Source organism: Nicotiana sylvestris, chromosome 9 (genome assembly GCF_000393655.2).
Source record: "Nicotiana sylvestris chromosome 9, ASM39365v2, whole genome shotgun sequence".
In the NCBI taxonomy this organism is placed as follows: domain Eukaryota; kingdom Viridiplantae; phylum Streptophyta; class Magnoliopsida; order Solanales; family Solanaceae; genus Nicotiana; species Nicotiana sylvestris.
In genome coordinates, this window is record NC_091065.1 from 128949025 (window position 1) to 129021113 (window position 72089).

General features: G+C 39.3%; 2 protein-coding genes across 3 annotated transcripts; both read right to left on the minus strand.

The window, feature by feature from the left end:
* Positions 1 to 19980: 19980 nt before the first annotated feature.
* On the minus strand, positions 19981 to 39272 carry LOC138878215 (gibberellin 2-beta-dioxygenase 2-like). Its single transcript, XM_070157881.1, has 3 exons — positions 38878 to 39272; positions 31162 to 31528; positions 19981 to 20238 (listed from the first exon to the last, which is right to left on the minus strand). Exons 1-3 carry the CDS (start codon positions 39270 to 39272, stop codon positions 19981 to 19983), a joined length of 1020 nt encoding a protein of 339 aa, XP_070013982.1.
* On the minus strand, positions 25841 to 27869 carry LOC138877046 (uncharacterized). 2 transcript variants are annotated; one of them, XM_070156481.1, is made up of 5 exons: positions 27429 to 27869; positions 26930 to 27349; positions 26286 to 26849; positions 26148 to 26201; positions 25841 to 26079 (listed from the first exon to the last, which is right to left on the minus strand). In XM_070156481.1, the coding sequence occupies exons 3-5, from the start codon at positions 26517 to 26519 to the stop codon at positions 25915 to 25917; spliced, it is 453 nt and encodes a 150-aa protein (XP_070012582.1). In that variant the 5' UTR covers positions 26520 to 26849; positions 26930 to 27349; positions 27429 to 27869; the 3' UTR covers positions 25841 to 25914. The 2 variants fall into 2 exon arrangements, with proteins under 2 accessions (XP_070012582.1, XP_070012583.1); XM_070156482.1 differs by having other exon boundaries at positions 26930 to 27869.
* Positions 39273 to 72089: the final 32817 nt, after the last annotated feature.

Consider the following 72089-nt stretch of genomic DNA (forward strand, 5'->3'; position numbering starts at 1 on the left):
TTAAAAGTATTCCCGCATTATACTGGTGGGCGCCTAATTGGTAAAGAATAATTTGAATTTGTTTCCTTGATTCTCCGAGAAAATTTCCACTTGTGGCAGAAAATTTTCTGCCCCAATTCTGGCGATCTTTCTTATGGCGTATCTTTAGGCCATCATCAACACTTTATTTTCCTGTTCAAATCAAAGAAAATTTAGTTAGTTTTTTTTTTTCGAATATGGCGAGTGGTCATGTCACTCCTGATGGGGATGATTGTTCCCTTTCCCTTATTCTTGTTCGGCGTTCTCAAAACTTGTTGGGGATGATGTTATTTGCTGGGGATAACATTCTGCTGGGGATGGTTTTTCCATTTATCCCTTCACCATTTTGTATCTCAAAAATTTCTGGAGGTTATTTTGCCGAAGATGGATTTTCCTTTCTTCCCTTCCACTTCTGTGTTGTCCGACCACCTCGGAGCTTGGTCGATATTCGGTCGGAGTACTCTGGGGATCGTCTTGGAACTTGGCTTACAATTTCCTCAACATGTAAGCCATGTTGGGGATCGTCTTGGGGATCGTTTTTCTGCTTGTTCGTTTTTTTTTTTTTTTCCGGCTCTTCCCCGTACTTTCCTTGCCATTTTAGGACAGTATTATTCGGCCTGGCAATCAACGTCTTTTGCCTTATTGCCTTGTCTCTGGATTGCCCTTTTCACCTTTTATGTTGTACCATTTTGGCAACTGGTAGTAAGCTCTGAAAGACCTTTCTTAAAACATAAATTTCTAGAAAAATTCTTTTAAACAAAGAAATGAAAAGATAGAAAAATGAGAAAATCTTTCTGAACAAAAAAAAATGAACTTATCTGGGTGATACAACCGATTCCAATGATCATGTTGTGCATTCCGGATTAATCAACCCAGTCTATTTGTGTCGATCAAACTTTCTGATGTCTTCACTTGCTGGGGATAAATAGGTGCCCAATTCTTCGCAAAATACGGATCTTTTCCGTCAATCTATCTTGTCGCCTTATAGTGCCCTTCGCGGGGTTTTCACTAACAAGGCTCTCTCATTTCTCACAACTCCCGTCGCCTTATGGTGCCTGTGAAGGTTTTCACCGATAAGACTCTCTCATTTTGTATTTCTCAGCTTACGTCGCCTTATGGCGCCTGTGAAGGTTTTCGCCGATAAGACTCTCTCATCTTATTTTCTCAGCTTGGGATTGGAGTGTTGCCGATAAGATTTATCTCTGCCGGGAATTCTTTTGGCTATAAATTCTTTCAATTCATGATCCTCATTCAGTCAGGGACCGACGTTTTATTCTTGGTTTTCATTTGCCTATCTTAACACCTCTCGGATACTGATCGGGAGGTCTTTTTTGGATACAATATAGGTTTTAGAAGAAAAGGATATAAAATTCAAAAATAACTTTGATGGGTAAAGTATTACAACTCTTGGAATCAAACTCTTTTTTTCTTTTTTTTTCAAAATTTAGAAACATAATTTCTGCCCCAGTTTTCTTACTTGGGGATTTTTCTTTTGATTTTTTTTTCTTTTTTTTTATTACCTTATGACCGAGCCGTGAGGTGCCTACGTATACTCTTTGAGGAATCAGGTCGAACGTAGTTCACTGACTCCTTTGTTTTCTTGCGACCTTCAAAAAGTTTTTTTTTTTTTTTATACATTTTTTCATTAATGATTCCAAGAGAGGGGTATAAAAAGATAAGTATGGCTCAAAGGGGTAAAGCAAAGGTTAAAAGTGTTTGGATAGAAGAAAGAATTGCCTCCGTCATTTCATTATCCGATAAGCACTAAGTACAAACAAACAAATAAACAACAAAAGAAATTACACATAATATCTTTTGACTGCATCAGAATTGATAGCCATGTCGACGCATCTTCCTTCAACATCCGTCAGACGTAAAGCGCCATTGGATAATACTCTGGTCACAATATACGGCCCTTGCCAATTCGGGGCGAACTTGCCTTTTGCCTCAATCTGATGTGGGAGGATCCGTTTCAATACTTGTTGCCCTACTTCAAATTTTCTGGGGCGCACCTTCTTATTGTATGCTCTTGCCATTCTCTTTTGATACAACTGGCCATGACATACTGCTGCCAATCTTTTTTCATCCATTAAACTCAGCTGCTCTAGTCGGGTTTTGACCCATTCATCATCGTCAATCCCGGCCTCAGCGATAATTCGAAGGGAAGGAATTTCAACTTCCGCTGGTATTACTGCTTCGGTTCCGTATACCAACAAATAAGGAGTCGCACCTATTGAAGTACGAACAGTAGTGCGGTATCCTAACAACGCAAATGGTAGCTTTTCATGCCATTGTCTGGATCCTTCAATCATTTTCCTCAATATCTTCTTTATATTTTTGTTGGCTGCCTCAACTGCTCCATTCGCCTTGGGCCGATACGGGGTGGAATTACGGTGTGTAATCTTAAACTGTTCACATACTTCTCTCATCAAGTTGCTGTTAAGATTAGCACCATTGTCCGTGATTATTATTTTTGGGATCCCAAATCTACAAATGATATGGGAATGGACGAAATCCACCACTGCCTTCTTGGTTACAGACTTGAAAGTTTTGGCTTCAACCCACTTAGTGAAATAATCGATGGCTACCAGAATGAACCTGTGACCGTTCGAAGCTGCCGGCTCGATAGGCCCAATGACATCCATGCCCCATGCTACAAATGGCCATGGTGCGGACATTGTGTGCAATTCCGTTGGTGGAGAATGAATCAGATCTCCGTGTATCTGACACTGATGGCATTTTCGTACGAAACTGATACAATCATGCTCCATAGTGAGCCAATAATATCCCGCTCACAGAATCTTCTTTGCCAACACATATCCGCTCATATGGGGCCCACAGACTCCAGCATGTACCTCTGTCATCACTATCGTGGCTTGACCTGCATCAATACATCTCAGCAATCCCAGATCTGGGGTTCTTTTGTACAACATTCCTCCACTGAGGAAAAATCCATTTGCCAGTCGTCGAATGGCTCTCTTTTGATCTCCGGTTGCCTGCTCCGGGTATATTCCCATCCTGAGGTATTCCTTGATATCATAAAACCATGGCTCGCCATCCATTTCTTCTTCTATTATGTTGCAGTAGGCATGCTGATTACGAACCTGAATATACAATGGGTCAACATGGATTTTGTCTGGATGGTGCAACATCGATGCTAAAGTGGCCAAAGCATCGGCAACCTCATTGTGAACTCTCGGGATGTGTCTGAACTCCACTGATCGAAATCGCTTGCTCAAATCGTGCAAACATTGTCGATATGGTATAAGCTTCAAATCCCGTGTTTCCCATTCACCCTGGATCTGATGTACTAGGAGGTCCGAGTCTCCCAAGACCAAGACGTCCTGAACATCCATGTCTGCAGCCAATCGTAGGCCCAAAATACATGCCTCATATTCAGCCATGTTGTTGGTACAATAGAAACGTAGCTGAGCTGTAACAGGATAGTGATGTCCTGTTTCTGAAATAAGTACTGCTCCTACTCCAACTCCTTTTGCATTAGCAGCCCCGTCAAAGAAAAGCTTCCACCCTGGTTCCTCATTCAGTTCTAACTCCTCTATATGTATCACTTCTTCATCTGGAAAATACGTCCTCAAAGGCTCGTATTCTTCATCAATAGGATTCTCAGCCAAGTGATCGGCCAATGCTTGGGCTTTCATGGTCGTCCTCGTCACATAGACAATGTCGAACTCTGTGAGTAATATCTGCCATTTTGCCAATCTTCCTGTGGGCATAGGCTTCTGGAAAATATACTTTAATGGATCCAGACGTGAAATAAGGTATGTAGTATGTGACGACAGATAATGCTTAAACTTCTGTGCTACCCAAGTTAGAGCACAACATGTCTTCTCAAGTTGAGTGTACTTATTCTCATAGACTGTAAACTTCTTGCTGAGATAATAGATGGCTTGCTCTTTTCTTCCTGTGATGTCGTGTTGACCCAACACGCAACCAAACGAATGATCCAGGACCGTTAGATAAAGGATTAATGGCCTCCCCGACTCAGGTGGAACCAATACAGGTGGATTGGATAAATAACCTTTGATCTGGTCAAATGCCTCCTGACATTCTGCCGTCCATTCTATCGCGGCATCTTTCCTCAGCAATCGAAAGATGGGTTCACAAGTTGTTGTGAGCTGAGCGATGAATCTGCTGATATAGTTCAATCTTCCCAACAGACTCATTACTTCTGTTTTGTTCCTTGGTGGCGGCAATTCCTGGATGGATTTGATCTTTGACGGATCCAACTCAATGCCTCGCCGACTGACGATAAATCCTAACAGCTTTCCAGATGGAACACCAAATGCACATTTGGCTGGGTTGAGCTTAATGTCGTACCTTCGAAGTCTTTGGAAAAACTTCCTAAGGTCTGCTACGTGGTCTTCCTGACGCTTGGATTTGATGATCACATCATCTACGTACACTTCGATCTCTTTGTGTATCATATCATGGAACACAGTAGTCATTGCTCTCATGTACGTTGCCCCAGCGTTCTTCAAACCGAATGGCATTACCCGATAACAATAAGTCCCCCATGGCGTAATGAAAGCTGTTTTCTCTGCATCTTCTTCATCCATCAAAATCTGATGATACCCAGCGTAGCAATCCACAAAGGAGCCGATTTCTCGCCCGGCGCAATTGTCGATCAAGATATGGATATTGGGCAATGGAAAGTTATCCTTTGGGCTTGCCCTGTTCAGATTACGGTAGTCGACGCATACCCTGATCTTCCCATCTTTCTTTGGTACTGGCACTACATTAGCCAACCAATCAGGATATCGAGAGACCCGAATAACCTTTGCTTGCAGCTGCTTGGTTACTTCTTCTTTAATCTTCACACTCATATCTGTCTTGAACTTCCTCAGTTTCTGCTTGACGGGAAGGCATGCCGGGTCAATGGGCAATTTGTGAACCACTAGCTTGGTGCTTAAACCCGGCATGTCGTCATACGACCATGCAAAAATATCTTTAAACTCAATGAGTGCTTTGATTAATTCTTCCCTGATGCCAGGCTCAATGTGGATGCTGATTTTGGTTTCTCGGACATTATCCGCATCCCCTAGATTTACAGCCTCGGTGTCATTCAGATTAGGCTTGGGTTTCTCTTCAAATTGGCATAGTTCTCGGTTTATTTCTTCGAAGGCTTTATCCTCATCATATTCAGACTCATCGTCATAATCGATCTCTTGTATCATTAAATCAGAGTCAGATTGATTTATTAGACTAGGTCGAAGATCCGTCGTGCATGCCATGTCATTAGAACCAGTAAAAAGAGAACTGTTCAGAAAGAGAAAAGAATAAAACAAAATTAAAATGAGACAAGAAAAGAATTTTATTAAAATGCGGGATAACAGGGTTCACACTTTTACAAGATAAAATAAGATTTGGATTACACCCTGAATAATCCGAAAAATAAGAAAGCAAAAATCAAAGCCTACTACCAGGACTCTCCCCGAGTAGGAAGAGGAGTAACCGTCCAATTGTTGGTTTTGGCCTCAGGCCCCATAAACTGTATGTCTGTTCCGCTGGAACCCTCTCCGACTTCTACCATATTGACATCAGTGAACAATCTTTCGAAGCTCTGATTCAGATCCCCGTCAATCCCAATCAATGGCCCGAGAACTTTCGGGACCGGTGACCCCTTGGCGCTTGCTCTAACAAAAGATCTTGAGAGACGTGGCACAGGTTTGGGAAGAAACCAAACTTTCTTCTTCATTTTCCGCGCTCGTTTTACATCTGCCGCAGTCGGTTTGAACCCCAACCCAAAGGTCTCCAAATTCTTGGGCAAGGAAACAGGTTGAACAATTCCCTGAAGTTCAGCTCCCAAGCCTTTTCCTGGCATAAACCCATTACCCAGCATTTCTGAAACCATCATAACCGTTGCGGAAGCTATCCTAGGATGCTGAATGATTTCACCCTCGGGGATCTTGTTTGCCGACACTGCATCAAAAATCTGGTAGACCCAGGGACCTTTGTCATCATTGGTCTCTATGAAGGGTACAATGGCGCCTCCTACGGTGCATGCAGTGTCCTCGCCGTGCAACACGACCTCTTGTCTATCCCACTCAAACTTGACCATCTGATGCAAGGTGGATGGCACTGCTTTGGCTGCATGGATCCACGGTCGTCCCAACAGAAGGTTATAAGATACCGTAGCATCTAATACCTGGAATTCCATGGTAAACTGGACTGGACCGATGGTCAACTCAAGTACAATATCCCCCACGGTGGCTGTTCCATTTCCGTCAAATCCTCGGACGCAAATGCTATTCTTGTGGATTCTTCCGTGGTCGATCTTCAATTGGTTCAGGGTGGATAATGGACAAATATTGGCACTTGAGCCGTTATCCACCAATGCCCGAGTAACTGTCGAATCTTCACATTTGACAGTTAGGTAGAGAGCTTTATTATGCTTTGTGCCCTCCACTGGCAGATCATCATCCGAAAATGTTACCCTGTTCACCTCGAAAATTTTGTTGGCAATTGTTTCCAGGTGATTTACAGAAATCTCATTGGGCACATGAGCTTCATTCAGTATCTTCATCAGGGCCCGACGATGTTCATCCGAATGGATTAATAATGATAGCAGTGAGATCTGGGCCGGTGTTTTCTTCAACTGTTCGACCACGGAGTAATCCTGCACTTTCATCTTCTTTAAGAAATCCTCAGCTTCTTCTTCTGACACAGGTTTCTTTGTTGCAGCTGGATTGGGTCTTCTCAACTCCGCCGGAGCAAAACACCGTCCTGATCGAGTCAGTCCCTGCGCCTCACAACTATTCTCCTCCACTTGTTGTCCCTTGTACATCACCACTGCCTTCTCATACTTCCAAGGCACAGCCTTGCTATCAATCACTGGTGTTTGGACTACTGGTTTTATGATGACCGGTTCCCTGCAGACCCCCTTCACAACAACCACGGGTGCAGATGATGCTCCCGTTATTACCAACTTGGCTGGTTCTGGTTTCCTTGTAGCGGCAGATGGATTCTTCCCCAATATCACCACTGGCTTGACATCTTCCCCCTTCAACTGTACCCCTGCTTCCTCATTGATCGATTTTTCTTTCGGAGTGGCACGGATCATCATCACTGTCTGTGAGGGTTTCTTCGGCTCCCCTCCTTCGTGCACAAGTTCGATCATGTGGGCTTCAGGGTGCTTTGGCAATGGGTTCTGGTTAATGTTGGGTGCCTCCGGTGCCTGTACCTCGATCTTGTTGGTATCAATAAGATCTTGTATTGCATGTTTCAGCCTCCAACATTTCTCGGTATCATGTCCGGGAGCTCCCGAACAATATTCACATCTTACCGAGTGATCCATATTTTGGGGTAAGGGATTTGGTAATCTAGGCTCAACAGGATTTAATAAACCCAACTGCCTCAATTTGTGGAACAAGGCAATATAAGTTTCCCCCAACTCAGTAAAAGTTCTTTGCCTCTGCAATCTTTCATTTCTGGCGGCCGGATTTCCCCTGAAACCCATCCCTGGAGGGTTCCTGTAGGCTCTTGGTGGTGGATAGGTGTTTTGTGGTGGTGGGTATGTGTTATGTGGAGGTGGGTATGTATTGTGGGGAACCGGCGCGCGCCATTGTGGGCGAACCGGAGGTTGGGTGTATGTCTGGGCTTGATGGACGGTGAAATGTTGTTCTTGTGGTTGGTAGTAGGGTTGTGGAGGGTAATTTGGAATGTGTGGGTAGTTTAGACGATGGGGTCTGGGTTGGTAATGAGGGGAAGGACCTCTAGATCTGGACCAATTGTCGGCCTCTAATGTCGTGACCTCCTCTCTCCTTTTCTTCCCTAGCGCACCTCCCGTGCCGCTCTGAATGGCCTGAGTTGTTGCCTTAATTGCCGAATAACTCAGGATCTTATTGGACTTAAGTCCCTCTTCTATCATACCTCCCATTTTCACAACTTCATTAAATGATTTGCCAACTGACGTCACCAAGTGACCAAAGTAAGTTGGCTCGAGAGTTTGTAAGAAGTAATCCACCATTTCTCCTTCTCTCATTGGGGGATCAACTCTGGCTGCCTGTTCTCTCCATCGGAACCCAAATTCCCGGAAGCTCTCTCCGGGTTTCTTCTCGAGCTTTAGCAATGTGAGACGGTCTGGGACTATCTCAAGGTTGTATTGGAAATGTCCTGCGAAAGCCTGTGCCAAGTCATCCCAGGTGTACCACCTGCTCGGATCTTGTCTTGTATACCACTCTAACGCCGACCCGCTCAAACTCTGGCCAAAGTAAGCTATTAATAGCTCATCTTTGCCCCCTGCTCCCCTCATTTTGCTACAAAAACCTCGTAGATGTGCCATAGGATCACCATGCCCTTCGTATAAATCGAACTTGGGCATTTTGAACCCTGCTGGTAATTGAACGTCAGGGAAAGGGCATAGATCCTTGTATGCCACGCTGACCTGGTTACCTAACCCGTGTATGTTCCTGAAGGATTGCTCCAGGCTTTTAAATTTCCGCATCACCTCGTCCTGCTCTGGGCTCTTAGCCGGCTTTTCAATCTCCGCCGGGACCTCAAAGTGGGGATTATAGGTATGTGGCTCGGGTGCTTTGAATGTGAGTTCAGGGGGGTAGTATTGTGTATCGTGAGCCTGAAACAGTGGCTCACTAGATGATCTGTGCAATGGGGCTGGGGGAGGTGCCACAAAGACGGGAACATTTGGTGGAGGAGGGTTTTGAGTGGGTGGTGGAGCTTGGGAATCATAAGCCTCTCTTCCCTGATAATAGTGATGGCTTGGGAAACTTGTTGAAGGACCGGGAGAGGGGTATTCCGGCGTGTGTGTTGGTTGGAGGGTAGGAGTAACGGGTAGTTCTTGCCCCTTCTGGGCTCTAGCTAAGGCTATCTGCATTTCATTCATTTCTAGCCTCATTTTTTCCATTTTCTCCAGGGCTTCCTTCAGCATCTGATTGGCCGTTTTTTCTGACTCAACGCTGTTGTCTGACCCAGTCATGCTTTCTGGTATAGGACCTTTTGATCTTGTCTGATAATGGTACGGTGCCAGTACGCTCTAACAACTAACTGATATTGATTGGAAAAACAACAAACTTGTCAGTGTTAGAGTCTTAACAGATATTGTAATTGCACGTTAGGGGGATGCAATGCTCCTAGGCAGTTAATCATTTCTAACATGCTTTTGCTCTGACCGCATGCATCATCCCGGCTTATTTTTGCTCTGACAAATATATATTCTTCCTCTCTTTTTTTTTCTTATTTTTCTTTTTTTTTTTTAATTACGGTCGAATCCTATAGAGATTGCCTACGTATCGTGACCCCGCACGAATCAGACCAAGCGTAGTTCGTGCCATAAGACCAAATATATTTTTTTTATTACTCAAAATAATGCTATTACAAGCCATCACAAAAAAAAACAAAAAATACAGACTTTATATATATATATATATATATATATATATTTTTTTTTTTTTTGAGAATGTTTGAAGAAAAAAAAACATATGGGTAGACAACAGACTCGAAAAACAAACAAGTGCAAGATTGAACTAGGGATACATTAAAGCTTTGAATTTTGGTGCCCGCGAGGCATCATTCGGCCTTTCCGCGGGCTTGGGGGCCAGGCTTCTTTGCAAGCTTTTTAGTTCCTCCATGATCTGATGGACATAACCCATGATTGAGGCAAATAGGACATCACGAGGCATCTCTTCACATGTTAGGCACTTTGTGGTGATATAGCGCCCTATATCATTGATCCTACCCCTGATTCTATCCCTCTCTATGCACAGCTGTTCTATCCGTTGATTCTTTAGTCCCAATATTCGAGTATTGTCAATGAGCTGCTCTTGGAACCTCTCCATTTGTTCTTCCATCCGGGCTATCGACTCATAGCAGTGTTCTCTATATGTTCTAGCATCCTGGGCTTGTTTGAGGACCCGATTATTGAGAATGGAGTTTATCTCTCTCAATGTCGCAACACTCATTTCGTAGTCCCTTTTTACTTGCCATAGGTGCTCTCTCCGTGATGTTGTAACTGTAGCCCACCTGACCCGCATTCTTGTTATACAAGCCTGGGATCTCTCCAAGTCTTCTCGGCTTTGGCTGACTTGATTTCTCAATTCCGCTATCAACCTTTCATCAGAGCGACGTTTCTGTCGGTCGCTATCACTCTTACTGACTTGGCGAATTCGGGCTTTCAGTGCCTGGTTTTCTTTGGCTAATTTGTTCTTCTCACCCTGCTCTGAGGCTACTTGAACGTTGTTTTCAAACATAAGCCTTTCAATTTGTCGCTTCAGCTTCCCGATTTCAACCCGGTAGCCTTCCTCTCTCACTAACCAGCCCCACTGTTCCTGCGAATCATCCGTAAATTGTTGGACGTGAGCTCTTTTGGCAGGCCTCTGACGAATCTGGAACCTTTTCCCGAACCAAACATCGTATTTTGGGTCTACCTCACCCTTAGCCAGCTCTCGAACCATAGTCTTGGGTTCAAGGAATCTACATTCGTGCCACAGCTTTCTAATTTTTCCTTCGGGGAACACGACTCCTGGACTCAACTCAATGGCGTGCTTGCTTAGATCCTCATCAGTGGGAATTACCTGAAATCTTCCTAGTTGGCGCAGTACCCGATGAGGAGCATATGGTTGGATGCTACGAAGTCCCATCAAAAGAACATGACATTCCTCGGCCGCCATGTATATTACCTCAGTATCATTCAACCACCCAAATGCCCATTCAACTTGGTCGGCTGTTGTTGACCTCAATTGTGCAAGCCATGCTTCGACGCCTTCGGGAAATATGACGCCTGTCATTCGTTTCTCAAAGCCGCTAATGCAGTTTCTCTCAGTCAACCCGTGGTTCATGTATCCCACTCGGTGATGGAGGTGTTCTTGCATCCACAGCTGGAGTAACAGATTGCATCCCTGAAAGAACTTGCCTCCTTCTCGGCATATAGTTAAAGCTCGGTAGATTTCGGACAAAATCAAAGGAACCACAGTACTGTCGGTTCTTTTGATTGCAACATCGGCCATCCCTACAAGGCCTATCTCTATTTTTTTATCTTTGCGGGGACAGACCACAACTCCCAGAAATGCTGTGATAAATGCCAAAGTACGTCTTGCTTCCCACTTGATTCTGTTCCCAGTGTGAATTAATCCGAGGTTTGGTTCTTCCAAACCCTGAGGAATTCCGTACCGTTGATACAAGAATTGGAGAGTACAACATCCCTTCGACAAATCATCATTCTGTACCTTCCGACTAATGCTTAGCAAATCCAAGAACGCGTGCGGAGATACTGGTCTTGGTGAAAGTAAATACTGCCCTCTTAGTTTCCCATTCAACCCCGCATATCCGGCGACTTCCTCTAGTGTAGGTGAAAGTTCAAAGTCAGCAAAACGAAACACGTTGCGTGTTGGGTCCCAGAACGGTATTAGAGCCTCGATGATATCTGTCCTTGGCTTGATATTCAACAGATCGACAAAACCTCCCAAAACTCTTTCCACTATCTTTATACTATCCTTTCCCATATCATTCCACCACATGTGGAGTTGCGAAGGGACCTCGCTACACACTGAGAATGGTTCATTTTGACTTGTGCTCATCCTGCACATTTATTATAGTGATTAAAGAAGGAAAAACTTTTATTTGACTTAAAAACTATCTATATTCTAAAGAAATATTTTTTGGATTTTAATTTTTTTTTTCTTGAAAAAAAACTTTTAAGGAGAAAGGAAATATTTTTGAACCAATATTCTGAATTTATGAAAGAAATACTACAGAAAAAATATTTTTGAATTTTATTTTGAATATCTTTTAAACAAATAATTGGGATTTTGAGATTAAAAGGAAATATATTTTTTTTTTTAAAAAAAAAATTGAGGTCTAAAAGAAAAACTTTCTAAAGAAGTGAGTAATGTTAAATATTTTTGGATTTTTTTTGAATATGGTGAGCCGAAACCAAAGAGGTTTGCCTCTGATCTCACATCCGGTGAGAATCATACCCGCGTAGCTCAGGCTATAAACTAACTAATTTTTTTTTGAAAACAAACAAATTTTTCCTTTTTCTTTTATATCAAAAAAAAACTATTTTCCTTTTTCATTTTTTTTTAAAATAAAGCAAATTAAAATAAAAGACTTATTCCTACACACTTTCAGCTTTCTAGGCAAACCAACAATTCTAAAAGTAAAAATATATATGTTTTTTTTTTAAAAAAAAAAAATTCGACAGCATTTCGACAGTACTTGGACACTGATTTTTCTAAATTAATCAAATAACTTTCCACTTGCTATTTTTATTTTATTTTATTTTTTACACTCCCGAGACTCAAAAGCCGGTCAACATGCAAGACCGAGCAAATAAATGCACATAAAACAAATAAGATGCATCAGGATGGTCATTTTCATTTTTGGTGCACCTGTCCTAGACAGACCCAACCCCTGTGTTGAGCCTCCAAAGTCAGATGCACGTGATGCAAACAAACGTTCCTACTAGGGATCCGACATGTGGTTTTGTTATACTAGGTTCAGAACCTGGGTGTTTGTTCTAGACCTGGCTTACCCGAGCGGACAGCTCGAGCCGAGGGGGGGTAGCGTACCGGGAATACAGAAGCTTCACCGGCTTAGCAACTTGTCCGAACCTCGTTCTAAATTGGGATTTTACACTATACAGAAAAGAAGTCGTACGAAGTACACCCTTCTTCATGATTTAGAAGACTCAGAGAGGAGATGGGTTTCGGCACAGTTTATACACAGTTCATGTAATATCAAAGCGGTAAAAGCAGCATTTAGCACATTAGGCTCAAACATGTAAAAATCAGATAAAACCAAATATAACAATTTATATGAGCTTGAATTTCTAACCCTGAACCAGAGCTTCTGGGTTACTTCCCCAGCAGAGTCGCCAGAGCTGTCACACCTCCTTTTTCCGTACCCGAGAGGGTACAGGGAGTTTTTCCAATTAAAGGACAATCAAAACGGGATTTATTTATTCATTTCAGAGTCGCCACTTGGGAGATTTAGGGTGTCCCAAGTCACCAATTTTAATCCCGGATCGAGGAAAAGAATGACTCCATATTACAATCTGCGTACCAGAAATCCGGATAAGGAATTCTGTTAACCCGGGAGAAGGTGTTAGGCATTCCCGAATTCCGTGGTTCTAGCACGGTCGCTCAACTGTCATATTCGGCTTATTTATCTGATTTTAAATACAATTATGAACCAATGTGCAAATTTAACCTTTTACCGCTTTATTATTATAATTATTATTTTTTAGGAATGTGAACATCGCTTAAAACATATCTTTGGACTGTGTCACATGAAATGCACCCACAATACGAAACATATTTTATTTGATGTTTTAGGATTTAGATTTGGGTCGCATGAAATGCGCATCCGAGTTTAAGAAGGTAAAATTAATTAAATCGCGCCTAAAGAGTCTAGCGCGTCATTATCTTTGGGGAAGGAAGTGAAATTCACTAAACAATCCATCCCAAATTCTAAGTAATTTTTTTTAAATAATTAAATAAATAAATGAGATTGGAGAATCCTGTAAATTTGTATTATTTACATCTATTTATTTTTAGCGAAATCCTTCCTTATTTTAAGAATATCCCTTAATGACTACCTTTTTATTATTACCAAGTTTATCTATAAATATAAAATCAATATCTACATTCTTGAAAATAACATATTAAATAGAAGAGAAAAACAAATATTAACAGAAAGTAATAAAATTATAATCATAAATACAACATGGAATTGTCGAAAAATAAAATAAAAAATAAAATAAAAAATTATCCCATAGTTGGATTAAAATTCAAATTGTTAGTAAGACTTAAGCTTATTGAAACTAATTATTTACAAATACTGAAAATTGAAAGAAAGAAAAAAAAAACTTGATTACTAAACCATATTTCTAAAAAATTTAAACAATTTAACCTTAACTAACTTTGTTTTAATTCACATCATGTCCTAATACTTGTTCGCAAACTAATTCATGTTTTAACTGAAATTGACTACATGATTCCGATTAACTTATCGTTGACGAAAAACCTTATGAATAAGGAATTTAGTTAATTTTTGCAAAAAACTGATTCAATAACGCCATTTTTACGTTATTTCTTCTATTTTTTTTTTATTAAACAATTTTAATTAATAATCAGGCTTAAATATATTTCCTAATAATCTGGTAAAGGCGTTATTTAATATGTCGCTATAATATGCCTAGTTATGCCGATGACAGTGATTTACAGAATAATAATACATGAATAACCTAAATACAATACAAAAAATTAAATTAAACTAAATTAAAAATTTAACACTCCATTCTTCATTTCAGCTTACAAAATGCCAAAATTACAGTTGTGTACCTGATATTGTCAATATAAGAAGAAGAAAGTCAGCAACGTAATACGTAACACAGCAACAGCAACAATAACCAGCAATAACCAGTCAACGAAAATCCCAGTGACAGCTTTGAAAAATTCAAAATAAAATCCAGGAATGCCGAAAATAATGGACAGAAACCAAGGGAAATTTTCAGATTTTTGAAAGGCTAGTTAATCTTCAACCCTTAATTTCTACACCTGTATACCAGAATATTTATCAGGTGTGTACTACTTTCTTTTCTAATTTTCAACTTTTTTTTTTCTTTGTATGTTTTTCTTTTCTTGAGAGTTTCAATGTTTTTTTCGGAATAAATGTCCAGCTTTTTTTTTTCAATCTCTCTTTTTTTTCTGTCTGTATTTCTTCTCCTCCTTCTTGTGTTCAAGACTTCACATATATATATCTCATCCCATAAATCCTTTAATCAATTAAATCAATACTTTTTCTCTACCCAACCCATTATCTTCCCACTCATCCCCATTACATTAAATAAACATATCACACCACCCCATTATATTTTGTCCCCCATGCTTTATTTAAAATAATGCAAGATTCCCCTTTAATTTAAATCTTGTCCCCCCTTTATATTAAATAATCATATCACAACCCACCCCATTTCATTTTGTCCCCCATGCTTCAAATAAACAATTTCAAAATGTACAATTCCTAAACTACCCCTTCCGACCTTACTGAAATTACCAAACTACCCCTGAACGTATTACAAATTTACCAAACTACCCATCAGCTATAACACATCAATTAATCAAACTTAACCAAAATATAGACAATATGATCAATTTCTAACAATGTTCAAACAACAATATGAACACGGATGAACATCATAACAACAATATCACATGAACATGATTTTAACAACATTTCAACAACAAATCACATGAACACAAATTGAACAACCAAGAACAACTAAAATTTGATTGAACAATATTTTTAGCAACAACAAACCTATTTTTCGGATTTAAACAACAACAACAATCAAACAAGTATATTTAGATTCTTAAATTCAATAATATTGAACTTAAAATCAACTCTAACAACATTACAACAAACAATTCTTATATTAAACTTTAAACAAGATTATGAGACCAATTCAAGAAATAATCACAAATGATAAACAAGAAATCAAACTATACAAAATTCGGATTCAAGATCATCCAAACAAAGTATGAACATGAATGAATCTATTTAACACAACAAACATGACGGATTAAACGATTAAATCAATATATTCCTTTAACACAACTAAATTCTTTAAACAAATAACAAGATCGACGAAGAAACAATTATGAACTTAAACTTGAACTTAACAATACTAACAATTTCTAACAATACATAAACACATGAAACAAATTGAAGAAATAGTTAATTAAATTTCAATTTGAATCTAACAAACAACAAACTAACAAATATTCACTTAAACAATAATACAAACATGAAATGAATATGAAAACAACTAATTAAACTTCTATTTTGAAATCTGAAAATTAATTTTAACAAAGCACATGAACATGAACAAACTAGAAAAAATGATTTCAACGATAAACAACGAACAAAACAAGAATCAAATATTTAACGATTTTAACTTTTAGAAATATAAAAACGAAATATGGACAAAATAAAACTCAAAAACAACTAACCGGAGATGAATCAACGAAGAACTTTGATTGTAAACAAATCTGTCCGAGCCTCGACCAAAGCTCGAACAAATGACGACGAAGACGAAGAGAAGATGAAGCAGCCCGTAGCTACTGCCGCGACGAGCAGCAGCAGCAGTCCGTCCAACACCTGCTGCGACGAGCAGCAGCAGCACGACGTCAACACAGCGGTCACGGCGACAGGCAGCAGCAGTCCGGCGGCGACAAGCAGCAGCACATCGCGGACAACCATGGACGACGACATGGTCGACGTCGAAGCTCGTCCATGGCTGTGTTCATTTGGTTGTTTGATTGAGACAGAAGCAGCAGCAGCTGGTCGATCATGGCAGCGGCAGTCCATCGAGGAGGATGACGGGAAGACGACGCACCGGCAGAAGCAACGGGGAGCAGAAACGGGCAGCAGTGCGCACAACGGAGGTTTGACGAAGAAGATGAAGCAACGGAGAAACCATGGACGACGTCGACGGAAAAAATGAAGACGTGAAGATGGAGGGGAAGCCATGGTTGGGGTGTAAGGGGGGCAGCCATGGTTGTGTTTTTTTTTTAGCTTGGGGAAGATGATGAAAAGAGAGAAAGAGAAGAAAGGGGGGGGCGGATTGGTTAGGTCTTTTTAGGGTTTTTTCTCTTCTTTTTTTTTTGTTTTGTGTTGTTTGTAAGATAATAGGATGTTGGGTTATGGACTGGGTCGACCCAGTTCGAAATGGACTGGGTCGTAGGGAAGATTGGGCCATTTTTTGGGCCTATGGCTTGAAATCGAAGAAGAGGCCCAATTCCGACTTTCTTTATATTTTCGCTCTCTTTTCTTCTTTTATTTCTCTAAAACTAAATTATAAAAATACTTAAACTATTATTAAGAACTAAATTAAGTTATAAAAGCGCAAATTAACTCTCAATAACAATTAACGCACAATTAAGTATTAATTAAGCATAAAATTGTATATTTGGACATTAAATGCTAAAAATGCAAACGATGCCTATTTTTGTAATTTTTAATTTTTGTAAAACAAATTTAATCACTAACAATTGTAGAATTAAATCCTATATGCAAAATGCGACATATTTTTGTATTTTTTATTAATTTAGCAAATAAACATGCACAGACAAATACAAATAATTATTCAAAATATCACAAAATTGCACATCAAAGAAAAATCATTTTATTTTTGAATTTTTTGGGAGTAATTCTCATATTAGGCAAAAATCACGTGCTTACAAATACATGGAAGGAAGTGTTTGTTTAAAAGCATGACCGCCATGATTCATGTGATGATATGTTCTAGCGAAAGTGATTGTTGCATAACTCTTAGTTGAGTGATAAAGTCTATGGCCATATTATATATTTATCTCTCATAAAAGATTATCTTATTTTAATATGTGGGCCAAGTGGAAGAATGTTAGAAATTTACCGTCTCTTCTAGAGATTTCTAGTGTGGCCCACATATAAGGTAATAAATTATTTATGTTGTCTCCCAAAGGAAATAATATATCAGATAATATTTGTAGTTGTGCATATATGGTAGTTTCTATGATGGAAAGAAATTACCATATATTAGGAGTACCTAGGGTAATTATAATTAATGGAGAAGTCTCTAGGGTTAAAGTATTTGCTTAAGAGTCCATAGTCTACCTATAAATACGCATGTGACTCCATCAGTCTGGCATCCTACGATAGGCATATGCTAAAAGGATCTCTAGGTTTTCTACGATAGGCCATTGACATCCTCGTTCTTCAAGAATTCACCATGGCTCTATGCTGCACACTCCAAAGGAGAAAATGAAAGACATTCCCTATGCTTCGCTTGTTGGGAGCCTTTTGTATGCACATGTCTGTACTAGACCTGATATTGCTTTTGTGGTAGGAATGCTTGGCAGATATCAAAGTAACCATGGTCTTGACCATTGGAAAGTTGGTAAAAGTGTCTTGAGATACTTGCAAGGAACCAAGATTTTAAGCTCACATACAAATACTCTGACTCATTGGAGGTGATTGAATATTCAGACTCTGATTTGGGTGGATGCAAAGACACTGGTAAATCTACTTCAGGATACATTTTCCTCCTTGCTGGAGGTGTTGTGTCTTGGAGAAGTGTCAACAGACCATTGTTGCAACATCCACAATGGAAGCTAAATTTATAGCATGCTATGAAGCTACATCATAGGTGTTATGGTTGAAAAACTTTATTTCTGGTCTTAGGATTGTCGATTCCATTTCAAGGACATTGAGAACCTTATGTGACAATTCAGCTGCAATGTTCTTCTCTAAGAACAATAAAAGTGGAAGCCGAAGCAAGCACATCGACATAAAGTACTTGATGGTTAGAGACTATGTGAAAAAGCAAGATGTGAATTTTGAGCATGTTAGTACTACTTTGATGATTGCTGATCCTATGACTAAAGGTCTTCCGGCTAATATTTTCAAGGATCATGTAACCCATCTGAGGCTTAGTAGCTCAATTTAGTTTTTCTTTGCTCTCTAACAGTTTGTCTGGACATTATGTTTATTTTGATATACATGACAATACACACTTGGTTTTTCATGTATTATTTGTGATTATTGTATCAATAAAGTTGGACTCTGAATGACTTATATTAAGTTCATTCGTAAAGTTATTAGACGCTTTGTTAGAATATATTGTGCATTGTAATACATGGAAGGAAGTGTTTGTTTAAAAGCATGATCGGTATGATTCGTGTGATGATATGTTCTAGCGAAAGTGATTGTTGCATAACTCTTAGCTGAGTGATAAAGTCTATGGACATATTATATGTTTATCTCTCATAAAAAATTATCTGATTTTAATATGTGGGCCAAGTGGAAGAATGTTAGAAATTTACCGTCTCTTCTAGAGACTTCTAGTGTGGCCCACATATAAGGTAATAAATTATTTACCTTGTCTCCTAAAGGAAATAATATATCGGATAATATTTGTAGTTGTGCATATATGGTAGTTTCTTTGATGGAAAAAAATTACCATATATTAGAAGTACCTAGGGTAATTATAATTTATGGAGAAGTCTCTAAGGTTAAAGTATTTGCTTAAGAGTCCCTAGCCTACATATAAATACGCCTGTGACTACATCAGTCTCGCATCCTATGATAGGCATATGCTAGAAGAATCTCTAGGTTTTATGCTAAAGGTTTCAAAGGCTATTTCCTGCAACGCTTGAACAACAATGGCTGAAGGTACGTTTCTGTTAATATTGCGCTGCGTAGGCTTTGTGTATGTGCTTAAGCTCAACAATGGTACCTTTGATTAAATCAGAATAAGACACTGGCAGGCGCCATCTATCAATAAATTTTTTGATTTGAATTTAATATTCTTTGTCAATGTTGGATTAAAAGTTTATTTTTATTCCCATGCTTGCTATTGCCTAGTGCCTTAACCTCTGCAACCCTATCACCAGCATTCCTTTCATTATCTTTAACAAATCGGACCTAACTGTGTTTATTATTGACTATTGATCTTTTTGCACTTACTCTTTGACTCGAACGCGTATGTCATGGAACCAGAGAATCATAACTTCGCAATTCCTTGCAGCATTATTCACAAATGGGCAAAAGGGTAGAACAACCCATTGCACGTAGTATCTCGTGTTCACGCAAGGTCTCGTTCAGTGACTAATTCCATAGTTCGAATTCATGACCTGTAGAGTACACGGAGACAACTTTACCATTACTCCAAAGCTTCCTTCGCAAATATTCAAAATGGTTTTATTGAAATGAGTTTATTGACGAGTTTGTTTGAAAGTGAAAACCATAGTGCTAATCGAGCTTCCGAAATAAATTTCCATTTACCTTCATCAAAGTACAAGAGAAAACCAAATCTGTTTTTTCATTAAAGCTTGTACTCCTAGGAAATAGTTAAAAATATGTTAAGCCAAAACAGAGGGGGAATGGGCGGAAACAAAACTCCCCTTTGGGGATGTACACAACCATTGAAGCCTCATTTTTTCCCCTTCATTCACAAAGATCTGATTGTACCCTAAAGAAGTGTAGGCGTGCGTCTCCAAGCTTCCTGGAATAAGTAGCTTTCTTATGCTCATCCCAAGTGAAAGGTCTGTAGAGATAAGGTCTTTGTGGTGAGAGCAACTCAAGGGGACAAGCTATCCTGGCATTGGGGGCTGGAGCTCCAAAGTATGCCATTGACAACCTCGTTCTGCAAGAATTCACCATGGCCCTATGCCTCATACTCAAAAACCTTCCATTCGTCAGTGCCTGCAAGTGAAATACCAAGTGTACAATTCCTAAAGGGTTAGTCTTTTTGCTCCTTGGTATAGCTAGATAGTCATCAATCTTTGTATTATATTTCCATAAAATGCAGGGACTAAAGTGTCAAAGAACAGATCTTTCTTCCCACTTTACATTAGAATTAATTACTCCCTTCCCTCCATTTCATATTAGATGAGGTACTTTGATTCGGCAGGGAGTTTAAGAAAAAAAAGACTTTTGAAACTTGTGATTTTAAAAGTTTAAGGGGTAAAAGGTTTGTGGGGCCATGACATTTGTGTGGCTATAAAAGCTTCTCATTAAGGGTAAATGGGTAAAATGAAAGAATTTAAAGTTGAATTATTTTCAAATTTAGAAATGTATCATTTGTTTTGAAACAGACTAAAAAGGAAAGTATCTTATCTAATACGAAACGGAGGGAGTACTTGATAGTTCGTATCACTCTTCTGTCTTTTTTTCCTCTTCAAATGTAATAATGTTGGGTGGAGTTAGAACTAACTTTTACTTTGGACTATGAATTTTCAAACATCTCTCTAAGATTATAAAGTATAGATGTTTGTAATGTCGTATGTTTAGCCTAGTTTTCAAATATATAAACTTTTAAGAAAATAATCGTAATCAATATTCAAATGAATAGCTAAAGTTTACTCTATCCGTTCCAATTTAAGAAAAAATAAATCAAAAAGTGGTTGAGAGTATTTGTGTAGTTATAAAAACTTCTCATTAAGGGTAGAATTGAAAATTTAAGCTAAATATTTTCGAATTTAGAAAATTATTATTCTTTTTGAATAATACCAAAAAAAAATAATTCACATCAACTAGAACGGAGGACGTAATCATCGATATTCTTTTTGGCACGTGAGCAATACTAATGTGGCTAACAGGCAACCGCTGAACTACCAAGAGTTGTCCACACCTATCAAAGAGCTAGTTGGCACTTTAGAGCATTTACGAATATCCAAGGAAAAAGTTTAGAACTTTTACCAGTAATGAAAGTAGGGCCCTCCAAAAATATTCTTGCAGAGAGGGTTCAGCTGAGTGCGGAACCAAAATATGGTTTATTTTTACTAAAAATACTCAAATAAGTGTAAAAAAAAAAGTTACCAAAGTATATATAACGCCACTAATAGTGGCGCTATACAGTAACGTTAACTGTACCGTTACTGTATAGAGCCACTATTAGTGGCGTTATACTGACAAACTTACATAGCTCCATTAATAGTGGCGCTATATGCCTTATACCCTGACCCCACCAATAATGTCTGGTTTCAATAATTTAAATGTGTATAAAGCCACTTTTTGTGGCGCTATATACAAAAAAAAAAAAAAAAAAAAAAACCGGCTAACCATTTTCTATATAAACATCGTAGAATCGCCCCAACTTCATTCAAAAAAATTTTTTAACTCTTGTTGGTTTCTATTGTTGTTAAATTCTCCAGCATTTTTTCATTATGTCTGAAGAACGTAGAATAAGAGTATCATTATATTGGGGGGTGAGGTTGTGATGGAGAATAACTCTGTGGGCTACAGTTTACCTGCTAAGTGTAATGTTAAATTGCCACTTTCAATGGAGTACGAAACATTGATATCGTTGTTATGCAAAAAAATGAGTGTGAGAAAACGTTCAGTGATACTCAAAGTAACCGGAAGATATCCGTATTCCGTTACGCCGCAAGGGGTTGCTTTTTACTCAGAGTTTAACATCGACGATGATGACACTTTGAGTGATTTCTTGAGGACTCCGGACGAATGCCGGGAATTTCTTGTAATCACAATGTTGGAGATGTACGTGAAGGTCGAAGACGTTCCAAAAAATGAGGTTGTGCGTAGTAGAGATAACCCCCAGTCATCGGGTGGTTATTCTGGATCAGTTTTTGCCGGACATGTTCCAGATGAAAGAATTTTTCTTGATTTAAATTTATCACCGTCGGCGAATGAGCAGCGAGAAAATAATTTATACCCTGCTTTCCATAATTCACAAGAAGAGTGGTAAACTTCAATTTTCATTTGTGTTAATTATGTATATTTTTGCGTATTGAATAAATTTTAACGCTCATTTATTTAATAGGGGGTACCGGCCGGATATGAATTTTACAAGTGACCCATCCGGTAGTCATCACCTAACTGAAAACGTCCATCATGGAATGTCATCACATTACAACTTGTAAGTGAAAAGCTACAGCCATATATAAAGCATTTATTAATTTAGCAGCTTATATTTTTGTTGAAATGTGCAGTGAAAACGAGCAAGTTGAACTACCCGTACTCACTCAATTGCCCGAAAATGACGTATTACATCAGGATCTGGCAGATGAACAGAGTGAGGAAGAGAACAGCGATTACGATAACAATGCCGATGAATCGGGAGACGAGACACCATTTGCTCGTGAGGATGGTGATGAAGAGGACGAGGAGGAAGGACCGGATTTGAAGAGAGCCCCCCATAGACGAAAAGTGAACGAGTCTGAAGTGTCGTTTCATTCAAGGGAGATTCCTTATATTGATAACTTGTCAGCCGTGCCGGATGTGGAAGCTCTCACACGGGATTTTGATGAAATCCGGACAGCAATGTGGGATGAGTCTAGACCAACGGTGCTTGCAAAGGGGATGCTTTTTCCTGATAAAGCACGCGTAAGCAGGGCTTGTAAAATGCACAATGTTAAAGAGTGTCGTGAGATGCAGGTATCGGAGTCAAGTCCGACGGTATACAAGGCTATTTGCCGCAGGTGGTTTTGGCCATGTAATTGGATGTTGCGTGCGTCGAAGAAGAAAACAGGTATGTGGAAAGTGGGTAAATACATTCCCACCCACACATGCGAAATGGACACTTTCAACGGGAATCACTTCAACTTGGATATTGACTTGATATCTCTTGTACTTATTCCGCATATTGAAGCGTCCATAAGGTATAAAATCAAAGAGTGCATTACAACAGTCTACCAGGAATATGGTCACACAATTACTAAAAGAAAGGCATATCTTGGGCGCAAAAGAGCATTTGAAATAGTCTATGGTAACTGGGATAAGTCATTTGCAGATCTGCCTAACTACATAGCTGCACTGCAGCACTTTAACCCCGGAACAGTTATTGAATGGAAGCTTGAGCGGAGTCCGGGTAAACCAGAATATATATTCAATTACGTGTTTTGGGCATTTAAGCCAGCAATTGATGGTTTTCCGTATTGTCGGCCCGTAATATCCATAGACGGAACTCATGTCTATGGAAAGTACGATATCAAGCTATTGATAGCCGTGGCTGTGGATGCAAATGGACAGATATTTCCTCTAGCCTTTACTATTTGTGCAAATGAAAGCACAGAGACGTGGACAATGTTTTTGAACCACTTGAAAGATCACGTTGTCACACATCGTTCAGGTATTTGTCTAATATCTGATCGGCACGGGGGTATATTAAGTTCTGTGGAGAACCTTCCTGCCTGGCAAGAACCTTATGCATACCACCATTACTGTGTGAGGCACTTTAAGGCCAATTTCAAGAAGGCACATCCCAAAAAAGATCTACATGATTTGATGTGGATAGCAGCAACAGACCACCAACAACATAAATTCTGGAGACATATGGATTCTATCAGGAAAGAAGATGATGCAGCATATCGTTGGTTAATGCGACATGATCCTGAAAAGTGGACGTTGCATGCAGATGGTGGCAGACGCTGGGGAATTCTTACTACAAACGTGTCAAAATCCTTCAACGGGTTATTAAAGTCGGCAAGAGGATTGCCCGTCATAGCCATGGTGCGTATGTCGTTCAAGCAGATGGCGGAGAGGTTTGTACAACGGTCTGCAGCTGCAACGGAATTGATGGAAAGGGGTGTTGAATTTATGCCAGTGCCTATGAAGAGATTAGAGAAATACAGACGGCGAGCACATTGGCATTCCTTTTTGCAATATGATAACGAACGAGGTATTTTTGAAGTTCGCACCGCTATCCATAATAATCGGGGTAATAATGTACATACTGTAAATGAATCCACAAGGTTATGCTCATGTGGGAAATGGTCAATCTACCACATGCCTTGTTCACATGCCATCAAGTGTTTTCAACGTGTTGGTTATGCGGAGACCAACTATATTGATCAACAATATAGTGTTTCCAAATACCTAAACACATATAGTGGTCAGCTGCAACCAGTGGGTTCTGAGCATTACTGGCCCCAGAACCATTTAAAATGGTGTGTAACAAGTCCTATTTGTGTAAAAGACAGGTGCAGAAGAGAACGCGTATACGTAACCAAATAGATGTTAGTGATATCGTATATGCACGCAAATGTGGTATATGCTCGCAAACAGGCCACGACCGTAGAAAATGTCCTTTGGGTGGCAATAATAATCAAGCTCAGGGCGGGTGTTCTTCTATTGTACCTAACTACCCATGAGTTCATGTTGTAATAATTAGTTGTTATGTATACGATTTAAGTATTTATGAAATAATATTTTCTTGTTTGTTAATTATGATTTGTACTTTCCCTTTTTACCTATTTAAATAATAATTTAATATAATTATCGGTATATTTATTATGTGTGTTGTCTTGTCGCTATCACGATATTTAATACACAAAATATACATATGGCGCTATGTGTGTCTTGTCTTGTCGAACTGAAAAAGCTGAAAACATCATGATATGGCGCCATTAGATATGTGTGACCGGCTGACATAAAGTCGTCTCGTCAACATCATGATATGGTGCCATTAGATATGGCGCTATCTAATATAGCGCCATTAGATATGGCGCTATCTAATATAGCGCCATTAGATATGGCGCTATATGTGTATTGTTTAGCCTATAAATAATGGGGTCATTGTAGTTATTTTGTGTGCTAAAAATTTCCCCCAAGAAATATTTCATTAAAAGTAAGTAAGGTTTTTATTATAAGCAAATAGTTCACAAATGGCTCAACCTGGTCGTCCACCAATTTGCTTATGTGGAAAACCATGCATGATGGATTGTGGGTGGGAAGGTGCTAACGTTGGACGCCGCTATTGGTGCTGTATGAACAAGTTGTACAAGCAACCCGACGAACCTACTTGTGAATTTGATGAATGGGCTGAGGAACCATGTTATCAGGAAAGCTACAGGGATAGATTACAGGAATTTCATAATATGTTGTTATACCAGCATAGAATACAAAAGGAGGGAGATAGAATTATTACAGAAATGAGGGAGAAACTGAAGGAGGTGGAAGATAAAAAATGGAGAGCAGAATGGAATTGTGAAGCACACAAGGAACGCAACGAAAAATATAAACGGGAACTTGCGGAGGTGAAGGCGAGAGTGAAAGAGTTAGAAGAAGAAAAAGAACAAATGGAAGAACGATTTAAGTGGTTGGAGCGAAGAATAAATGACAACTGAGGATGGAGCATTGACGTGTATGTGTTTAGTGTCATTTTCATATGTCATGTATTTTTATTATGTTGGCCTGTTATGTTTGTGTTTGTGTTGTAGTAATGTTTTCCTTGTTTGTTGTACTAAATTTTATTTTAATTTAAGTGGAAGTTAAGTTTAAGTTGTTGTGTTACTATACCAAAAACTATAAAACGAAATGAGAACTAAAAAAAGTAATTGTCATATTCGACTAAATATTGTTGTTAATGTACAAAAAAATATTATTTACACCAAAAAAACAAAAATATGGAAGACCGAATCAATGTGTCCCGCATCCGGTGTGTCTCAAAGTAGTCGTTGGCCTGAGGCGCATCCCCTGCCGCCCGGGTACGCTATCAGGATCATCATCATCAAGTCGTCTCCTTATGGCCGGATGCGGCACAGGATGACATGTATCGGTGGTGTTGTCAGGTCCAGTAGAAGGCTACATAATAATATCAAACTTAGTATAGAAAACTACATAACAATTTACAAAAATTTATATTGTCTTACCATAATCGTGTCTGGATCCTGAATGTAGTCATCTGTCGCAGCATCGCATGAAGCCTAAAAAGTAAATTAATAAAGTTAAAACAAAATAAATAAGTTATAGTAAAAACAGTAATAAAATTAATACTAATAAACTCATACCTGCGCATGTGATGAGCTGCCATAACTCAGTCGGTGCCCACTATCAAAATCTCGGATCGGTCGAGACTCATCAGTGGTAGACGGGCCAGGGAAATATCTACCCAACTCCACTCCTTGAAAATCCGAGCCCATGATCAAGAATTGACCCGATGGGGTCACCTGCGACGTCCCTGGAGTGTCATAAATGCCAAGGCTGTAAGACGGCATGTCGGTCTCATGCATGCCACCTCCCATATCAGCAACAACATCATCAGCATGAGCCTCAAAGCCCCTTTGCTGGGGACCTCCTCTCCGCCCACGACCGCGTCGTCCAACACCAGCAGATCATCGTGGAGCTGCAGCAGCTCGTCGGCCACCACCCCGTGGCATACCACGACCTCGCTGGTATGTGGCTGGGTCAACATAATCTGGCTGGTGTGCCAAACGCTGATCCGATCGGCCTCGCTGCAGTGTCTGGGCAGCCACATCCATTAAGCGACGACTATAGTCCTGCATGATCACAGGGTCGTGGACATAACTCTGCATCTGCTGCCCCATACGATATACGGTATGCAATCCAATCGCCTGCACAAAAGTTTTTAATATAAACTACGTATTTGACTAGAAATTACTATTAAAGTAATTGATAATAACAGAAAACATACCAGAGCCTCATGTCTCCCGGCGTATGAGACGTATCGACCATCTACCTGATGAACTGGGTTCCCGATAAAAAGTCGGGAAACAGTGCGGTACCATGCCATATAAACTTCGATAGGAAAGTGTTGCGGAGCTGGGGTCAAGTCCCCTCGGCTGTCCCAAATACCCAATTGCGCTGTCAGCCACTCAATAAATGTGTCGTCCACTCTCATCCTATCATCCCTCTCATAATGTAAAGGATCCCATGCAGGCTGAGTCGGTATAGACTGCGGAAATCCAAACTGACGAAATACTCGCTCTGAGGCATGATGCTCAACAATATCGAGGCACGTGAGAGGGACGGAAGCCCTCCAAATATGGCGACCGTGCGTGCAATACGCTGGCAGGGTACCTATCAGCTCTTCGTTGTACGACGTCCAGATGAACTATCAAATAATAACACAAACCGTTAGTTTGCGCAACACCTAGTTAAAAATTAATTGGTAAGTTTAGTTAGATATTCACCTGTGCATCCTCCAGAAAATCCAACACATCCCTACAGAAGGGGAGATTATGATGGCCATGATACTCTCGTGCAAGTCTACGACGCAATACCCACCTACAAGCTAGAGGGAGATCAGGAATATGTACATTAGCCGGTAGCTGTGGTAGAGGTGGCCGAAGTTGCAGAAATCGCTCCCACACCCAAACCTAAAACAGAAAGTTGACGTAAAGATTAACTCTAACTAGGTAGAATTGGAACTAAACGACAAATTATTTGAATAAGTTGTCACCTGTAGAAGTGGCAGAAAGCCAGAAACGTCTCTCTGTGTGCCCATGGATGCCCGGCACATCTGCCTGTACAAAAAAGATAGGACAGCACCACCCCAGCTGTAGCTGACTGTATCATCAAAGTCCGCAATATGATGCAGAAAACGAAGGCTCACTAGGTTCCCCGAAGTGTTCGGGAACAAGACCCCCCAAATAGAAGGAGCAACAACAGCCTCGTATATTGCTCCACATCCACCTCCGCTGAGTCGTCGGTGATAGTATCGTGGATCTGCACCAAGTGGTCTCTAATGGGGACCAACTGCATACGACTACTCCCAATTGCTACATCTGGGTCCTCGGACCTGAAGCCCGTGAGCCTGTGCAGCATATCCATATATGCAGCCCGGTTAAAATATCTCATGTTCCCAGGCAGTAAAACTGGCAAGCCATCGGTGGACAGGCCATATAAAATCTCGACGTCCTGGAGTGTGATGGTGGCTTCGCCGATGGGCAGATGGAAAGTGTGCGTCTCCGGTCGCCACCGCTCAATCAACGCCGTGATCAAAGCATAGTCGAGCTGTATCCGGCCAATGCTAATGATCCTATATAATCTCATCTCCTCCAGGTGATGGACTACACGGGGATGTAGAACGCGGGAGGAGTCAAAAACTCCCACAATAAATCCATTCTCCTGCCCCGAAAAGTCTGCGTAAGCAACTCTCCCCCCCATATATGCTCGGATCTATGCTGGGGCTGCAGGGGTAGTAGCTCCGATGTCCGAGGGCCGGGATGTATAGGTGCATCCATGTCGTCAACTGAAAATTCATAATTTTTAATAACTATCATTAAAATTTATGTGTGTTTTTTATAATTTAAATTCATATTTTTTAACAACTTAATTGTAAAAATTATATATATACTTATGGGTTTCGTGCTAGATTTTCTGAAGCTCAGTGGTACCAAACTATCATTAATAATTTTATGTTTTTTTAATAATTTTTATTCATATTTATTTAATAACTAAATTGTAAAAATAATATATATATATATTTATAATTATGGGTTTCGTGCTAGATTTTCTGAGGCCCAGTGGTACCAAACTATCATTAATAATTTTATGTTTTTTTAATAATTTTTATTCATATTTATTTAATAACTAAATTGTAAAAATAATATATATATATATATATATATATATATATATATATATATATATATATATACTTATGGGTTTCGTGCTAGATTTTCTGAGGCCCAGTGGTACCAAACTATCATTAATAATTTTATATTTTTTTAATAATTTTTATTCATATTTATTTAATAACTAAATTGTAAAAATAATATATATATGGGTTTCGTGCTAGAATATAAGATAATTAAACAATTACTACACAATACTACGCTACAAGGCTCTACATTTTACTACGCTAAAGGGGTCTACGTTTTACTACGCTAAAAAGGTCTACGTTTTACTACGCTAATAAAGTATACATTTTACTCCGCTAAAAAATAATCTAAACTAAACGGCATAAAAATACATAAATATACATGAGGATATTAACAAACACATTTTTAGACTAATTTACATATTTTTATACAACACTAAAATTAAATCCGGATAAAATTTAACATGCTAGTTTCGGAAAAAATAAACACAAACCGAATAGAACACATACAAATCAAGTAATATGCATTGTTATAAAAGTTTCAACTTAAAATAAATCGAAATACCTCGATTTAGAATTTTTGAAATGTAGATAGATCGAAATTTTGACTCCGGAAGAGTGAATCCACAATAACACGAAGCTCTACTCGACAGTGGGACCACAAATATTAAACTTTTATGTGACGGGGGACCCAAAAAAAAAAAATTAAAAAATTGGGGCAGATTCGGTGGGGGGGGGGGGGACCAGAAGTGAAAATGAGGGAGATGGAAGTCGGAGATGGAACGAAGAAGAAGAAGAGGGGGATTTGTATTAAGGGGTATAGCGCCACTATTAATGGCGCTATGTCTTCAGGTATAAGGCATATAGCGCCACTATTAATGGCGCTATGTAAGTTTGTCAGTATAACGCCACTAATAGTGACGCTATACAGTAACGGTACAGTTAACGTTACTGTATAGCGCCACTATTAGTGGCGTTATATATACTTTGGTAACTTTTTTTTTTACACTTATTTGAGTATTTTTAGTAAAAATAAACCATATTTTGGTTCCGCACTCGGTTCAGCTCATCCTGAAACTGATCAGTTTTATCACATCAATTGTAAGCATGGCCAGAACTGAAGGAACCTGTAGTTTGCTAAACCCCAAACTCTGTAAAGCATTAATCACTTCACTTTTCAGTTTTATTTCCCCCTAGAGCACTTGTTGCTATCATGTATGTCAATTCAAGCTATCATTCACCATCTGTTATGTCCATTTCTAACTTTATATGAGGATGGGGCTATCATTACCATTAGGGCGGCAAATATTAGGGCGAGCGGGTGGGGTCGGATATGGGTGAATCGAAAATAAGTAATGTAAAAATGGATAAATTATTTGACTCGACTCATATTTAATATATGATAAAAAACGGGTTAACCGGGGATACTATGGAAAACCATATTATTCATGACTTCTAGAATATGATTATTTTTAGAATAATTTCTAGTCTCACAAATTTAAGGAACCCCAAATTTGAAGCTTTACAAATGTATAAGTTAAACTCATTAGTTATCTCTTGGTTATCCATTTTCTAACTAAATAATATAGTTCTTAGACCCGTTTTAAAAAAATTTATTGTCCAATTCATTTTTTAACGAATAATATATATGGATAACTGTTTTCTTTTAATCATTTTATCGCCACTAATTACCATGCATGACAAGCACATGTAGCTGCTACGAAATAAGAAATGCGAAAAAGAAAGAGATAGTGACTAGAGTAAGTCTGGGACCACTGTAATTCTTGACATGTTCATCGTTGATCCTGTATCACTTTATTGCGCCACGAATGACACTAAACATACTCACAATTTAAATTAGGAGACAAGATATACTAAATACTTAAAAAATTAAGGAATGCATGTACTTTGTTCAAAGGTAGATCCAATGTAGCTTCCATGAATTTAATTCACCAAAAAATTACACTGTTTCAATTTATATGAACCTGTTTGACTGGGCACAAAGTTTAAGAAAAAAATGAAGATTTTTAAAATTTGTGATCCTAAATAAGTCAAAAAAAGAATTTAGAGTATTTGTGTGGGTATAAAAGTTTCTCGTTAAGGATAGAATTAGAAGTTTAAGCTAAATTATTTTCAAATTTAGAAATGGTCATTTTTTTTAAACAGACCAAAAAAAATAAGTTCACATTAACTAAAACGGAGATAGTATTTAGTAAGTTCACATTTTGAATTGGCCTCTAATTTTAATTTGTTACAGTCGCGAACAAGATTTCTAATGTAAACAGGACAAGTAGAGTAAAAGAAGGGAGGGGAAGGCGGACCTGTAAGGCGTCACCCACATTGACGCAGAAGGCAGTAGAAGGGTGAGGGGAGACAGGGACCCACAAACCGTCTTGAGGTGAGATTTGAAGGCCAGCAACGTCGTTGGATCTCAAGATGGTCAAGATATGAGGGTCAGTATGCTCTCCAAAACCAATACTGGATGGTGGTTGGTTAGGAGACGTGTTGAGAAGTTGGAGTGGGGGCAAAGGGGGATAGTGATTGAGCCTGAGGAGAGCGTCACAATCATAGTCCCTAAGGAAATTGCTCAACACTGAGGTGTCTGGGACCCTTAATCCTTCTGCCATCAGCTCCAATATCTCACATGCCGACTCCCTAACTGCTTCTACGTAACCATTCACTGCACACCTGTCAACAACCACATCAATCAATAAATGTTCATCACATTATCGGCACAGAATTCGTTTAGCTTAATGAACTTTTCTTGATTTAGTAAAAAAGGTAGTGGTTAGGCTGTCACCAATTCTGGGAGAATTCTACTTCTATGTTTGAAAATCGAAAAGTTCTTTTTTTTTTTTCAAAGTACTAAATCTCTACTATTTGATTGGACCTTATAGATGGATGAGGATATCTGACAGGTCAATCTGATTCTGAAGCATTATGTGTTGTTTCTCAGAACGAGTCTTACAGTGTTATGAAGTATTATATCAATTTGATTTTCAATTCGCATCTAGTTCCGTACCCCCTTCTTAATCTATGACATAAAACCGTAAGGGATTGTTTGGTACGAGGTATAAGAAAAAATAATACAAGTATTAGCTCTATGCATTATTAATATCTTATTTGATATTTCCTCCGATCCAAAATAAGTGATTTTTTGGTCGTTTTCATACAGATTAAGGAATCTACCTTTTAATATTAATTAGCAATAAAATTGATCATATTAACATTTACTATCTCACATAAACACTCCTAACACATACTCCAATACTATTTACTCCAAGGGCAATGTAGGAAAAAAATAATTAATTCATTCTTGAAATCTGAAAAAATCGCTTATTTTGGACCATAAAAAAAGGCCAAAAATCACTTATTGTGAATCGGAGGAGTATATATTAGTTATAAATTATACTTGGTGTTATCCTATGTATAAGTAATGTATAAAAAACCATAGCATTAATAATATCAAGACTATTAATGCATACATTAGTATGGTTAAAGATAAAATTGTCCTTAAAGTCTCTTAAAGCTAGAAATATGAAGAACATTTTTGTAAACAATTATTTTTCTTAAAAATTATGGAACCGATTATAATTTTTTCGACCACTAAATATACAATGCGCATCAGCACATGGGACATCGCACATGCCATCCAATATGCTAGGAACTCCTTCATCGCACATTAAAACTTTCATTAATCTCTTGTTCTCACTATCATATTACCAAATGATAATACCATGTTATATCTTTTTCATCCTAGTGTGTTTTAAAAAGAATGAAATATTTTTATATTTGAATAATTTAATTTTAAACCTTTTATTTTATTCACTTTACCTTTAATAATAAGTTTTTATAGCCGTAAAAATATTATGGTCCGACAAAAATTTTGCTCTTAAACTTTTAGGATCACATATTTCAAAAAATATTTTTTTTCCCCTCAAATTTTGTGTCAAATCAAATTACATCATCTAAATTGAAACGTAGAGAGTATACTTAGTCCCCAATTTGGAATTTCAGTCCGTTGACGAATGATTCTCTTTCTAATATAATGTACCCCATATTTTGCACTCCGTTTAATTTTAAAACAAATCTATGTACATATTTTCTCAACATTTGCTTCAAGTATCTTCCAAAGACACTATTGTCGATTCTTGAATCATGCAATCCTGCTCAAAACTCTAGTTGTCCTCTCAACATATCTAGTGGGATGTGGTTTTCACTCCTTAAATTGTTAGAATATAATATTGTCAAACAAATTCAAGAAAACTTCTGTCCTTTAATCTAGGATAGAGATATATAGTACATGATGACAACCGTAAATATAAAGAAAAAAAATTTCTTGATATATTTTTGTTGCATCATTTCGTAAACATAAGCCCACACTCATTGGAGAAATTAGGAATCCACGTGACAATGGTCCAAGAAAAGCACGTGTTGCTTCAATTCAAAACCACTACACTAGAATTAGAAACTTGTTTAATTATAAACTGCACCAATTATGCATCACTTAGGTGTTAAGTACTCCAAAAGTCTGAAGGTCTTTAGCCCATCGAGGACTAGCTTTTACATAGCTAATTATTTAACCAATCATACAAGAGTCAACTGATTACTGTCGTTCTAAAATAGACGAGTTTTACGGACATCATCAGCTTGAGTAATTTAAAATAATTAACTATTCATGTTTGAGTTAAAACAACATTGACATCTGGACAGTAAGTTACCAGGTTACTGCTCCCTCCGTTCCAATAAAATAAAGATTTTTAAAATTCGTTGTCCTAAACAAGTCAGAAAAAAGTCCAAAATATTTATGTGGTTATAAAATCTTTTTATTAAGGGTAAAATTATAAGTTTAAGTTAAATTGTTACTAAATTTAGAAAAAGATCGTTCTTTTTTGAACGGACCAAACAGAAAATAGGTTCACATAAAACTGCGATAGAGCAAGTACTCTTTATGAAAAAATGAAAAACAAGAAAGAAAGTCAAAAATTAGAAAGTACAAATTAAATGACATTTAAAGGGAGAAAATTGGGCATGAAGAAGAAAGCAAAGTTAGGGAAAGAAGAGATTTGCATGATGAGTTGATATATAAGGGTAGTTGATGTCTAGCTCTTTTTGAATCCTCGAAAAAGATCAAACATGGCGGAGAAAGATTCAACAATCCTACAGCTGGCGCAACACGCCCTATGCTACAGAAACTAGGTCCATTCCCTATAACCAAGAAATTGACTTGTGTACTATCCAAATTCCAATATCCGTCCTTCCTTCCTTCCCCCTTAATTTAATTAATCTCACATCACTAAACTAGATCCTGCAACTCTACTATCTCGGCCTCTTTATAGAGAGAGCCTCTCCAGCTTGTACTCTCACTGGATGAGATGTGTAGTGATTCCTATATTCAATACGATAAATAGGTCACCTAATGTGAAACAAATGATCCAGTGTCCTTATAGTGTCAAAAACTGTAATCTTAGTAACTTTACAGATGTTATATACTTCCTCCGTTTCATGAAGTAGTTTGACTCGACACGGAGTTTTAGGAAAAAGAAGAAGAGTTTTGAAACTTGTGGTTTTAAAAGTTTAAGGGGTAAAAAGTTTGTGGGGTCATAATATTTGTGTGTCTATAAAAGCTTATCTTTAAGAGTAAATGGGTAAAATGAAAGAGTTTAAAGTTGAATTATTTTCAAATTTAAAAATGTGTCATTTGTTTTGGAATAAACTAAAAAGAAAAGTATCTCATTTAATATGAAATGGAGGGAGTATGTATATAGGCGAACAGAGTAACAGTAGTAGAGATACTCCTTTAAGTCTCCCATATCCTATCTTGGAAATTTTATTTTGTGTCTCATACAACTGATACTATTTATACGAAAAAAATTTTTGTCTCACAATTTTGTGGATCCAGATTTCTGTGGACCCAAAAATATAAGATTGGGATCCACTAATTTGTAAGACAAAAAGGAGTCTCACAGAGCTAATGTCAGTTGTGTGAATCATACAATAAAACTTCTCTCCTATCCTGGACCACTTTTATATATAACAAAGATGTTTACATGAGCTCATGGTTGTCACACCTCCTTTTTACGTACCCGTGAGGGCGCAAGGAGTTTTTTCCAATTAAAGGACAATCGAAACGGGATTGGTTTAATTATTTCAGAGTCGCCACTTGGGAGATTTAGGGTGTCCCAAGTCACCAATTTTAGTCCCGAATCGAGGAAAAGAATGACTCTATATTATAGTCTGCGTACCAGAAATCCGGATAAGGAATTCTGTTAACCCGGGAGAAGGTGTTAGGCATTCCCGAATTCCGTGGTTCTAGCACGGTCGCTCAACTGTTGTATTCGGCTTGATTATCTGATTTTATACAAATTGAACATATGTGCAAATTTTAACTTTTAACCGCTTTTGTCGTTATTATTATTTTACAAGAATTGCAACGTCGTGAAAACATATCTCGAACCACGTTACATCAATGTACCCATGATTAGAAACACATTTCGAATCCGTCGAGATTTGGATTTGGGTCACATAAATGCGCACCCGAATTTAAGAAGGTAAAATTATTAAATACGCGCTTAAAGAGGCTATCGCGTTATTATTCCGGGAGGGTCGTGAGATTTGCTAAACGACCCACCTTAGGGACTGAATGCTTCAACATATATATACATTTAACGAGGGCCCCGCAATTTGTGCGTTTTTCTTTACTTTTGTCGAGTCTCATCTCGTCCTTATTTTAAAAGGATATCCTATAGCAACTACATTTCTTGTCGCGTTTGTCTCTACTAATTGAAAACAGTAGATAGCCCTAGTTAATTACATGCTTGCAAGTTATCTATAACAGAATTCCGAGTGCTTGCGCAAAATCAGTAGCACGGCCACGTACACAGTCAGCCGAGCAAAATTTAAGGGCCCAAATCCAACCCATGCGTGATGGACCAGACCTGGGCCATTGTTTGTTCGATGCAGGCCTGTTTGGTCTGTTTCGACCTGGGCTCGACCTTCGTGAGGTTGAGATTGCAAGCTCTGTGTTCTTTGTCTTAAAACATGGTTTACCAGTTATATGAAGCAGTTTTTCAGAAGGGAAAGAACTTAACTAGTTAGTGTACGATTTTCATGCTTGGCATACATTACAGAATTATACTACACCATTAAACTAAATCTAAGATACAACCTACTGCATTGGGCATACTTTTATCACCAACCTATATACACAGTCTAACATCCAACTACCATATATTGACATTTATTAGGCATGAGGACTATCTCCAGTGTCCAAAACAAGAACGTAAACTATTATACATTACATGAGGCCTAACATAATAGTCTATGTATATATAAACATCTGCAGATCTTCTCTTTTATACTCATTGCTCAAACTTTCGAGTTACATTGGTAGTGTAATTGTGTACCTGGTAAGGAAAGCAAGGGAAGAAAGGAATGATCAGCTGAGTAGTATGCAACAAACACACAAACAGCAGACACACAGCAACAACACAGCAACAACAACCAACCAACAATGATGAAGCTCAAGAGCAGTCGAGCAACAAACAAACAATCCCAGAACCAGAGTAACGAACCAACAGAAATAACAGAGTATTCAATGCAGCAACACCAGCAGTTCAACAATCACAAGCAGCTCAATCAGGGCAAGCAACAGAACTTGGCCAAGACAGCTTGACCAAATGTGAATTCTTATGTAGTTTACAGACAATGTTTGGTCACAATATCCTCTAAATTTATGTTTCTTTCTTTCAGTTTTTTTTCTTCAGAAGAACCTCCTCTTTTAGGCTCCAAAAAGAATCCCCCTTACTCTAACGGAAGGTCCCCCTTCTTATAGCCTAATCCCAGCACTTTACAGCCTGCTGGACAACTCAAAATTCCCCCTCCCTGTTGTTTTTCCACTCACTTATTTTAAATAACAAAACTCCCATGAAATCCCTGACATCCCCTCTCCCTTTTTGTTGTTAAAGTGTCCTAATCTCTTGTTTATTTAACCAAAGTATGGGCAGCAAGAATATAATCTGACAGCATGTGCTGTCAGACTATTTTAATCCAAAACAACTGACCATACGCATGCTGCCCACAATCTGAACTAAGTGAACATGGCATCCTTTTAAACTCAAAGTGTGAACTGTCATTATAACCTACCCCCTAGATGTTCTTTAATTCAAATTGAACAAGACCAATAGGCAATACAATTCAGTTCCTAATGGGATTCAAATACGATCACAGTAGAAATAAACAACACGGATCAAGTTGTTACCATTAATGACTGAAACTAATTGACGACATACATCGACTCGACTATATTAATCGTAACACATAACAATCAATCGTTCATATAAACAACACGTACAGAGTCCCGAATGACTTCAGACAACTTTGTTCAATCACTGGGAACCTATATGAATTAACTCATTTGACGACTAATCTAATTGACGATCATGTATACCACAGAATACATTCAGAACACACAGAAAATCAACTGACCAAATAAAAGGTCTTTGACAGAGATGGAAGAAATCCGAATGAAAAATAAAAAAAATAACAAACAAACACAATGAAACATGCTGACAACTTAATTAGCAGTTAAATAAAACAAAAAGGACAAGAAAAACTTACCAAAAAATGTCCAAACCAAATTGACCCGAATCTGACTCAACTTTGAACCCTTGAGGCCGAACAAACTTTAATCAGGGTGTTCTCACACGAGAACACCTTGATTAAGGTCTATTAGACCTCAAACTCTGATAAGACTGGCCGGTTTCCAAGGCTATTCCTGTTCTAGGTTTTGGATTCTTAGATTTGAGATTCTAAGAGTTGTGGGTAGATTCGGACCAAACCAAGCCTGGTTTGGTCACGAGGGGGGTTAGGGGAGTGTCTGGTATGAAGATGGTGAGGTTTGGTATAGGTCCGGGTTCGACTCGAATCTTCAAATGAAGATTCGAGATGAAGGAAGGGGATTTGAGGCTAGGGGGTAATAGATCCATGTTCAGGAGAGTGAGGGGGTCCTAGGGTGTTCAGGAGGTGGTCACCGGCGTTCATGCCGCCGGGTTCTGGTGAAAGGGAAACTAGGGCGGCTGCTAGGATTTCGGGGGGTTTCAGGGCTTGGTGAAGAAGATGGGGAAAGGTGGGGTTCGGATAGGGGGCGTGGGGTGTGAGGGAAGGCTTATATACGGCGTAGAAGATTGGATCCAGGCCGTTAGATCATCTGATCTCAACGCTGGGATCTGATGGTGAGGGGTGAGACGAGGTCGTTTGACATTAAAACGGGGTCGTTTGGGTTTAAGTGATGGGTTGGGTTGGACCGGCTAAACAGGTCGGGTTACGGGTGCTGAGGTGGACCGTTGGATGGGTGTGTTTGAACGGCTCAGATCAGACGCATGATGCGGCGTCGTTTCGGGAGGTGGTCAGGGCAGGCCTAGTCTGGACTGGACTTGTGCTGGTTTGGGCCTATTTTTGTTTTATTTCTTAGGCCCAAACTGATTTTCATTCACTCTTTTCTTTTGTTTTCTATTTTTAAACAAAAAATGAAAAATAACAAATAAATAATAAAACAAATGAAATTAAAACAAACAACAATGTAACACTTCAACACCATTATCACGCCAAATTAAAATGTTTAAGCAAGTTAAATCACAACCTAGAACGGACGATGCACATATATTTTGAATTTTCTTTTAACGACCGAATTACGGTTTGATTACCATGACAGACATACTTTGTATTTTGATTGGTAAGATCAAATGCAACATGGGCCAAACCACAAATGACCAGCAGTACATGTCATAAAAAATGAAAATTTGTACAGCGAGGTCATTGGTCACTATTTTTGTTTTCTTTTGGAGCGATTGTCCGTGAAGCAAAAATCACGTGCTTACAGTGGTGACCATGTAATTAAACTTGTAAATAATTTTATGCTAGTTAACTTGCATGATATGTCCTCCGAACTATTTAATGATACCATAACCTTAGTCTAGAAAAAAAAAGTGACAAGAAATCAAAATTTCACCATAAAATTAAAGAAGTTTAGAAGATACCTAAATAGGGTTGGGTCATTGGAAATAGTTTTGGATGTTTGAGAGATAGACAAAGGGTTGGTATGAAAAAACAAATATTCAACTTCTCCATAATCTCCATTGAACCCTATATTCTTGCAGCCATAGCCATAGGGATTGGCCGGTCCAACACGTTGTTTTTCGGAAGCCGGTTTAGAGAAAAATCGGTAGCTTTCATCTTCCATTGCTTTAATGACATGTTTAGGGACACCATGGTTGATGACTTTGAAGAAACCAATGTTTTTAGAGGCTTTGACAATGAGCTTTGTCACTTCTGATCTCTCGCCCAAAAGGTCTATTATAGGAAGCTCAATGTCACGTAATTTTTCTTTTTCTTGGCGGCTAGACGGCGGAGAAGGCTGATGAGCCACCACCATGTTGAAAAAAGCAGTATAGCTAGAAGAAAGAGAATACTAGTTAAAAAAAAAGAATGAAGAGAATCATATGTTACGTACTCTCCATATGTATAGAGAAAGATGTGGATTTAATACCCTCAACCCCCTTTTAATTAGTGTACTTATTACAATACGTAAGAAGAGAGAGAATCTATGAGAAGGGGACTGAAGTGAAGAAGATATGTGGGAAGTGGAATATATGGAGATAAATATTCTTTTGACGATTACACACCTTTGTGTGAAAAGTACAAGAAGAAAATTGATGTCACTCAAACATTAAACAAAACAAAGAAAACCGTTGACTTTTTCCTTTTCCCCTTTGTTGACATGAATTTTTTTTTTAAAATTTTTGTATGAGATTCGATATATAGTCTACTTTCTATAATATTATTCTAAAGTTTGATACGTTTCCCCGACTTTTTGGCTAAGATCAAGTTATTCTTAATAACCAATTTCATTTCCATTACTATTGTTGTTGTTGATGAGATTATTATGTATAATAAGCATTTTCTAGTAATACCTAGGTGTATTTGGAATAATGGATTGTAAGATAGTAGTGTTGATTTATATCAACTTTGCTCTGGGCAAATTTCTGGATGTTCATTGCACAAAAATTACTGCTTTAGTTTTGTTATCTAAAAATTATCAAATTTAGCCACATGTAACCAAAAATCAAACTGATATGGTTTGGGGTGTAGTGGTTAATTTTGTCGTACAAGATTATATTAGTTAGGGCATCTCCAACCTTTACCCCTTTTTGGGCTCCATAATGGGGATTTTCCATTTTGGGGACAACTTACTCCAACTATTTTCCTATTTTTTCCCCTAAAAGAAAATATCCCTTTTTATATTTTTCTCTCTCTTCTATATTATATTATTATCTTTCATTTCAATTTTCATCACGACCCTATAACTGAGCCGGTCGTGATGGCGTCTATCGTGAAACTAGGTCACTCGACACAATTCCCAAATCAAATCATTTTTCTACAAAAGTCATTTTTAAGCCATTAATTAACAAGAAATCTCATGACATAAGTCTAAATAACCAGTGCGGAATAAATACACAAGCCTAACTTCGGGTGTCACAAGTCACGAGCAACTACAACTATGTCTCAATACAATAAAGCCTGACAAAGTGTAGAAGACAATACTAAATAAATCTAGGGAAGGTATGAGGGAGAAGAACAGGGCTGCGAACGCCATGCAACTACCTTGTCGACTCTAAAATCCTGTTGAATGGACGATCAAAGCTCACTATCGCGACCCTTAACTCCTGGATCTGCATACAAGGTGCAGGGAGTAATGTGAGTACGCCGACTCAGTAAGTAATAAAATTAAATGAGAGCTGAGCAGTAAGAAAATAGAAAAATTCCACGTCATAGCACTACAACAAATATAGTACATTTCCAAAACAGTACAGAACTATATTATCTCGTAAAACAAACTCAATTTCAGTAAAACCTTTTCTTTTAAAACATCTTTCAATAGTTTCAAATAAGTGAAGAAACAGTGAGTCAAAATGATAGAAAAGTAGACAGTCCCTCGGGCAAAATATCAACAGAACCAGCCTCTCGGGCCACCTCACAATCACTCATAATCAGCCCCTCGGGCAACAACATGAATCATAACAGCCCCTCGAGGAGCATCACATCACTCACACTGGGTACCCGCGCTCACTGGGGGTGTTCAGACTCCGGAGGAGCTCCTACAATACAAGCGTTATCACAAGCCATCTCATGGCATAATAAATCAGGCCCTCGGCCTCTCATATATCACAATCAGTACAACATGTTGCGGCGCGCAGCCCGATCCCATAATATCCTCACAACACAGGCCCTCGGCCTTACTCAGTCAGAAATCTCTCAAGCCACTCGGGCTAACAATAACACAAGGTGCTCAGTCCAAAATATCATTTATAGAATCAAACAGAGTAAATAACACCGAGTTATGAAATCAGTAAAAATATAGCATGACTGAGTGTAGATATTAAACCAAACCGGTGAGGAAAACAGTAGTAAAAAGCCCCTAAGGGTCCAAATAGTTGGCACGAGGCCCAAATATGACATTCAGCCCAAAAGTTTTCAATCAAATACGCGACTTAATAGTCGTACGGGATGAACCCAGTCACAATCCCTAATGGTGCACGAACCCACGCTCGTCATCTAGCGTGTGCGCCACCTCAAAGTAGTGAAACGATGTGAAATCTAGGGTTTCATACCCTCAGGACAACATTTTCAATCATTACTTACCTCAAACCGGTCGAAACTCTAGCCCGCAATGCCCTTGCCTCTCGAATCGGCCTCCAAATGCTCCAAATCTAACCAAAATCAGTATATTATCATCAATATACGCTAAAGGAACAAAGTCCAAGTGAAAATAATCAAATTAAGTCAAAAATCCTGAAATTGGCTCAAACCTAACCCCTAGGCCCATGTCTTGGAATCCGATAAAAATCATAAAACTGGAAAACCCATTCGCTCACGAATCTACCCATATCAAATTCACCAAAATCTGACATCAAATGGTCATCCAAATCTCCAAAATCAACTCTCCAAATCTTCTTCCATTTTCCCCAATTTTCACCCCAAATTCCCAAATTATATGATAAGAATCAAGTCATAATCATGAGATTTAACCAAGTTTGAGTGAAGAACACTTACCCCAATCAATCCTCTAAAAATCCCCTCCAAAATCGCCTTCTCCCGAGCTCTCTAATGAATTTTGAGATTATGAACCTAACACTCGATTTTGAACTGAAACATTCTGCCCAGGTGTGCCCTTCTTTGCGAACGCAGTCAAAGCCTCGCGTTCGCGAAGCACAAAAATCCACTGCTCAAATTTCCTCTTTCGCGAACGCGAGTACCCTCTCGCGAACGCGTAGCTTCACCTGCCAGACCCTCTGCAAATGCGTTGTCCTCTACACGAACGTGTAGAAGAAATCCTTGGGGTGGAGCTGTTCCATCTTTCCTCTTTATGAATGCCTTCAACTCCTCGTGTTCGCGATCCTTCCACTAGACACACCTTCGCGAACGCGAAGAACAAATCTTTGCAACAAAAATATAAGAAAATCTGCTATCTTTCCAAAGCCCAAAATGATCCGTTAACCACCCGAAACTCACCCGAGGCCCTTGGGACCTTAACCAAACATGCCAACACATCCCATAATATCATTCAAACTTGTTCTAACCTTCATAATACTCAAAACAATATCAAAACATCAAATACTATTGGATTCAAGCCTAAGGATTTTCAAACTTCCAAATTCCGCAAACGATGCAAAAACCTATCAAACCTCATCCGAATTTTCTGAAATTTTGCACACACGTCGCAAATGATACAATAGACTTACTCCAACTTCCAAAATTCCAATCCGACCCCGATATCAAAATTTCCACTACCGATCGGAAAACGCCAAAATTCCAATTTCGCCAATTCAAGCCTAAATCTACCACGGACCTCTAAAATACATTCCAATCATGCTCCTAAGTCCCAAATCACCTAAAGAAGCTATCCAAACCATTAGAATTCACATCCGAGGCCTTCTACTCATAAGTCAATATCCGGTTGACTTTTCCAACTTAATTTTACTCAAAAAAGACTAAATGTCTCATTCTTCTACAAAACCACTCCGAACCCAAACCGACCAGTATGATACGATGAAATACAACTGAACAACACATAAAGAAGCTAAAATGGGGGAAACAAAGTGGTAACTTATGAAATGATCGGTCGGGTCGTTACATCCTCCCCCTCTTAAACAAATGTTCGTTCTCGAACGAGTCAAGAAACATACCTGAAGCCTCAAATAGGTATGGATATCTGCTCCGTATATCCTGCTCGGTCTCCCAGGTAGCCTCCTCCACGGGGCGACCTCTCTACTATATTTTCACTGAACCTACATCCTTTGATCTCAACTTTCGGACCTGCCGCTGCAAAATAGCTACTATACTTCCGGAGCGTAGAAACATGAAATACCGGATGCACACTCGATAAGCTAGGTGGAAAGGCCAGCTCATAAGCTACCTCCCCAATCCTTCGAAGCACTTCAAAAGACCCAATGAACCGAGGACTCAATTTACCCTTCTTCCCAAATCTCATAATACTCTTCATGGGTGAAACCTTCAATAGAAACGTCTCCCCAACCATGTAGGATACATCACAAACCTTCCTGTCAGCATAACTCTTTTGTCTTGACTGCGCTGTACGAAACCGCTCCTAAATCACCTTCACCTTGTCCAAAGCATGATGCACCAAGTCTGTACCCAAAAGTCTAGCCTCACCCGGCTCAAACAAACCAATTGAAAATCTACACTATCTCCCATATAAAGCCTCATATGAAGCCATCTGAATAGTCGACTGATAACTATTTTTATAAGCAAACTCCGCGAGCGGTAGAAACTGATTCCTTGAACCCCTAAAATCAATGACACAAGCGCGCAACATGTCCTCCAATATCTGAATAGTTTGCTCGGACTGCCCGTCCATCTAAGGGTGAAAAGTTATGCTCAACTCAAACTGAGTACCCAACTCTCGCTGCCAGACCCTCCAAAATTGTGAAGTGAACTGAGTACCTCTATCTGAAATGATGGAAACTGGGACACCATGCAAGCAGACAATCTCTTTGATATAAATCTTTGCTAACCGCTCTGAAGAATAGGTAGTAGACGTAGGAATGAAGTGCGCGGACTTGGTCAGCCGATCCACAATCACCCAAATAGCATTGAACTTCTTTAAAGTCCGTGGGAGCCTAACTACAAAGTCCATGGTGATTCGCTCCCACTTCCACTCTAGAATATCTATATGTTGAAGTAAGCCACCCTGTCTCTGATGCTCATATTTTACCTGCTGGCAATTGAGACACCGAGCTACAAATATCATAATATCCTTCTTCATTCTTCTCCACCAATAATGTTGTCTCCAATCTTGATACATCTTCGCGGCACCCAGATGAATGGAATACCGCGAGCTATGGGCCTCCTCCAGAATCAACTCTCAAAGCCCGTCTACATTGGGCACACATATTCGGCCCTGCATCCTCAATACCCCATCATCGCTAATAGTTACATCTCTGGCATCGTCGTGCTGAACTCTGTTTTTAAGGACAAGCAAATGAGGATCATCATACTGGCGCTCTCTGATGCGATCAAACAAGGAAGACAGAGAAACCACATAAGCTAAGACCCGACTGAGCTCCGAAATATCTAACCTCACAAATCGATTGGTGATAGTAGCATATATTATGCGATGTAAATGCTATTTATGCTCGAAATTAACCATACTTTATTGATATTTTAAGTGCTAAATGATAACAAAATACTCTAATTGAGGTTTTTATGCCTTGCAGGAACTACTCCGAGTTAGGAGGAGGATATAGAGTGTTTTGGGGTCAAATGTGTAGATACAAGGCCAATCGAGAAGAGCCCAGATGGAGCAAGAAAAGGCGAAGAAAAATTGGGCAACAGTCCACCGCTACCGCAGTAGGGCCGCGGTTGGAACGCGGTAAAAGAAAGGCGGAAAACAAAAAGTCTAAAATTACTGCAGTTGGCCCGTGACCGCGGTCGATCTGGAGAAGGCCAAGAAAGTTTAAGGGCTAAAGTGTAAAGCGTGGGAAACTTATCCTAACCCTATATAAACTTAACAAACTCACACAAGTCAATGTTAAGCTTATTTTTAGACTCAATCGGAGGCAAGAACAAGTGTGAGAAGATCAAGACACCATTAGAGTTTTTTATTCTTCTTCTTGTTATCATTATTTTGTGAATTATGAATTATCTTATGGCTTTATCTCGTTTTACCATGAGTATCTAAACATTTAATCTAGGGTTGATGGAATCAATTGTTAGATGAAGTTTTGACTCAGTTTTGTTATAATCGAGCCGAGTTTATTATATGATTGTTCAACTATGTTTTGTGTGGTGATTAATTGAATGGACCCTTGATTAATCGTGTCTAATCGCCTTGTGTTGCTTAAGAAAGAATGCTAGGTTAGATCGTTGTTGAACAACACCACTTTGGGGTAATTGAAGAGATTCATTATTTGAATTTAAAAGTGGGGTTAGAAATAACAAAACTTTGGTGGGATAATTCAGAGCTGCATAAATTATTAGCTAGAATAGTTCGAGAGAATGCTCTAGTAAACTATCGTAGTTGATCGAGAGATAGTTGCAGTAACACATAGCTCTTAATCCTGATAGAGTATTACATCGAGATTATAGCAAAAGAGTTAAGGATTAATCTAGCAATTGGGGAAATCAATACCCTAGATCTCTTTACTATTGAATTATCTTTAATTTGGAATATTGTTAGTTTTAGTATCATTTTACTTTAGTTAAACAAATCCCAATATTTATTGATAAAAATCTTACATTAGGGAATTGTTTAAACTTGTACTAGCATCACTAAGAGTTGTAATAGATAGGTTAGTTCCCTGAGGATTCGACTCCGGACTTGTAAACCGAATTATATTTGCAACGACCGCTTTGTCTTTATTAAGGAATAGTTGGGCGTGATCAAATTTTGGCGTCATTGCCTGGAAACTAACGGTGTAGTTGTAGGTGTATATATTGCTAGGTTACAAGTTTGAACTTTTATTTTTATTTTGTTTTATATGATTTTTTATTTATTTTTGTTTTACTTGTTAATTGAGAAACATGACATCTAGGAATTATGGAAATTTTGATGTTGGCAATTCTGCTTTTAATCCTCCTTATGCATATTGTGAAGAAAATCACCCATGACAAAATTATCAAAATATTCCCAAGAGTGAGTTATGTGCACCAACTCAATCTTATGTATGGAATGTATGTGATATGTGTGGTGGTCAAGATGGTCACTTTTATGGTTGTGCTTATATTTCTTATCTTCCCCCAACCCTTTACTTTGATGGTTCTTCTTTTTCTTGTGAAGTTAATAGAAATAAAGAACCTAGGGATGATGACCTGAAAGAGATCAAGGATATGCTAAGATGCCTTGTGGAACAAAATAATGAGAAACAACTTCACATACAAAGTCAAGATGCTGCTATTCGCAACCTGCAGGCACAAGTGAGTCAACTAGTTGAGGTAGTTAATGCTCAACAAGCCAATATTATGGATAGTAGCCAAGAAGAGCATGGATTAGATGCCGAAATTGAGGTGCAAATGGATGAGGTCAGAGTAGAAAAACAATAATCTAACCAACTAGAATTTGAGAATGTCGATGAAGTGAGACTATAGTCAGCCAAGGACATTGAGGATATAAATTTTGTTGACTCTAGTATCATTGATGTTGAGGATGCTAAAATTCCTGAAGTTCATGTTTGTGAGCGCATTGGTCCACACTCTAAATATTTTCCCCATTGTGTTTGGATGATGATATGGAAATAGGTCATCCGAACCAATTGAAGAGTCAAGGGATAAGGAACAAGGTGCATATATTTTGGAATTCTTCTTGCCAGAAAGTCAGGATTACATACCTCATACAAAGGCCAAGGGGTGCAGAATACTACATTATTTCCTTGGGCCAGTTAGATTCATTCCACTGCCCCAAGAGCATAATCATAAGCTTGAAGCAAAACTTGGGGTTCAATTCATAAGCTCGAGGTGGAGACAAAAAGTGATTCATGTCGTGCTGCGACGTTAAATCAAGCGTTTATTGGGAGGCAACCCAACTTTACTGCTTTTTATTTCATTTTATTTTTTTAATTGTATTATTTTGTAGTGTTAGACAAGGGGGTTGCTCTAATGGTAAGCAACCTCCACTTCCAACCAAGAGGTTGTGAGTTCGAGTCACCCCAAGAGCAAGGTGGAGAGTTCTTGGAGGAAGGATGCCGAGAGTCTATTTTGAAAATAGCCTCTCTACCCCAGGGTAGGGGTAAGGTCTGCGTACACACTACCCTCCCCAGACCTCATTAGTGGGATTATACTGAGTTGTTGTTGTTGTTGTTGTTGTTATTTTTGTAGTGTCAATTTTTGATATTCTAGGAACATGGAAATCAAAGCGGATGCAACAACAAACCAAATTATTGGAACTAAGTGTGAGGTACCCGCACGAAGGACCAAGCTTGGGAGAAGTCTGAGTACCCTATGAGCTGTTAGTGCTTCGGCCTTTGGCCTACCAGGGAGTCTCTTTTACCCTTTTATTAGTTATAGTGTGCATTGGGGACAATGCACGGGTGACTTTCTTTGCTATTTTAGTTGAGTTAGTTTAATTGAATTTTTTTTTGGTGTGGCTAAAAAAAAGATTTTTTTCTATTAGGTAGTGTATCAACTCCCCTTGGTTTTTTTTAAACTACGGTTCTTTTCCAAGGGTTTCCATTTGAACCGGGTGTAGTTACTTTTTCCTTTTTTTTAGTTTAGGAATTCTTGGGCAAAGAAGAATAGAGATTGCTTTAATGTGACACTTAGGCTCATTAGTTGACTCTAGCAATAAAACCTTAAATTGTGTGTTCTTGAGTTGACTTAAGCACCTTTAGTAGAGTGTCTGATGGTCCTAACTGAATTGAGTCATGTGCCATGTGTGCGTGAGGCTTTGTGTATTCTATGCTAACATTCAATGCCTAGAACTTACCATGTGTGTGTATGAAGCGAAATGGTAGTCTTAATTGGTCTGGAAAGTGATATCGGCGTTTCTTTGTTGAACCTATCTATATATGTTTTCACCCACCTGATTGTGTATATCCTAGTTAACCCCTTTGAGTCTGTAATCTTGTTCCTTTGACAACCACATTACAAGCCTTACCCAAGTTGTGAATTGTCTATCTTTTTGAACCCTATCACCTCTTAGAAGCACTTAATTGTAATCAATATGGAAAAGTTAAAGTGTGGGGTGGTCGGTTGGGCTTTTGAGTGGAGCTAATGAAATAAGGAGAAATGTGCACTGTGTTGAAAAAAAATAAGAGCCACTTGAATTGAAAAAAAATAAATTTCCTTGCTAAGTGGTGACTCTTGATGTAAGTGCGCTTAAAGAAATAGGGGATTTAACTCAATGATGTAAAGGTGGAATGAAGGTTTGACAAAGGTATGAACTACTAGAAAATGGGACTATGGCAAAAGTTTTTTTGGCAACGTTTAGAGAACCGTTGCCATAGGATATCTATCGCAACGGTTACAACCGTTGCAATATGCTTTGGATGCTATCGGTACATTTTAGCTATCGAACCGTTCCAATTGGTTTTTAACCGTTTCCATAGGGCATTTTTTTGGCAACAGTGTTTTAACCGTCCCAATAGAGCTATCTTTGGCCACGGTTTTTGAGAAAATAAAGCTATTGCAACGGATAGTAATTCCCTCCTAACTTTTTTCCCAAAATTTTCCGAAACCCGCCAAAACTAATAGTATAATATATCAATATAAAATTTTTCCGCTTTTCCCAATAAACACAAGAGCCCCAAATTTCTCAAAGGCAAAAATCCCTAGTCGATAACATCTATACCCACAAAATTTCCCTTAGGCAAAGAAACATCCCTAATAGATAACTATGTTGCCAAATTTTTTCTTTCTAATTCTTTGCTCCTTCTCGCACTTTGTGATCCCTTTGCAAGATAGCGTTCCTCCCAAACTTTAATTTCCAGGTTTTTTTCTCTTCCTCCACAACTATGCTCTCCGACGCACTCTTCAATTTGTTCGTTTTTAGTATGTGTTACTTTTTGCCTGTAGTAAATTAGTGTTTGAATGCGATAGTTTTACAGCTTCTTCTACTTGATTTCAATTTTATTATGAATTTGTGTTTGCTTTATCCAAGCATTTAGGGTAGAGAAGTGAAAAGTTGTTTCCTTTTTCTTCTTCAGTATTTTAGATCTTTTTTTGGGTATTCTTTCAAAGATTTTTGGGCATCTACTCTTGCCACTGTATCTTAAAACTGAAAGCTATATTACCAATTTGATATACTTGCCTGATGGAAGTAACTAGATTCCATATTATTGTCTGTTATAATTCGGTGTAGATTAATTGATAGTCGTATTGTCATAATTTAATTTGGCTGTAATTATTGGCCTGCTTGTAGGGTTCCTAACAAATGTTTATGTAGCTTTATGTATTAAGCTTCAGTTTCTTTTGGAGTGATAATGCTTACTAAGTAAATTGTCGAAGAAGATGTAACAAGGAGCAAAACACAAAAGAATAAAAATAAGAGAGTAGAATATAGCTTGAAAATGTTAAAGCGATGTGGAAATTTTCTATTTTTATGGATGCCGGTGCTTTTCGCAATTGGACATGATGCATTTCTTTTGGGGTGATGGTTGTGCAATAAGTATAGTGTATAGATCTCAAGAAACTCTAAAATGCTTCAAAACTATCATTTTAATCCAAATTCATCTACTAAATGTTGCTCCTGAAACTTTGATTGATCAGTCAGAGTGTTCTTAAATGTCATTGATCTTTCTGGATTTTCTATGGGAGACAGAAAAGGAAAAAGGTCAAATAGGACTGAATTATTGTTTGAATTGCTCGTTTCATACTAAGAAACAAAAATGCTTTTCATTTTATATTAAATAAATAAAAAAAACCAGTTTTATGGTTTATGTTCTTTTTATTTTGTAATACATTTTGATTTACACTTTTTTTGATTTTAACATCTCACTTTGCCCGTTAATGAATTATTTTTATTATAACTTTTTGGAGAAAGATGCTATACAAGATATATTGAAAACCACTAGATTCTAAGGCTATTTTTGGTTTATATGCCCTTAGCTTGTTTCAATGATCATTGCTCATTTTTTAAGTTTTGTACACATCCAAACACTGACATACCAAAAAAGGAAAAAAAAAACAAGCAGAGTAATAATAGTAGTATTAGTAGCAGTAGAGACAAACGTTCAAAAAAATCACAACTTACAAAAGAGCTTTCTACCATTGTAAGCTCTTATCTGTTACTAACAGATTCATGACTTGAATAAAGAAACTAAGACGACAAATAGAAAATAATTATGTATAAACTGTCATAGAGATATACACTGAGATGAGAAAATATGTTGGTTGACAAAAGTTATCTCATATCGATATGGAAAACCAGCTTTTAATATTTAATTTAGCAGTCCAAATAGTTTCTTATATGATCAGGTACCTTTACTACTAATATAAACAGTCATTATTTTGATCGTCGTAGTATCAGTTCAATTGGCTGGGTATAAAAGGCTTTATATGGAGATATAATTAGTAAAATTGTATGACGTTTCTAATTTAAAGTCTATCTATATCATTTCTTTGATCTTAATCATTGATTCAATTTCATATACTTGAACTATCTTCTCTTGAATTTGGTCTGTAGGCTGAAATAAAAAAGATACAATCAACACAACAAAGTGAAGATATCGGTCAATTAGTTGATACATTTGCATTCGTCATAAGACTTGAGCATCCATGCCGCGTAAGATTGTATGGATGTGGGGTTTCCAAGGCTGCCTTAAAAAAAGTGGGAGATATTGGACTCTTTTAAGTTCTACTGATGAGATGATGTAGCAAAAAGTAGAAGAAATAGAATATAAGATTCATCAAAGAATGCAAGAAAAGTTCAATGCACAAAAGGATGCTATGGAAAGAGAATTACAATTAACGTCGTCGCACAACTTCAGCGTCTGAGCCTAGAATGATCCTAACATGTTCGCTTTTAGTGCTCGTTCACCTGGATAAACTTACTCTGCACAACAAGTTGCTATTCAACTAATCAATCTTCTATCTACCGGTAGTAACGATCTGGTTAGTACTTACTCAAAATGTTAAACTGTGACGACCCGACCCGTCGTCTCATGAGTTACCGCTTCATTTTTCCCGTTTTCAGCTTCTTTATGCTTCATTATCTGTAATTGGTGTGATCGAGTCGATTTGGATTGGTTTTGGTAGTAAATGAGACACTTAGTCTCTTTAAGGAAGGCTTAGTTTGGAAAGGTCAATCGGATGTTGACTTATGAGTTAGAGGGCTCGAATGTGATTTTCGGTGATTCGGTTAGCTTCGGGGGATAATTTGTGACTTAAGAGCGTGATCGGAAGTGGTTTTGGAGGTCCGGTGTAGAAATTAGCTTGTTTTGACGAAGTTAGTACTTTGGCGATTTCCGTTTGGTAGGTGAGATTTTGATTCGAGGGTCGGAACGGAATTCCGAGAGTTACATTAGCTTGTTAGGTGATTTGGGATGTGTGTGTGTAAAATTTCAGGTCGTTCGGAGGTGATTTGGTCTGGTTTTTGATGGAATGCGTATTTCAGAAGTTTTAGAAGAACTTAGGCTTGAATTCGATGTGAATTGACGGTTTTGGTGTTGTTCGAGGTGATTTGATGATTAAAACAAGTTTGAATGATGATTTAAGATGCGTTGGTGCATTTGGTTGAGGTCTCGGGGTGGTTTCGGATGGCTAACGGGAAGAGTTTGGACTTGTGTTGTTGAAGATTTTCTGGTGCTTCAGGTATTTTCGCACCTGCGGTTTGGGGACCGCAAGTGCGGTGTCGCAGATGCGGGTTGGGGGTCGCAGAAGCGGAAAAGGCAAGGATTGGCTGGGACCGCAGATGCGGATAGGGAGCCGCAGATACGGCTATTGGACCGCTGAATCGGCTATTTGACCGCAGATACAGTTATGGTTGGGCAGAAGGTATTTAAGTTCTTCTTCGTGAATTTTGAAGGGTTTCACATTTCTAACTTTAGACTTGGAGAATTTTGGACGATTTTGAAGAGGGATTTCAAGGAGCTTCGATAAGGTAAAGATTTTTGGACCTAAAACACAATCCTATGGTGTTATTACATGAATTAAGATTAGAAATTTAAGAAAATCATGGACTAAAAATGGAGGTTAGGGCTTGAACTTAAGAGAGCTAAGATTAGGGATTTGAGGGGTCAATTGAACTTCATTCTTGTGATTTTTATATGTATGAACTCGTGACGAGATAAGGAATCTAATGATGTAAAAATTTCTGAGTTTCGAGAAGTGGGTCCGGGGCTCGGGTTTTGCCAATTTCGGGATTTTTTATATTTTTCGATTGTTTTTGATCGGGTATTGTTCCCATAGTCTATTGTGACGTATTCATTGTGGTTTTGGTTAGATTCGACGCGCGAGGAGGCCAATTTGAGAGACAAGGGCATAGTGAGCTAGAGTTTTGGCCAGCTTGAGGTGAGTAATGATTATAAATGATGTCCTGAGGGTTTGAAACCCCGGATTGCACATCGTAATGCTATATTGAGGCAAGATACGCGCTGGATGATGAGCGCGGGGTCTTTTACTACTGGGGATTGTGACTTGGTCCGTACTAATTGATGATTTTACCGCGTATTTGACTGAAATTCATTTGTTATCATCACGATTTGGGTTGATTGCCATATTTGGGCTTCGTGCCAACTATTTGAACTCTTCTGGGATTTTTATCATTGTTTCCTCACTGCTTGACTTATTATTTGAACTCAGTCCTGTTGATATCTACTGTTTTACAAACTCAGCCACTTTTACTTAGATTTGAAACTTAAATGATATTTCTACATCATGTTTTGGGCTGAGAACTAATGTTTTACTAATGCCCAAGGGGCTTGTGATGATTTTTGGACTGAGTGAGGCCGAGAGCCATATGTGAGGATATGCTGAGTGATATGAGGTCGAGGGCCTAAGATACTTTATATGCCACGAGGTGGCTTGAGTGATGTGAGGCCGAGTGCTGAGTGATGTGAGGCCGAGTGCCGAGTGATGATGCCACGAGGTGGCTTGATATAGCGCTTGGGCCGTAAGGGGCCCCTCCAGAGTCTGCACACCCACAGTGAGTGCGGGTACCCATTATGATCTGAGAGTGAGTCTGAGGGCCTGATATTGTTTTGAGTGATTGATACTGAGCCCGAGGGGTTGATACTGTACTGAGAGTAAGCCCGAAGGGCTGATACTGTTCGGAGCGATTGATACTGTGCCCGAGGGACGCTACCACAGCAGCAGCTACTTCACAGGCTGGGAGAGGCAATCAGACCCCTGCTGCTCGCACACCTAAGCAGGTAGTGCAGATGCCGGGAGCACCTCCAGCTCAGCCGATTACACCAGTTTAGGAGTTCGTAGTTCCAGTTATGCCAGACGATGAGCAGCGTTGTCTCGAGAGGTTTGGTAGGCTCCAGCCTCTTTCATTCAGTGGGTTTGAGGGCGAGGATACCCAAGGTTTTCTCGACAAGTGTCAGTGGATGCTCCGTACGACAGGGATTCTTGAGTCTAGTGGTGTGACATTTACCACCTTTCAGTTCACTGGGGCTGCCTTCACTTGGTGGGAGGCGTATGAGAGGCGTAGGCCGACAGGTGCAACGCCTTTGACTTGGCAGGAGTTCTCCACTCTCTTCTTGGAGAGGTATGTACCGCAGTCCCGCAAGGAGGAGCTACGTAGGCAGTTTGAGTGGCTTCGGCAAGGGGATATGACTGTGTCACAGTATAAGTTGAGGTTTTCCGAGTTGGCTCGTCATGCCATTTGGATGGTCCCGACAGATCGTGAGAGGATCAAGAGGTTTGTGGATGGCCTTAACTATCATCTCCGTATTCTGATGACTAGAGAGAGAGTATTGGGTATTTCATTTGAGGAGGTGGTTGATATCGCTTGTGAGATTGAGACGGCTCGCTGGCAGGATAGAGAGGAGAGGGAGGCCAAGAGGCCTCGAGGTTCTGGCAGTTTCAGTGGTGCTCTGTCTAGGGGCCAGTTCCAGCATGGTAGAGGCCGTTCTTTCAGGTCCGCTGAGTCGGCCCGTCCCGAGTATCGTGGGGCATCTTCAGGCCGTGGTTATCATGGTTCTCAGTAGGGTCAGCCCTCACTCAGCGCCCTTCTAGCTCAGAGTTTATCTCTTGCCCCATCTGTTCAGGGTTCTTCCATGCCGAGTGGATCAGCTAGTCACTCCGGTGCGAGGGATTCCCTTCAGTCCCATTCTCCAGCACCTGGGAGTTGTTTTGAGTGGGGAGAGTTTGGATGGTGTGGAGGCAATGTCCTCGTCGTATTGCTAGTTCGTCTCAGCAAAGGGGTCAGCCCTCGACTTCTGCTCCAGTTACCTCACCACCCGCCCAACCAGCTAGGGGTGGAGGTTAGGCAGCCAGCGGTCGCCCCAGAGGGGGAGGTCAATCAGGGGGCGGTCAAGCCCGTTTCTATGCACTTCCACGCAGGCCAGATGCTATTGCTTCAGATGCTGTCATTACAGGTATTGTTTCAGTCTGCCACAGAGATGCCTCTGTATTATTTGATCCCGGTTCCACCTTTTCTTATGTGTCATCATACTTTGCTTGTTATTTGGGTATGCCCTGTGAGTTTCTTGCCTTACTTGTTCATGTATCTACCCCGGTGGGTGATACTGTTGTTGCAGACTGTGTGTACTGATCATGTGTGGTGACTATTGGGGGTCTGGAGACCCGAGTAGATTTATTGCTATTGAGCATGGTGGATTTTGATGTCATTTTGGGCATGGATTGGTTGTCTCCGTGTCGTGCTATTTTAGACTGTCATGCTAAGACAGTCATTTTGGCTATGCTGGGTGTACCGAGGATCGAGTGGCGTGGTGTGACTGATTACGTTCCTAGTAGAGTGTTTTCTTTCTTGAAGGCCCAGCATATGGTTGGGAAGGGTTGTCTTTCATATTTGGCGTTTGTGAGGGATGTTGGAGCTGAGACTCCTATCATTGATTCTGTTCCAGTTGTGAGGGAGTTTTCCGATGTATTTCCTGCAGACCTATCGGGCATGCCACCGGACAAGGATATTGATTTTGGTATTGACCTGGTGCCGGGTATTCAGCCCATTTCCATTCCGCCATATCGTATTGCACCAACAGAGTTGAAAGAGTTGAAGGATCAGCTTTAAGAACTCCTAGATAAGGGGTTCATTCGGCCTAGTGTGTCACCTTGGGGTGAACCGGTTTTGTTTATGAAGAAGAAGGATGTCACGATGAGAATGTGCATTGATTATAAGCAATAGAACAAAGTAACCATTAAGAATAAGTATCCTTTGCCTCGCATCGATGATTTATTTGATCAGCTTCAAGGAGCGAGAGTGTTCTCCAAGATTGATCTCCGTTCTGGCTATCACCAGTTGAAGATCAGGGACTCAGATATTCTTAAGACTACTTTCAGGACTAGATATGATCACTATGAGTTTCTTGTCATGTCTTTCAGGCTGACCAATGTCCCAGCAACGTTCATGCATTTGATGAACAATGTATTTCGACCTTATCTAGATTCGTTCGTTATTGGATTTATTGATGATATTCTGGTGTACTCGCGTAGTCAGGAGGAGCACGCGGAGCATTTGAGAGTTGTATTGCATAGATTGATGGAGGAGAAATTTTGTGCAAAATTCTCCAAGTGTGAGTTTTGGCTCAGTTCAATGGCTTTCTTGGGGCACATGGTGTCCAGCGAGGGTATTCAGGTTGATACACAGAAGATAGAGGTGGTTCAGAGTTGGCCTAGACCGTCCTCAGCCACAGAGATTAGTAGCTTTCTTGGGTTGGCATGCTATTATTGCCGGTTTGTTTCATTTGTATGGTCGGACGAGTGTGAGGAGAGCTTTTAGAAGCTTAAGATAGCTTTGACCACAACTCCAGTATTGGTTTTGCCATCAGCTTTAGGTTCTTACACAGTGTATTGTGATGCTTCGAGAGTTGAGATTGAGTGTGTATTGATGCAGGAGGGTAGGGTGATTGCTTATTCTCCTTGTCAGTTGAAGCCCCATGAGAAGAACTACCCTATTCACGATCTGGAGTTGGCTGCCATAGTTCATGCATTGAAGATTTGGAGTCACTACTTGTATGGCGTATCTTGTGAGGTATTCACTAATCATCGCAGTCTTCAGCATTTGTTCAAGCAAAATGACCTTAATTTGAGGCAGCGGAGGTGGCTAGAGTTGCTAAAGGATTATGATATTACTATTCTGTATCATCCAGGAAAGGTCAATGTAGTGACCGATGCTTTGAGCTGAAAGACAGCGAGTATGGAGAGTTTGACGTATATTCCAGTTAGGGAGAGGCCCCTTGTAGTTGATGTTCAGGCTTTGGCCAATCGGTTTGTGAGATTAAACATTTCGGAGCCCAGCCGGATGTTGGCTTGTGTGGTTTCTCGGTCTTTCTTATATGATCGCATCGGAGAGTGCTAGTATGATGATTCGCATTTTCTTGTCCTTAAGGACAAAGGCCAGCATGATAATGCCAGAGATGTGACCATAGGTGATGATGGCGTGTTGAGAATGCAGGGCCAGATCTGTGTGCCCAATGTGGATGGGTTTAGGGAGTTGATTCTGGAGGAGGCCCATAGCTCGCGGTACTCTATTCATCCGGGTGCCACAAAGATGTATCAGGACTTGAGGCAGCACTATTGGTGGAGAAGAATGAAGAAGGATATTGTGGGGTATGTATCTCGGTGTCTCAATTGTCAGCAGGTGAAATATGAGCATCAGAGACCGGGTGGCTTGCTTCAGCAGATGGTTATTCCCGAGTTGAAGTGGGAGAGAGTCACTATGGATTTTGTGAGTGGTCTTCCTCGGACTTTGAAGAAGTTCGATGCTATTTGGGTGGTTGTGGATCGGCTGACCAAGTCCGTGCACTTCATTCCGGTGTGTACTACCTATTCTTCGGAGCGGCTGGCAGGGATCTTTATACGAGAGATTGTTCGATTGCATGGTGTGCCAGTGTCTATTATTTTAGATAGAGGTACTCAATTTACTTCTCAATTTTGGAGGACTTTTCAGCGAGAGTTGGGTACTCAGGTGGAGTTGAGCACAACATTTCATCCGCACACGAACGGGCAGTCCGAGCGTACTATTCAGATATTTGAGGACATGTTGCGTGCCTGTGTTATTGATTTCGAAGGTTCTTGGGATGAGTTTTTGTTGCTTGCAGAGTTTGCCTACAACAACAACTATCAGTCCAGTATTTAGATGGCCCCGTATGAGGCATTATATGGGAGACAGTGTAGATCTCCAGTTGGTTGGTTTGTGCCCGGTGAGGCAGGTTATTGGGGACAGATTTTGTTTAGGATGCCTTAGAGAAGGTGAAGTTGATTCAGGAGAGACTTCGTATAGCGCAGTCGCGTTAGAAGAGTTATGCAGACGGGAAGGTTCGAGATGTATCTTACATGGTTGGCGAGAAGGTCATGCTAAAGGTTTCGCCCATGAAGGATGTTATGAGATTTGGAAAGAAAGGGAAGTTGATTCCGCGATTCATTGGGCTTTTTGAGGTACTTAGGAGGATTGGGGAGGTGGCTTACATGCTTGCTTTGCCACCCAGCTTGTCGAGTGTGCATCCGATATTTCATGTTTCTATGCTCCGGAAGTATGTTGGGGACCCATCTCATATTTTGGACTTCAGCATGGTTCAGTTGGATGATGATTTGACCTTTGATGTGGAGCCAGTAGCTATTTTGGGTCGTCAGGTTCGAAAGTTGAGATCAAAGGATATAACTTCAGTGAAGGTACAATAGAGAGGTCAACCCGTGGAGAAGGCTACCAGCGAGACCGAGTGGGAGATGCGGAGCAGATATCCTCACCTGTTTGAGGCTTCAGGTATGTTTCTTGACTCGTTCGAGGACGAGTGTTTGTTTAAGTTGGGGAGGATGTGACGACCCGACCCGTCGTCTCATGAGTTACCGCTCCGTTTTCCCCATTTTCAACTTCTTTATGCTTCATTATCTGTAATTGGTGTGATTGAGTCGATTTGGATTGGTTTTGGTAGGAAATGAGACACTTAGTCTCTTTAAGGAAGACTTAGTTTAGAAAAGTCAACCGGATGTTGACTTATGAGTTAGAGGGATCGTATGTGATTTTCGGTGATTCGGTTAGCTTCGGGGGATGATTTGTGACTTAGGAGCGTGATCGAAAATGGTTTTGGAGGTCCGGTGTAGAAATTAGCTTGTTTTGGCAAAGTTAGTATTTTGGCGATTTCCGGTTGGTAGGTGAGATTTTGATCCGAGGGTTGGAACGGAATTTCGAGAGTTGCAGTAGCTTCGTTAGGTGATTTGGGATGTGTGTGTAAAATTTCAGGTCGTTCGGAGGTGATTTGGTCGGATTTTTGATCGAATGTGTGTTTCGGAAGTGTTAGAAGAACTTAGGCTTGAATTCGATGTGAATTGACGGTTTTGGTGTTGTTCGAGGTGATTTGATGATTGGAACAAGTTTATATGCGCATTTGGTTGAGGTCCCGGGGGCCTCGAGATGGTTTCGGATGGCTAACAGGAAGAGTTTGGACTTGTGTTGTTGCAGATTTTCTGGTGCTTTAGGTATTTTCGCACCTGCGATTTGGGGACCGAGGTGCGGTGTCGCAGATGCGGGTTGGGGGTCGCAGAAGCGGAAAAGGCAAGGATTGGCTGGGACCGCAGATGCGGATAGGGAGCCGCACACGCGGAGCCGCAGATGCGGCCAGGTGGGACTTACTGAGGTTCTGCAGATGCAGAGTTTCAACCGCAGAAGCGGCTATTTGTCCGCAGATGCGGTTATGGCTGGGCAGAAGGTATTTAAGTTCTTCTTCGCGAATTTTGAAGGGTTTCTCATTTCTAACTTCGGACTTGGAGAATTTTGGACGATTTTGAAGAGGGATTTCAAGGAGCTTCGATAAGGTAAGGATTTTTGGACCTAAAACACAATCCTATGGTGTTATTACATGAATTAAGACTGGAAATTTAAGAAAATTATGGACTATAAATGGAGGTTAGGCTTGAACTTAAGAGAGCTAAGATTAGGAATTTGAGGGGTCAATTGGACTTCGATTCTTGTGGTTTTTATATGTATGAACTTGTAGCGAGATAAGGAATCTAATGATGTAAAAATTTCTGAGTTTCGAGAAGTAGGCCTGGGGCTCGGGTTTTGCCAATTTCGGAATTTTTGATATTTTTCGATTGTTTTCGATTGGGTATTGTTCCTTTAGCCTATTGTGACGTATTCGTTATGGTTTTGGTCAGATTCGACGCGCGAGGAAGCGGATTTGAGAGGCAAGGGCATAGCGAACTAGAGTTTTCCCGGCTTGAGGTGAATAATGATTGTAAATGATGTCCTGAGGGTTTGAAACCCCGGATTGCACATCGTAGTGCTATATTGAGGCAAGATACGCGCTGGATGATGACCGTGGGGTCTTTTACTACTGGGGATTGTGACTTGGTCCATCCCGATTGATGATTTTACCGCGTATTTGACTGAAATTCATTTGTTATCATCACGATTTGGGCTGATTGCCATATTTGGGCTTCGTGCCAACTATTTGAACCCTTCTGAAATTTTTATCATTGTTTCCTCACTGCTTGACTTATTATTTGAACTCAGTCCTGTTGATATCTACTGTTTTATAAACTCAGCCACTTTTACTCAGATTTGAAACTTAAAATGATATTTCTACATCATGTTTTGGGCTGAGAACTACTGTTTTACTAATGCCCAAGGGTCTTGTGATGATTTTTGGACTGAGTGAGGCCGAGGGCCATATGTGAGGATATGCTGAGTGATATGAGGCCGAGAGCCTAAGATACTTTATATGCCACGAGGTGGCTTGAGTGATGTGAGGCCGAGTGATGTGAGGCCGAGTGCCGAGTGATGATGCCACGAGGTGGCTTGATATAGCGCTTGGGCCGTAAGGGGCCCCTCTAGAGTCTGCACACCCACAGTGAGCGCGGCTACCCATTATGATCTGAGAGTGAGCCCGAGGGACTGATACTGTTCTAAGTGATTGATATTGAGCCCGAGGGGCTGATACTGTACTGAGAGTGAGCCCGAGGGGCTGATACTATTCTGAGCGATTGATACTGTTCTCGAGGGGCGAATTTTCTACTTGTTATTTACCTATTAAATTACCTGTTTTACTTGTTTTAAAAAGGAATATCATTTGATTTCTTCACTGATTTACTGCTTTAAGTGATTTTACTGTTTGATATGGAATTGCTTTGTGCCTTTACATGTTTTCATACTTTCAGCCATTATTTATAATTATTACTCACTGAGTTGGAGTACTCACATTACTCTCTGCATCATGTGTGCAGATTCAGGCATCGTAGAGTCCGCTCCTGCGTGCTGATTCTCCCAGTTCAGGCAGTGATTCGGAGACTACGAGGTAGCTGTTGGCGTTTGCAGCCCCGTGCCTCCCTTATCTTATCATTTTCATATTTTTAGAACTATTGTATCAGAATTAGTGTTCAGTAGACTTATATCCGGATTTCTTAGTTTCTCATGACTTGTGACACCCCGGTTTGGGCTGTGTCAGGATGGTTTCCCTTTTGTTATTATCGTTGTTTTCCGCAATTATGGCTATATTAATCATGTTTTAGACTTGTTTATGTTAATTAATTGTTAAAAGAGGTGTTTTGTTTGTTTTGGCTGGCCTTGCCTTCACAAGAGGCGCCATCACGATCGGGTTCGGGAATTGGATCGTGACATAAACCTCTTCTTCTCTTTCTTATTCTCCTCCTTCTGCTATTTCTTCTACCACTGTACTTTGTCTGTGTTCATAAATTTTTAGTTGTTGTTCTCTCTCTCGTGCAATTGAGTAGTCTCACTTCATGCACAAACCTAGCTGTATGGTTTTTTCAGATAATCTTGATCTTTTCTTCACTTTGCCTTGATAGTCTTGTCACTATAGTTCTTTTTACCACTTCTTTTTTGGATTTTTGTTGATGCATAGTTCTTTAGTTACCTCGCCAGTTCTGTTATTGTTGTTGTAAGCACGTGATTTTTGACCCTCCCCGAGAATTTTCACATTTTTAGCGTAAATATGTGAAATTGGGTCTAGTATAGCTATTTTAACTATTTTTACTTTATTTCGTTGTCAAAAAGAAAATTTCAAAAAAATATATATAAATTTTAGTTTATGTATCTCTCATAAACTTGAAAAATACAAAAATTGTACTTTATTTTGGTACTTTATATAAATTCGAAAATTACAAAAAATATAGTTCTATTAATGTTTGCAGTCATTATAATTTTGAAAAAATACAAAAATATTACGTCATATTTTTGTCTTTATTAAAGAACGAAAATTACAAAAATAGTTTTATTAATATTCTATAGTCATTTTTAACTTTGAAAAATACAAAAATATTACCTCATATTTTATCTTAATATTTAAAAACGAAAATTACAAAAAAATAGTTTTATTAATATTTTGTAGCTATTTTAAATCTTGAAAAATATTTAAAAAAAGATATAGTTTTGTTTAAATACTAGTCTTATTTTTGGTAGTTATTTTGCTTACATAGGACTAGTTAAACAACGTGTTCCTATTTCTCGGGTCCGGGCAAAAGAATAATATTCGGGTTTAAACTACCCGGTTTTAGGCCTAATTTTCGGACCTAGCCCATAATGAACCGTGTCCAGGACACATGGGGAACCCCACCACGCGTGGGGGACATATGCCTCGAACCCCACCACGCGTGGGCTCATTTTTCTGGGCAGAACCCAGTGCAAAACACGGACAAAAGCATAAAAGGACAGGGGGACCAACGAAAAGGGACTTGGGAAATTTTAAAAGAAGAAAGAGAGAAAAACCTGCAAAAGAAACGAACAGGAGGACGGGGAAAAATTTAAAAAAAGGGAAAATGGGACCAACAAGGAGGACTTTTTGAAAAAGTGGAAAAAACAGACTTTTTGATTTTTTTTGAAATACTACTGTTCTTCTTCCTTCTTAAAAAAAAGAAGAAGCAGAAACCGGAGGAGGGCCTTCGACCACTGTACCCTCGTCTTCTTCCTAAAGAAGAAAGAAAGCAAACCCTACTTCCCCTCGTCACCTTCCCCGAGCTCCCTCAACACCACCACCATGCTGCCCGCAACCCCACCGTCCAAACGCCATAACCAACGACCCCAAAACCCTCGCGTCCAAAACCTCCGGTAAACCACCATTAACGACCCCTACTGTCGCAGCAAGGACGACCACCTACAAACCATCACCTTCCCCAGCTTCCCTCACGTCCGAACCAGTCCCACCACCACACCCCGTCATCCAAACGACCACTCCTCCAGTCCGTCGACCTCCATAACTTGCTGCCCAGTTCCGTCGACCACGACCACTCCTCATCGTCGGCCATTGTTCCTGCTTCTTCTTCCTGAAGAAAGTAGAACAAAAACCCTACGCCCACAGGTCCGAACCCACCAGCTCCTCACCACAACCCAACACCACGACCAACAGTTTTCCCCCGTCGTCAAGTCCGCCATTTTCAGTCCAAGGTCATCAACCTCCAAGCAGTCGTAACTGCGTTTCGCGAGCAGTTGTGGGTCGCTGCGATCCCGCCTTGCCGAGTTTTCTGTTTTCCGTCGAGGTTCGGTACGTCGAGGTTGTTGTCCGAGGTTTCGTCGCAGGTCCAACGCACCGGAAGTCGATCACAAGTAGGTATCCCTGCCCGTGTCCCTCATGTTTTATGTTAGTAATATATACATGTGTTTGTTGAAATACAATCCTAGTTCATGCGAATAGTATGCAAATGAGGGAGACATATTCATATGATGTTTGTAAATCACTATTTCTTGTTAATTAACTCCGTATGATATTGAAATTTGGTCGTGAATGCATTTCCTTTGTTTCGTCATGTTTAGTAGTTATTCGACATTTTGTTTCTTCACGCTCAGATTATTGTTATCTAAATGTTTGTCTTAATAGTTGTTTGTACGTGTAGTAGTAATGTTAAAATCATAGTAGTAATCTAATCCCGCGGAAAGATATTCGTTTCATCAAATAAGTTTAACCTACAACCCATGGCCTCGCGAAGTAGCAAAGAAATGTAGTCATTTTAGCCTTGTCCTTTTTTTTAAAAAATAAAATAAAAAAAATAAAAATAAATAAATAAATAAAATAATAATAAAAAAAATAAAATAAAATGAGACGAGCCTCGCCAAATAAAAGGGACAAATTGCGGGGCCCTCACAAAGTATATGTATTAAATACTTAGATTCCGGGATGGGTCGTTTAGCAAATTTCACGGCCCTACCCCAAAATAATAATGCGCTAGTTGCTTTAGGCGCGCCTTTAATAATGTTATCTCCCTAAACTCGGGTGCACATTTATGTGACCCAAATCCAAATCTCAACGGAGTCGAAATATGTCTCTAGTCACGGGCGCATTGATTGTGGCGTGGCCCGAGATGCATTTCCATGACGTTGCAAATTCTTTAAAAAATAAGAATGAGATGAGCCTCGCCGAATAAAAATACAAATTGCGGGGCCCTCAGTAAATACTTGTTTAAAATTACTTAGAATTCAGGAGGGTCGTTTAGCGAATTTCGCGGCCTCCGCAAAATAATAACGCGATAGTCTCTTTAGGCGCGTGTTTAATAATTTACTTTCTTAAGCTCGGGTGTGCATTTCATGCGACCCAAATCCAAATCTCAAAACATCAAATAAAATGCGTTCCGGATTGTGGGTGCATTTCATGTGACGCAGTCCAAAGACGTGTTTTAAGCGATGTTCACATTCTCCTAAAAACAATAATAGTAAAGCGGTTAAAAGATAAATTTGCACATAAGTTCATATTGTATTAAAAATCAGATAAATAAGCCAAATATAACAGTTGAGCGACCGTGCTAGAACCACGGAACTCGGGAATGCCTAACACCTTCTCCCGGGTTAACAGAATTCCTTATCTAGATTTCTGGTACGCAGACTGTAATATAGAGTCATTATTTTCCTCGATTCGGGATTAAAATTGGTGACTTGGGACACCCTAAATCTCCCAAGTGGCGACTCTGAAATAAATAAACCAATCCCGTTTCGATTGTCCTTTAATTGGAAAAAACCCCCTGCGCCCCCCCTGCGCCCTTCGGGTGCGGAAAAAGGAGGTGCGACAGCTCTGGCGACTCTGCTGGGGAACTAGACCCAGAACCACTGGTTCAGGGTTAAGAATTCGAGCTTAAAATAATTGTTATTATTTGGCTTTATCTATTATCTGATTTTTACATGTTTGAGCCTAATGTGTTAAATGCTGCTTTTACCGCTTTGATATTATTTGAACTGTATATAAACTGTGCCGAAACCCATATCCTTTCTGAGTCTTCTGAATCATGAAGAAGGGTGTACTTCGTACGACTTCTTTTCTGTATAGTGTCAAATCCCAATTTAGAACGAGGTTCGGACAAGTTGCTAAGCCGGTGAAGCTTCTGTATTCCCGGTACGCTGCCCCCCCTCGGCTCGAGCTGTCCGCTCGGGTAAGCCAGGTCTAGAACAAACACCCAGGTCTGAACCTAGTATAACAAAGCCACATGCCGGATCCCTAGTAGGAACGTTTATTTGCATCATGTGCATTTGACTTAGGGGACTCAACACAGGGGTTGGGTCCGTCTAGGACAAGCAACCTGAAAATAATAGACCAGCTTTTGGCATCCTATGTGCTACATGTTGTATTTAGTCAAGGGCGAATGGGTCATTTGGTCATTTCCAGCATGATGTTATTTTAATCAAAGCATGGGGAACATTTGTGGAATCCAAGAAGCCTTGGAATTCCCTATGTCCCCCACGCTTGCTTTTTGGGAAAACACATGGGGAACATTTGTGGAATCCAAGAAGTCTTGGAATTCCCATATGTCCCCCACGCTTCATATGTTGGAAAAAGCGCATGGGGAACATTTGCGAAATCCAAGATGTCTTGGAAATCCTTATGTTTCCCATGCCACATTTTGAAAATAACAATAAATATAAAAAAATAAAAATACATATAAAAACAAGGCATGAAAATTCAAAAGATTTTGTATGTTGTCATCATTTTCCACAAATTAGAAAATCGTGAAAAGATGAGGAAATGGCAGTGTAGAGATATAACTACTTATTTTTAGAAAGAAAAAGAAAACAAATGTCCAAGTAGTGTCGAAACTCTGCCGAAATTTTGAGAAAATAAAAAAAAATGTGTTAGTTTGCTTTATTAAAAGCAAAGGAAAAAAAAAGGTCGTCGCTCTATTTTGTTTTTCAAAAAAAAAAAAAAAAAGGGAGAAAAGATATATAGTTTGTCTTGCCATTAAAAAGAAAATGAAAAAGAGTCTTATTTTAAGAAATAAAAAAAATTGGTTTTTGTTTATTATTTATTTGCTTATGAAAATGCAAAAAAAAAACATATAAAAGAAAAAAATAAAAGGAGTCTTTCATTATCTGTCGCAAGTATATATATATATATATAAAATCCAAAAAGTTTTTCTTATTTTCCAAAAAATTTATATATATCTTTATCTGTTGCAAGAACAATTGTCTTGCCAAAAGTTTTTAGAATCCCAATTCTCAAAGCAAATAATCCAAAAATATTTTCCATTATTGACTTCTTTAGAAAGTTTTTTTTCAATTGTTTTTTTTTTAAAAAAAAAACTAAATAAACAAAATAAAATAATAATATAAAATAAAAAAATCCGAGAATATTTTGATCCTTCTTTCAAAATTGACAGGGAATTCAAAATTCAAAAAAAAAACACATTTTTAGAGCGTTTCTTTTATTAAAGGTAAAATTCCAAAAAATATATTTTTCTTCTTTAGAATAAAAGAAAAAAGCAAATGAAATTCAAAATATATCTTAGAAGTATTTCTTTCAAAAAAAAAAAAAGATTAATCAAAAATCCAAAAAAATATACTTCATTTCTTCTTTTTAAGTAGTTCTTTAGCCCGAACTACGCGGGTTTGATTCTCACCGGATGTGAGATACGTAGGCAACCCTCATCGGGTCCAACCCCACCTTTTGCTAAAATAGCCAAAAATCAAAAAATTTAATCTTGTCATAAATAAGTCTGGTGATGTCCAACCCACCTTTTGCTAAAATAGCCAAAAAACAAATAAATAAAAAATATATGTCAAATTTTAATTTTGTCATAAAGAAGTCGGGTGACGCTGTTTTATCAAGACATAGCCGAATGTTCCCGAAAGGGACGCCGGAAGGCTGACTTGGCATAAACAGCCACCTTTTGGGTCATGTTTAAGATTTGGTCCAGTTGACCCCCACAGCCTTAAAAATCTTCGTCCCCGAGACGTTGACAGGCCGTGTTTGCAATATTGACTTTTCTAATTTGAAAAACGATGAAAAAAGAGTTATAAATAAGTCAGGTGATGCTGTTTTGTCATAAATAGCCGAATGTTCCCGAAAGGGACGCCGGAAGGCTGACTTGGCATAAACAGCCACCTTTGGGTCATTTTGAGATATGGACCCACACAGCCTTAAGAAAGCTTCGTCCCCGAGACGCTGAAGGGCCGTGTTTTGCAACACCAAGTTTTTATTATAATTTGAAAAAGAGTCGACGGTCAGGTGAATACCGTTTGAATTTTGTCATAATAAGCCGAGCCAGCTTCGGCCGCGTCTTAAACCGTTCTTGCCGAAATAGCCTTAGAGTATCTTTCAGTTGTCGAAAGGTTATTTTCGTAAAAGAATGGACAAGTTTGTAAAGTGTCAAAATAATCCTCCCCGGCCTCAAAATTCATGTGAGAGTTGGAGAGGGCCACGTTTGCAAAAAACAACCATTTGGGTAAAATTAGCAAATGGAAGAAGGAAGTTGGCCATTTGTTTTGAAGTTTGTAAACCTTTTGATTAAAATAGGTGGTTTGTTTGATTTTCAAGTTTGTAGGTCATCTTTAAACCTTTGAAACCCAGTTTGTTTAATATGAAAGTGAAAAGAAAAAATGTTCATTATTGTTTATCTTTTATTGGTCACGAACTACGCAAGGTCTGATTCATGCGGGGTCATGATACGTAGGCAATCTCCATAAGATTCGACCACACACACAAAAAAAATGATAAAAAGAGAAAAAAGAAAAACAAAAACAAAGGTAAATAAATAAATATATATATATATATATATATATATATATATATATATATATATATATATATATTGATAATAATAAGGACCGACTGAGTCCATTCTAACATATTTGGTTTTGAATTGTGAAGAAAGTTGAGGTGGTTGGTTTGTGCCTCAAAGAAAATGACAACTAACGTCGAAGCTGTTACAAGTGCTCCAGAGACTCAGAGTGGGAAGGTTCCTCGTCATGAGTCACAATTTGTGACACAACAAGAGCAGTACCACTCTCCTGAGTACCACTCGTACTCGTTTGATCTTGCTGCAAAAACTGAGAAGCCTGCCCGAAAGATGGTACAGGAAGAAATGACCCGAAGAGTGAAAAGCTTAGAACAATGGTTGGAGAACATGCAAGGGTTGGCAGGCCAAAAGAGTGTTGCCTTCAAAGATCTATGTATATTCCCCGATGTCCACTTGCCGCCTGGTTTCAAGACTCCAAAATTTGAAAAGTACGATGGACATGGAGATCCCATAGCCCACCTGAAGAGGTATTGCAATCAACTGAGAGGGGCAGGAAGAAATGAAAAATTGTTGATGGCTTATTTTGTGGAAAGCCTTACGGGAGTAGCCTCCGAATGGTTTATGGATCAAGACACGTCTCGCTGGTATGTCTGGGATGACATGGCACAGGCCTTTGTCAGACAGTTCCAATACAACATCGACATTCCCCCAGACCGCATTTCCCTTTCAAACCTGAAGAAGAAACCAAGTGAAAGTTTCAGGGAATATGCCATAAAATGGAGAGAGCAAGCAGCTCGAGTTAAGCCACCCATGGATGACCACGAGCTAATTACTGTCTTCCTTCAAGCGCAAGAGCCAGATTACTTTCAAAACATGGTGTCCGCAGTTGGCAAAACCTTCTCGGAAGCAATCAAAATTGGAGAAATGGTAGAGAATGGTCTTAAGACAGGCAAAATTATAAGTCAAGCTGTTCTTAAAGCCGCAACTCAGGCTGTCCGGGTTGAGTCAGATAATCTTAGCGACGCAAATGAGGAGATTGAAGAAATCATGATGACATCAGGGTCTAGAAGAGGTCCCAGAAGAACATCTCGAAGGTATGAGCAGCCTCCTCAAATTTTCCATGTCTCCCCTGAGCAGTATTATCCACCTCAGGACGCTCAATACTCTGTCGCTCCACCTCAGTATGTTGTCCAGCCACCAAAACACCCCAGGAGGCGAGCACGAGCATCACAAAATCTCCAGAAGTCTCCACAAAATTTTCAGGTACCCTATAACCCACAGCCAAGCCAGTGGTATAAAGGGGAACAAAGGTTGAAAGATAATTTTACACCAATAGGAGAGTCCTATGAAAGCTTATTTGAGAAATTAAGGAATCATGACATGATTGCACCTATTCCTCCAAATCGTGTGGACCCACGTGCAAGAAGCTTTGACCCTTCTAAAAGGTGTGAATACCATTCCAATGTCCAGGGGCACAATGTTGAAAGCTGTCGGGATTTGAAAAGAGAAATAGAAAGAATGATCCAAGAAGGGCGGATTGTGATCAATAACAGTGACATGGAGCACTCGAACCCTATCGAGAACTTGTTGACAGAGGGTGACGATGTTGAAGCGGGTAATGGTCCTGGCAGTATTGATGCAAAGCTCAGTGGCTAAGATGCCAATTTTTTGGGGAGGACGCTTCATTCCTTGGTCAGCAAGAGAGAAGCTTGTGGTGGCTTATTTTGTGGTCATTTCTGTTGTTCGGATTATTAAGGTTGTAATTGGGATTTTGTCATGGGTCAAAACTTCTTATCTTTCCATTTTGTCATAGCAGTTTGTTTAAATTTTATCCAGTTTGTGTTAGGATTTTATTCTGGTTGTTTTGATTGTTTTATTATTCAAACCATTTTGCCGGTAGTCTAATACAAAGTCGGTCTTTTGTTAGTTCCAGTCGTCTTTTGTTTAGTCTTTTTATCATTTCATTCAATGCTGATTCTAGGGACATGACATGCGCACACACTTTGGGCCTAGTCTTTAAAGTTAATCATAAAACCCTGGAAAGGCGATCAGACCATTCAAAGAAAATAAGGACGGTTTGAGATTATTCAGAGCCCGAGTCATGTGGAACTGGGGCAAGTTAAGCACAAAGAAAACCGTTAAAAGCAAGATTCGCCGATTTGGCATGAGGGTCGGTCATGATAATGAGAGTGTCGCCCAACGGTGCTTTAGAAGTGACAAACATATGTTTAACATAATTGTCAAGTCCAGCACCATCAGAAGAGACTACAAATTTAAATTGTGTTGTTTGCACTAGGCATGTTTTGAAGTCTGAAATGACGAAGGCATTTTGTTCTGCTACCCAAACACTTTATCATTCGTTACCCCTTTTGAGCCTTATTTATTTTTCTTTCATACCCCTCGTTCGGAATCGGTAACAAAACAAAAAAAAAGAGAAAGAAAGAAAACAACAAAACGAAAAAAGAGAGAAAAAAAAGAGAAAAAGAAAAGAAAAGAAATTGATAACAAAGAAAAAAAAGAAAATCAAATGAAAAGGGGAATTGGGAACTACGTTTGACCTGATTCCTCAAAGAGGATACGTAGGCGCTTCACGGCTCGGTCATAGTTTTGAAAAATGAAAAAATAAAAAAATAAAAAAAATCAATTGAAATATCCCCAAGCAAGAAACTGTGGTAAAAGTTGCGTTTGTTGTAAATAAATCTAATTCCGAAAGTTGTAACTAATAACCCAAAATTCATATATTTTTGAGCCTTTTATACCCTTTCTTTCTAGCCTATCCAAAACCCACGTTACGGTCCAAAGAAAGACCTTCTGATCAGTTTTCAAAAAATGCCAAGTCAGACAAATGAAGAGTCTTACCGGCGAACATAACATTCTGTTCCACAGCAGAAAGGACTCTAATCTCCAACAGAAAGAGTCATACCGGCAACACTCCAAATCCCCCCAGCTGGAGAGAGATATAAAACGAGAGAGTCTTATTGGTGAAAACCTTCACAGGCACCATAAGGCGATGAAAGCTGAGAGAAGAACCCAAAAATGAGAGAGACTTGATAGTGAAAACCCTTCGGGCACTACAAGTCGAATAAGATTGAGAATCAGAGGGGGAATCGCCAATTGAAGATCTTAAAAGATGATTGACGGCAGAGGATAGGCCACATACGCATGTCATGGCCATTAGAGTCGGTATCTGCGTTTGATAGATTTTTATTTATAGTTTCTTTTGTAAAAGAGTCATTCGTTTCCTTTGTCTTTTATTTTGTTTCTTTTATCTTTCTCCTTTCATAGAAAAATTCCCCAATAGAGTCTGTCGGGCCAGAACAAGTATGAAATGACTTCAAATATGCCATCAGCTTTTCAAGATGAGATCTGACTAGTACTCCAAGGGGTATAGTCAGCAGGGAACAAACGCGAGGCCAGTGTCAATACAGATATCCCCAGCAAAAGGGAATTGACAGAAGGATTGACAAGCGTTATAAACCTCAAGGCCAAGGCCCATGGACAAAGCAAGGAAAGCAGTGAGCATGATTTGGCGAAATCCATACTAGACTAAAAGGTCGGGGAAATGCCAGTTTCCGAGCTATGCCACAAAAGAAGAGGGATATCCCCATCAGAAAGGGATTGTACCCAGCAAATAAAATCGTCCCCAACAAGTTGTGCAACGCAAAGCAAGGAAGGAAAAGAGGAAAAGCCATCCCGTTGGGAGTATCACAACCAACCACCATGTTTTAAACTAACAATTTTGTTTGATTTGAAACAGGTAAAGGAAATGGCATTGATGCCAGAACTGCATGCCACAAGGGATATTATCAAACTGGGGCAGAAAATTTTCCTTCCATTTAGAAAATTTTCTGGAAGTCAGGTACCCCCAGCTGATAACATTTTACCCAACAGTGTTATCCCTAGCAGGTAAGTAAATAATTCCTCAAAAGTGTTATCCCTAGCAGTTGCGAGGGGTCCAACACAAGGTTGGAAAGTCGGTATCCTCAGCGGTTCCTTTCAGGGAAAGGCAAAACGACTCTCAAGGGAGGTAGTCTTCGAAGGAAGAAGCTATGCGAAAAAAAGAATAAAATCAAAAAAGAAGAATAAAAAGATAATAATGAAAAAAACAAAAAAAAGGGGGTAAAAAGTCATCCCCATCTAAATAATCCCCAACAGTTTCGAGGGAGGACAACACAGGTAAGTAAATAATTAAAAAAAAAAACAGCGAAGGTTTCATTAATAGGAGACGCACTTCCTAGTTTGAAATCATTAGAGTTCTACCCATAGGAGATGCATTTCCTCCTAAGTTCGTTTTAGTTGCACCAATAGGAGATGCATTTCCTCCTAAGTTTTAGTTTTACCCATAGGAGATGCATTTCCTCCTAAGATTCATTAGTTTCACCCATAGGAGATGCATTTCCTCCTAAGATTGTTTTAGTTTCACCCATAGGAGATGCATTTCCTCCTAAGTTTAGTTTAGTTTCACCCCATAGGAGATGCATTTCCTCCTAAGGTTGTTTTAGTTTTACCCATAGGAGATGCATTTCCTCCTAAGTTTAGTTTTTACCCATAGGAGACGCATTTCCTCCTAAGTTTGTTTGAGTCTTACCCATAGGAGATGCATTTCCTCCTAAGTTTATGTTTTACCCATAGGAGACGCATTTCCTCCTAATTTAAGTTTTACCCCTTAGGAGACGCATTTCCTCCTAAGTTTTAGTTTCAGTTTCACCCGTAGGAGATGCATTTCCTCCTAAGTGGTTGTTAAAGTTAAAAAAAAAAAATGACCTAGTCTGATGAACCTTCTCCTAGGATCAAAATCTTAGTCTGATGAATTTTTCTCCTAAGATAGAGACCTAGTCTGACGAACCTTCTCCTAGGATCAAAATCTTAGTCTGACGAATTTTTCTCCTAAGATAGAGACCTAGTCTGACGAACCTTCTCCTAGGATCAAAATCTTAGTCTGATGAATCTTTCTCCTAAGATACCAAAAAGAAAAGACCTAGTCTGATGAACCTTCTCCTAGGATCAAAATCTTAGTCTGACGAATTTTTCTCCTAAGATAGAGACCTAGTCTGATGAACCTTCTCCTAGGATCAAAATCTTAGTCTGATGAATCTTTCTCCTAAGATACCAAAAAAAAAGACCTAGTCTGATGAACCTTCTCCTAGGATCAAAATCTTAGTCTGAT

What these genes read in the sequence shown, in the direction of transcription:
- LOC138878215 (XM_070157881.1), bottom strand. Translation starts at nt 39,272, where the DNA reads ATGGTGGTGGCTCATCAGCCTTCTCCGCCGTCTAGCCGCCAAGAAAAA. An exon ending in AATGACCCAACCCTATTTAG is followed by an intron (nt 31,529 to 38,877) that starts GTATCTTCTAAA and finishes GGTTGTTGACAG; the next exon opens with GTGTGCAGTGAATGGTTACG. An exon ending in ATGTGGGTGACGCCTTACAG is followed by an intron (nt 20,239 to 31,161) that starts GTCCGCCTTCCC and finishes TTTCACTTGCAG; the next exon opens with GCACTGACGAATGGAAGGTT.
- LOC138877046 (XM_070156481.1), bottom strand. Translation starts at nt 26,519, where the DNA reads ATGGGAGGTGGCATGCATGAGACCGACATGCCGTCTTACAGCCTTGGC. An exon ending in GCAGCTCATCACATGCGCAG is followed by an intron (nt 26,202 to 26,285) that starts GTATGAGTTTAT and finishes TTTACTTTTTAG; the next exon opens with GCTTCATGCGATGCTGCGAC. An exon ending in AGGATCCAGACACGATTATG is followed by an intron (nt 26,080 to 26,147) that starts GTAAGACAATAT and finishes ATTATTATGTAG; the next exon opens with CCTTCTACTGGACCTGACAA.